This window comes from Pipistrellus hanaki (genome assembly GCF_964339955.1).
Source record: "Pipistrellus hanaki genome assembly, chromosome: 16".
In the NCBI taxonomy this organism is placed as follows: Eukaryota; Metazoa; Chordata; class Mammalia; order Chiroptera; family Vespertilionidae; genus Pipistrellus; species Pipistrellus hanaki.
Window position 1 is genome coordinate 37245000 of NC_140518.1, and position 71101 is coordinate 37316100.

General features: G+C 44.7%; 3 protein-coding genes and 1 pseudogene across 4 annotated transcripts; 2 read left to right on the top strand and 2 right to left on the bottom strand.

The window, feature by feature from the left end:
• Positions 1 to 7307: 7307 nt before the first annotated feature.
• Positions 7308 to 8254, top strand: LOC311611282 (olfactory receptor 1G1-like; annotated as a pseudogene). The gene has a single exon. The product of its transcript is annotated as an olfactory receptor 1G1-like (transcript).
• A 6174-nt stretch (positions 8255 to 14428) lies between these two features.
• On the top strand, positions 14429 to 15397 carry LOC311611280 (olfactory receptor 1D2-like; the record flags this gene model as incomplete). The annotated part of the gene is made up of 1 exon (XM_084863310.1): positions 14429 to 15397. The coding sequence occupies one exon, from the start codon at positions 14429 to 14431 to the stop codon at positions 15395 to 15397; it is 969 nt and encodes a 322-aa protein (XP_084719436.1).
• An 8679-nt stretch (positions 15398 to 24076) lies between these two features.
• On the bottom strand, positions 24077 to 25024 carry LOC311611281 (olfactory receptor 3A2-like; the record flags this gene model as incomplete). The annotated part of the gene is made up of 1 exon (XM_084863311.1): positions 24077 to 25024. One exon carries the CDS (start codon positions 25022 to 25024, stop codon positions 24077 to 24079), a length of 948 nt encoding a protein of 315 aa, XP_084719437.1.
• A 22867-nt stretch (positions 25025 to 47891) lies between these two features.
• Positions 47892 to 50978, bottom strand: LOC311610847 (phosphofurin acidic cluster sorting protein 2-like; the record flags this gene model as incomplete). Its single annotated transcript, XM_084862357.1, has 1 exon — positions 47892 to 50978. The coding sequence occupies exon 1, from the start codon at positions 50964 to 50966 to the stop codon at positions 47892 to 47894; it is 3075 nt and encodes a 1024-aa protein (XP_084718483.1). The 5' UTR covers positions 50967 to 50978.
• Between the last annotated feature and the right edge of the window lie 20123 nt (positions 50979 to 71101).

The following is a 71101-nucleotide window of genomic DNA, read 5'->3' on the forward strand; positions in this document are numbered from 1 at the left end:
GACTGTCCTGGGCCACATCAGGAGACACAGACCACGCAGTCCCCTTGGGTGTCAGCATGCGTTCATCCACCCCGCCATACAGGTGTCACCACCAAAGACGCCACACTACCCACCTCCCCAAGGCAGAATCTCAGCACCAACCTGATGTGGCTTCAGCAGGCTGCCCAGCAGTGGTGATGCTGTGTTATGGACTGAAAAATTCCCAAGGCCAGCGCGGCAGCTGTGCACCATAAATTCCCAAGGCCAGCACGACAGCGACTGCACAGCTCATTAAAACAAGCTCATTAAAAGCAGAATGTGCTGACCACTATCTGATACAAGGAGGGGTAAGGCCAGGTGGAGGGAGGAGAAAGGGAGAACTGAAATGTTACATGTAAAATAATTAGGAATGGCTGATGGCTAACGGCAGATATCCACTTCTGTACACGTAGCTTGCTTGCTTGCTAAGGATAAGAAGCCTATATAAGTAGTATTTTAAATTTCAAGTGGCTGGAGGCCTGGGAACAGGGTACTGGACCTGCTCCCTCCTCCCTCTGCCTTTTTCTAAATATTTTAAAATAATAAAAAAATTGAGGCATGGTTATACATTTTTAAAGGACATAAAAAGGTTTAAAGGCTAATTTAAAATAGTAAAAGTTTTTATAAAGGTTATACATATAATGAGAAGGGGAACAGAGAAAGAGTTAAAAGGAAGAAAAAGCCAACAGAAAATAAGAAGGAATTAGTGCTGAAACTGGTTTGGCTCAGTGGTAGAGCGTCGGTCTGCGGACTGAAAGGTCCCAGGTTCGATTCCGGTCGAGGACATGTACATTGGTTGCGGGCACATCCCCGGTGGGGGGTGTGCAAGGGGCAGCTGGTCAGTTTCTCTCTCATCGATATTTCTAGCTCTCTATCCCTCTCTCCTCCTCTCTGTAAAAAATCAAATATATATATATATATATATATATATATATATATATATATATATATTTTAAAAGAAGGAATTAGTATACTTATTATAGGAAGCAGAGGCACTGAAAGAGAATATCCTGGCAGGTTAGCTAGAGAAGCAAAAAGTAAGACTCAGACTCCAAAGGTCTTTAACTTAGAGGAAGAGGACTGACAGGACCAGGGCTCCTTTCCATTAAGCCCCCAGGGTAATCTATTAGTGAGGGGCAAACCTATTAGTTTCCTGATGGACACTAGGATAGCCTATCAGTCTTGACAGAGCTGATGGGACCCATAACCTCTAAGAAAACGTCAGTCCAGGGAGCCACCAGACAAACTGCCTGTTTTCCTTGGACATCAAGAAAGACTGTGGACCTCAGAAGGAACATGTACTGGGGGAACATGGCCGCTGAACTGAACCAAAGTGGAACAACAGGCCTTTGAGGAACTAAAGAAGGCTCTCGTTTCAGCACCTGCCCTAGCCTTGCCAGATGTCACAAAGCCCTTCCACTTCTACGTGAGTGAGGTAACGGGCATTGCCAAAGGGGTTTTCACTCAGACTCTAGGTCCCTGGAAGAGACCTGTTGCCTATCTGTCTAAGAGACTAGACCCTGTAGCAGCAGGGTGGCCAGTATGCCTCTGGTCAGTGGCCACCACAGCATTGCTGGTAAAGGAGGCAGATAAGCAGACTCTGGGCCAGGAGCTAGCCCTGACAACACCCCATGGTGTAGAGGACTTCCTTCGAGGTACTCCAGAGAGATTGATGTCAAATACCCAGTGCCAAGCTCTTCTCCTGGACCAGCCCTGAGTCCGGTTCCATAAGACTCTGGCCATCAACTCTGCCAGCCTGCTTCCAGATGATGATCCAGAGGAACCCATTCATGACTGCATAAAGGTAACAGACGGCAAGGTACTATTCACGGATGGGAGCAGTTACATTCAGGATGGGATCTAATATGCAGGGGCAGCGGTAGTCACCCTGGACCATACCATTTGGGCACAGTTCCTGAACTTTTGGGCTTAATCCAGGCCCTTTGATGGGGACACTATGCCATTTACAGGGAAAGAGAGTTACCAACTGCAGCCGGAAAGGACATTATGCCCCAAAACCAATAGAGCCTTTACAAGTCTTAGTAACCCTGCTGGACCCTGACCTACGATGGACCCCCTCCTACACCAAACAAAGGGAGGAATTGGCAGAACAGAAGCAAGCCATCAAAAGACCAGATGGTTGATGGACCCTACCAGATGACAGACTGTTGGTCCCAGAGGCTCTAGGTTGGACGATAGTTGCCCGTTATACCAGGTTACTCACTTAGGCGTCACCAAGACTTCTGAACTTCTGCGAGGCAGATACTACCAAGCTTAGATAAGGTAATTAAAAGCATAGTCACTAGAAGTACTGTCTACATACAGGTAAATACTAAGCAAGGTAAGAGGGTCTCCCTGGGAATTCGGGCCCCAGGGAAATTCCCCAGGAGAGCATTAGGAGGTAGATTTCAGAGATTAAGCCACCAGCATCAGGGTACAAGTACATACTAGTTTTTATAAACACCTTCTCAGATTAGGTTAAAGCATACCCCACTAGGACAGAAACTGCCTCTATAGTAGTCAAGAAATTGCTCCAGGAGATTATACCTAGTTTTGGGCTGCCAGTAGTCATAGGATCAGATAACAGCCCCATCTTTGTAGCCAAAGTATCTCAGAACATATAGCTCAAGCCTTAGGACAGACACGAGCAAGACTCTAAAAAGGAGTTTAACTAAATATGTCCTAAAAACTGGTGAAAACTGGACCAACCTCCTGCCCTTCGCCCTCTTATGGGCCAGGTGTACCCCCTACCAGGAGGGGTTCCCCCCTTTTGAGATCATGTATGGTAGACCTCCCTCCATCTTTCCCAACATCAGAGAGAAACTGAAAGCTGGAATTATAACCGTTCCCTTGCTCAAGTCCTTACAGGCTCTGCAGTTTACCCAGAGAGCCACCCATAAGTTTGTTCCAGATGCACTGCCAGTGCCTACCACGGACCCTGTACACCCCTTCCAGCCTGGGGACTCAGTGTGGGTAAAGAATTTTGTTGCCCAAAGACTCACTCCAACCTGAAAGGGACGCTACACTGTTACCCTGAGCACGCCCACAGCTGTTGAAGTAGACGGCACCCAGACCGGGCTACACCACTCCCAGCTCCTGCACAGAAAATAGCCTGGATCCTGGCAACCAGTGGCCTCACCCGTGAGATCCCTAGCCTGGGTTCCACACAGGCAAGGAAGAGACTTGATACCTACAGAAAGAGAACTGGACTTCAGTAAGGACAGTACTGATGGGAACTATGGTACTAAGGGTCTTGGTAACTGTAAAAACATTTTTACTAGCCAGTGAAAAAATCCAGGGCTAAGTAAGGTTAGATATACAAGGGGACGGGAGAGCAGGAATAGACCTATCCTCACTTATATTACAGAATGAAAAGTATAGGCTACTAAGGGCAGCTATTGACTTAGCCTATGTGCTGCCCTAGGAGAGGCCTGTTGTTTTTATGCCAACCACTCAGGGGTCGTACGGGAGAGCATTCAAGTCCTTTTAAAGAGACTCCTTGAGAGAGAGAGAGAGGGATAGAGCCACAGGTAATAACTGGTTTGAGGGAGTTTATAATTGATCCCCTTGGCTAACTACTTTAATCTCAGCTCTAGTTGGGCCACTTTTGCTTCTCTTACTAGGTCTGACCTATGGGCCAATCATTATCAACCGGCTCACAGCCTTCGTTAGAGAAAGAGTTCAGGCTGTCAAGCTCCTGGTTCTAGCCTCCCAGTATAGTAGACTCCCAACTGAAGATGCAGAATCAAGGGTTTGATTCCCCGGATAAGACCAGTGGGGAATGCTATGGACTGAAAAATTCCCAAGGCCAGCGCGGCAGCCACTGCACAGCTCATTAAAACAAGCTCATTAAAAGCAGAATGTGCTGACCACTATCTGATCAAAGAGGGGTAAGGCCAGGTGGCGGGAGGAGAAAGAGAAAGGTAGAACTGAAATGTTACATGTAAAATAATTAGGAATAGCTGATGGCTAAAGGCAGATATCTGCTTCTGTACACGTAGCTTGCTTGCTTGCTAAGGATAAGAAGCCTATATAAGCAAAAGGCTTCTAGAGCTTGGTGCTGCAGTCTGGTCCCGCCTTCCCTGTCGGCTGCAGACCCTGCACAGGAAATAAACGCGCTTTTCTAAACATTTTTGATCTGTGTCCGAGTGAGGTGTCTCTCCTGGGTCACAACAGATGGAGCCACGCCCTCCACAGAGCTGCTGTGGTCACCAAATCGAAGAATAAGAAGGTGATGCTTGCTGAAACCAGTTTGGCTCAGTGGATAGAGCGTTGGTCTGAGGACTGAAAGGTCCCAGGTTCGATTCCAATCAAGGGCGGGTGTGCAGGAGGCAGCTGATCGATGTCTCTCTCTCATTGATGTTTCTAGCTCTCTATTCCTCTCTGTAAAAAAAAAAATCAATAAAAAATATATATATATTTTTAAAAAGGTGATGCTTTCCCCCCACAAAACCAAGGACAGGGGTGGAAAGGACGCTGCCAGGGAGGACAGAAGGGTTGGGCTCGCTACCTCTGCAGGCTGGTAAGCCCGGCTCCTCCTCTCAGAGTGATTGTGACAATTAAGAAGGATGTTGTAAGGAGGAGACAAAGTGGTGGCAGAAGAGACAGATGTGTCCCGAGCTTGTCCCAGAGCAGATAGAATGAACAGCTGAAACAACATCAAACCCGCATTGGCAAAGGAGACTCAGTGGCCTAGGGCATTGCCCCCTCACACATATCAGACACGTGAGCAGCCTGTTCCAGTCCAATGAGCAGCAGCCCCACCAGCAGCCCGCCCCAGGCCTAAGAGCAGCAGCCTCACATGGCCTGCCCCTGACCAGGAGCAGCAGCTGTGTGAGCGGCCCACTCTGCCATCCAAAGAGCAGCCCCGCAAGCAGCCCGCCACATCCCAGGAGCAGCAGCCTCAAGAGCAGCCAGCCTAGGAATGAGGAGCAGCAGTCTGGCACAGCCACCCCAATCCCAGGAGCAGCAGCCTCCCGAGTGGCTTGGTCCTGAGTCCAGAAAGTATCCTAGCTAAATTCACCAAAAATTATAACAGAAAATTTGTGTGTTAAAACAGCAGAGCTGATATAGAATGTAAAAATAAAGTTGTTTTGAGAGGTTAAGAGAGTTTTCATTTATAGCAAGCCTGGAAAATGCCCACTGACCCCGTTCGAAAAGGAAGGGCAGTGCATTGAATGAGTTTTATGTTTTGATGAAGTTCTGGTATTCATGAGGCAAGAGCTGGCCTAAAAGTTGGGATTAAACTTTAGCAAATGCAGAAAGAAAAAGGTAGTAAGGTGTGTCTGTGATTCAGGGAGCTAAGAGAAAAGTTGTTGGGGGGTTCGAGCTGAGGTTCCTGTGTCTGCTGAGCCAGAAATGGTCAAGAGAGGAGGTTGAGGGGAGTGGAGATTATGAACCTTTTTTATCTGCCCTAATTTTAATTTTAATTTAATTTGACAAAACCAATTTTTCCACCTTTATTGTTGTATTCTTTTTTTTTTTTTTTCATTAGAAAGGACACACTTGTCCTGAGGTCAAATAGCCATTGTACTATAATTTCTTCTGCTTATTTTATAGTTATATCTCTAGATACAATGCTTTAGATACCTCAAATTTATCCAGTAAACACTGTGGGGGATGAATCTAAATTAATTTTCCCCAAAGTGTTCACTAGCTTGTCCCAGCACCATTTGTTCAATCCCTCTTCCTTTTTTCCACCAAGTGGCAATGCCACCTTCAGCAAACCAAAATCTGTTGTATATTGTGTTCTATTCTTGGGCTCCCAATTTTTGCCTTTGGTGTTTTTTTAAAGAGGGGAGCAGCATGCAACAGGCCCTGGTGTGTCCACATTCAAGAGGAAACCAGTTTGGTGAGAGAGATCCATAGTCAGTGAAGGAATAAGACACCAGATGCCGTTATTATCTGGTAACTAGTGATTTTACTGGATGCAACTGGGGCAGACAGATTCATAGGACATGTTCTTTGGAGGGAAAAAGGTAGCACAGGGAAAGCTAACTCTGTGGGTTAATCCCTCAGCTGAAACACTCTTCCATTCCCAGAATGTCACCTGGAAAGACTGCATTTGATTTGTTTAGCATCTTTATGTCTCTGTAACCAGGTTTTCAACAAAAATATTCCCATGGCCAGGACTCCATTAACTCTAAGCTACTAGTTTGTAAGAAACCAGTAACCAAAAAAGTGCAGTCTGTTTTGACTTGCATCTCTCAGATGATTGTTGACTGAGGATTTTTTCATATGCCATTTGGCCTTCTGTATGCCCACTTTAGAGAACTATTTAAATATTTTGCCTATTTTTAATTGGATTATTTGGCTTCCTTTTGTTAAGTTGTATGAGTTCCCTATAAATTTTGGAAGCAGGGGGAAGAGATCAACCAATGAACCCATATGCGTATATAAATAACCCACAGACACAGACAATAGGGTGGTGAAGGCCTAGAGAAAGGAGGGGGTTGGAGAGGGCAGTGGGGGAAAAAGGGGACATGTGTAATACTTTAAATAATAAAGATTTTTTTAAAAAAGGTTCATCTGTTTCCTCTGCCTGGGATTACCTCTACCCAACTTTACTTTCTATTCTTTGGGTTTATTTATTCACAAACTGGATACAGAGTATTTATGTTGCACCAGGCTCAGGGCTAAGTTACATTCCAAAGATGAACAAGATAGGCATTTTCTCTGCCTACCCTCAGTGGTGCTCGCCAGTGAGAGTGTGAAGGACACAGACAAGTTGATGATCACAGTGCAGAGTGGCACATGCTCTGATGGGGAAGGCGCAAGAGCAAGGAGGTGGGGAGGTGTGAACCTGAGTTTGAGGTAAGAGTTTAAACAAGGAAGGATTCCTAGAAGAAGTGACATCTAAGCTGAGATCTGAAGTTTAGCTAGAAAGATGAACGAGAGAGGAAATAATATGGGTAGAGACTTAAGATGGACTAATGCCATAATGGCCACATGAATACCACAACAGTTATGCCAACAAACACCTCCAGGTTGGCCCCAAAACATATGTATTGGATTAAAGCTTATATAATGAAGTTTAAAGACAACACCTCTTTCCCATTACAAACAAATCTTTTCTTTCCATTTGCACTGAGTACAGGCATTTGCAAAAATTTCATTGAAGTACATGAAACTTCCATTGTTGTAGGTCTCAACCAGCTAAACATTGGAGATTTCATATGGTTCCATCTCAGATTAGAAGATCAACATTGGCATATGGCATCATTTTCAGAGTTCATAATGCAGGACTTATCAACCTCATTCAATTGTCCCAACTTTCTGCTTATAGACAAATGGGATGGGAAAACCTGACCTGCATCTCAGAATTTTTCCTCCTGGGGCTCTTTGCACAGCCAGAGCACTAGGAGGTCCTATTTGGGCTGTTCCTGTCCATGTACCTGATCACAGTGGCAGGCAACCTCCTCATCATTCTGGCCATCATCGCTGATGCTCAACTACACCTATGAGTTTCTTCCTGGTCAACTTCTCCCTTGCAGACACCTGCCTTGTGTCCACCACAGTCCCCAAGATGCTGGTAAACATATGGATCCAGAATCAGGTCATCTCATATGTGGGGTGTCTATCACAACTATATATTGTTTTATGCTGTTTGGGATGCTGGAGGCATTCCTCTTAGCAGTCATGGTCTATGACCGCTATGTGGCCATATGCCACCCACTCCATTACATCATGGTCATGAGCCCTGGGCTCTGTGTCTTCCTCGTGTCTGCATCTTGGATCATGAACTCCCTCAGCTCCCTCTTACACACACTCTTGATGAACAGCCTGTCCTTCTGTGCAGATTATGAGATCCCACACTTCTTTTGTGACATCAACCCCTTCTGAGTCTGTCCTGCACTGACCCCTTCATCAACAAGCTGGTGATCTTCACCACAAACAGCCTCACAGGCCTGGTTTGCGTGCTTTGCCTGGCTATCTCTTACACATACATTTTCTCTACCATCCTGAAGATCCCCTCAGCTCAGGGGAAGAGGAAAACCTTTTCTACCTGCAGTTCTCACCTGCCTGTGGTCTCTCTATTCTTTGGGACTTCCTTTTGTGTTTATTTCAGTTCCCCCTCAACCCGCTCAGCACAGAAGGGAGCTATTGCTTCGGTGATGTACACCATGGTTACCCCGATGCTAAATCCCTTTATCTCTACAGTTTGAGGAGCAGAGACTTCAGGTATTTCCTGAGAAAGGTAATCTGGTTTAGGAAAATGCACTTCCTTCAGTGGTAGTGAGTTCACCTCCAATATGGGGGTCTCCACCCAATTTCACACCCCACAAGGAAGCAGTGAGGGGCAAGAGAGGGAGAGAAGGTGGAGATCTCACTTCTAGGACCTGTGATTTGAATTGGAAATATTCATGCCTAAGCTATAGGAGTGAGTCAGAACAAACCCATTAACTTTAGCTTAAGTTCTTAAAATCGTAATGTTCTAAAAACAAAACCACCCAGATTTATAATATAATAAATGATGTGCTTGAATGCTTTGAAACAACATGGGATCACTCAGGACAAAAATAAGGGATTGGCCCAAACCGGTTTGGCTCAGTGGATAGAGTATCGGCCTGCGGACTGAAAGTTCCCGGGTTCGATTCCGGTCAAGGGCATGTACCTTGGTTGCGGGCACATCCCCAGGAGGGGGTGTGCAAGAGGCAGCTGATTGATGATTCTCTCTCATCGATGTTTCTAACTCTCTATCCCTCTCTCTTCCTTTCTGTAAAAAAATCAATTATACACACACACACACACACACACACACACACACACACATAATAAGGGATTGTCTTGTTATGCTGTTGTATGTGGCCAAGATAACTTTCCCATCACTGTGACCTTGAGGCCTTGGGCCCCACCTACAGTGTTTTGCACTGGGACTCTCCATGTCCGTGCCCCCATGCTGAAAGAATAGAAACTGGGACTTGGAAGGACTTGATGAGTATTTAGATAGATCTACTGCAATATTTTGCTAAGCATCCAAGACACCACTCCTCTTAACATCTTCAATTTCATGTGAAAACTCAATTTTTATTTTTGGGAAAACTTTCCCAAATCAACTTCATTTTTGCAGTCCCGATGCTTACCACTCACCCGCAACCAAGGTACATGCCCTTGACCGGAATCGAACCTGGGACCCTTGAGTCCACAGGCCAACGTTCTATCCACTGAGCCAAACCAGTTTCAGCTGTTTTTCAATCTGTCTGATTGTTATATAATCCAGAGTTCCTGTATGCTCTCCTCTGCTGTTTTTGCTTTTAGAATCCTATTTTCTATGTTTGCTTTCCTGGATTTGGGCTGAATATTGTGCTTAAAAGCTATTAAGAAAATAACTGGAGGTCTAAGATGGCATTATTTCCCTCAAAATATGATTTGTTTTCAATGGCTTTGACTTAGTATTCAGGGTTGCTAGCAATCGGGAATCATCCTAACCCAGATTTAGTGCTTGAGATTTTCCCAGTCCCCCACAGATGCAAAGCCAGGAGGCAGCATTTCTGTGAAGTCTTCTTTAATTACAGCTCACTCTTATTCCTCTGGCACCTCCAGGATGGCTGCCCAACCTGGAATTGGTTCACTCCTTATAAACAACTCATTTCCCAAGACTTTTATTAATAGATACTAACATTGGAGCAATTCTCCAGGTTCATCTCAACAAGCTGCCTTGGGACTGCCTCCCAGAGGCCTCTCCAAAACTAATAGGCCTGATGTGGCTCCAGCCCAGCTCCTTTCTCATGAACCTGGTTTCAAGGGCTCAGTTCTCAGAGTCCCTGGGATCCTCAGAGCGTCCAGCCTTGCGTTCTCCTTCTGTGCAGGCACTGAAGATCCAGACACTAATCCCTTCTTCCCAACATCAGCCAACAGGATGAATCACCAAATCCTATTCAGAAACAATGCCTTACAATCCTTTGCATCCTGACAATTTTCATCCTGTGCAGAAGGAAAGGGGAGCAGCAGAACTAGGCAACTTTGAGGCCAGCACAGACTCGGTAAGGTCTGGACATCTCAGACATTCTCCTCTGTCCTCTTGTCCCTGCCTCTCACTTCCCCTCCATCTCTCCCACCCCTTCTCCATCTCCATCTCCATCTCCACTTTCTTATCTTCTCTCTTCTTCATTTCCTCTATCTCACAAAGATACATACTTTAAAAATCTTCATATAATCTACCTGCTGATTGTTTAAAGGTAATATAACTACCCCTCCAGTCCTTTTAATATTCTATAGTTTTTAATCTGCTATCAAACACAAAAAGTTTTAAGGGTGAGATAGGAGGCTCCGGGAGGTTGTGGGCATGGGGAGCAACCCAGGAGGTAAGGAAGGAATGTTGTCAAATGCTGGGTTTGCAGCCCTTTCCCATACCATCCTAGGTTTTTCCCTCTCCATCCAGCCACACTGCAGAGAGCTTTATGTCTCCAAAGACAACTGACACACAAATGCACAGAACCCACTGACTCTTACGGACTAGGAGCAGTGGTTCCCAAAGTGTGCCTTCAGAATCAACAGCTGGTTTAAAAATTAATTCCTTCTCAAAACTTAAGGAGACCAGAAAAATGGGCTTTTTTGCATATGATTCTGATGTGCACTAAAGTGTGGGAAATGCCTGGTTGAGGACTAGAAAGTAGAGGTATCCATTCCTTTGGGCATCCTCTGACTATCCCCAGCCCTCTTACCTGTCTTCCACCTTCTCTCCTGACAGGAAGATGTCCCACAGGGTCTTGCATCCAGGCAACAGGCTGTGGAAGGAAGTCGTTGCTGATGAGGTCTAAGGGGGTGGACGACCTTTGTTTCCATGACAGAAACAAGGTGGTGGCTGGGTGTGCTCAGGGATGGGTCATTCAGGGAGTCACTTGTTGCTCTTTTCCATCCTCAGGCCAATGTGGGGTCTTGGGTGGCCTCTGGAATGAACTCATCAGTTCCCTTTTCTCATTAAAACTATTTGCTTTTCTAACAAATCTCTTAACATCTCACTTAAGTACTGTGAGTAATAAATGAGCTCTTTCGTGGTGTAGAACATAGGGGAATTACATAACAAAACCAGATTTGGGAAACTGTATATATCAAAAGCCTCTAGAGCCTGTCCGAAGGGTTACTCCTGTTTTAACTCAAACACAAAGGACCACCACATGGTCACTCTGTCATTTGGGATCTCAATGTTAAAAGTGAAATGAAGCAACACCTACCTCCACTAAATGCTTGAATCGAGTCTGCAGTGAACACTCACGCAGCTGTTTCCTACAGCCTGTTCTAATGCCTTCTGTGATGGGGAACTCACTTCCCCATTCCTGGAAAATAGTGTGGCTCCTCTTTCTCTCGCTCTTTTATTTTCCAGCTCCTGACCAGGCCAATCCACATCTCTTTGTGTGGGAAGTCCATAATGATAAGTTTCTTCACTCTTCTCTCTTTCCTGTAGATGGCACCGAGGGGTGGGGGGTGGGGGGGCCCGCGGGCGGCAGGCAACCACAAGCAGTCTCCACCTGGCCATTGTGGCTCATTCTCTGCAAACACAGGAGGGCTGAGGCTGCTTCTGTCTGAGTGGGAGGCAGAGCCAGGCCCAGGATGGAGACAAGACTGGGCCCCTTGGTCCCTCCTTGTTACAAAGCATGGTTTCCTAGGGGCTTGGAAGATAGAAACGATAAATAATAGGACTCTTGAAATCCCCATCACAGCTTCTCCCACTTACAAGGTCAATAGTTTCTCACACTGTTGTGCCAAAAGTCAGTCGTGATTCCACTATATTCCTTTAGTTCACAATCTTATTTTTCACCCGCAAGCAAACTTTCATGATAGTGAATCACTCTCCTCTGACAAATGTAATATCCTCCTGTCATGAATATCATGAATTAATTTTTAAGTTTTCTCTTTTTTCATATAATCTTTTGCATAAATGTATTATTCACCTGAATATTAGGAATGATACTCTTCTTTTAAACTGTTGAGTCTGTTTAAACAATATTTTAATCTATTTATTTTTAAAGAGGCAGACTGGGTTTACTGCAGGGCTTTTTTTAAGGGGAGATGGAGTAAAGTCACCAAAATGAAATGTTGATTGATATCCAATATAGTAATCGTATAATTCTAAGACATAGAACAGAAATCAAGAATGAAACTGGCCAGTGTGATTCATTGGTTGAATGTCAACCTATGAACCGAGAGTGGAGGAATATGGCCTTGTGTGGGTAAGAATGGGTCAGGCTATGTAGACCCTTGCTAAGTTTTTAAAATTTTATATTTTGAGTGTCATGAGGAGCTTTAAAATGTTTAAGAGTGTATATATATTTAGTAACTGTCCTTTTATTTGCATCTTACAGTAGTATTTTAATAATGAGCTCTGTCTTTTTATTTTTAATTAGATACCTTTTCATTGCCTTTTGCATGAATCATTTTGGTAATATTGAACCACACTCACATTCCCAGTATAAAATTTAAAATTGATTTTCAATTATTTTATTTAGACTTTTGTAATCATATTTATAAATGCGGCTTATTTCTAGTGTTTTTTTTTTTAATTTTATGTGCCATCTCTATTACCTTTCTAACATGATTTGTTTGCACTAGATTCTTTCTGAAGCTTGTATTCACTTATTGTCAACTTCAACCATTTGAAACTTGACTTTTCTTCAATAACTTATGTAATTTTTATAGTGATCCTATGGAATCCATTTCCCCAAAATAGCTCTTAATACATTGAAATCTATTGATCATGAACAAAAATTTCAATGTGAATAATTCAAGCAATACAAGAAATTGGGGTAGAACGAAAGTAAAAGTCATTTCAAGTTCTGTCATGCAGGCACTGACAAAATTGTGGTGAACACACTCTCAGTTGGGAGCAGTGTTAGCCAGGTGAATGGAGACTCAGATTTGGTGCCAGCCTGGGCCTGCTGGCTGGATGGGGGAAGAGCTCAACAAAGGAACAAAGGCACTGCTAGCATTTCCACCTGCATGTAGGGGCTGTGTTGGGGGAGACCCTTTAGTCCCAGAGTGAGTTGCCCCTTTAGCCCTCACCTTAAAGCCAGACAATTCAGTTCCTCCACATATGTCCCTGGTGCTTTGAGCTGCTATCCTTTTTCTGGATGTGGTTGTTGGAAGAGGTAAGCACAGCATTTAACTTCTCCACCATCTTGACCAGAAGACCTCATGCTTATTTTTAGATTAAACTTGGATGAGCTTTGCTTTCTTAAAAACACTTAGAATTTTGACTGTGAATAGGTCAAAGTTTACATTATTTTGGTAGAATATGTACTTTTTAATAGTTCATCTTCCTACCTGGAATCTTATTATGTGTATCCATTTAAGAAAGCAGAGGAGGGTGGATGGGAAGAGATCAACTTGTACACATATATGCATAACCCATGGACACAGACAATGAGGTGGGGGGCGGGTCTGGCTGGAGAGGTCAATAGGGAAAAATGGGGACTTCTGTAATTCTTTCAACAATAAAGATTTAAAAATAAAGATTTTACTTTATGCCTCTCTGAAGAATTTGAAGATCCTGCCTGCTTCTTGTTAACATCTTCATGCATAGTTTTGTTTGTTGATAATGTCGATGATATTGTTGTAAATCATATTTTAATCTTATTATTCCTGATAATTATTTACATATATTAATAATAATGATGAATATTTCTGAGTACTCACTAAAGGTTAGCTCCTTATGGTAAGTACTTTATAATTTAATATTTTTCTCACATAAAGAAATGGAGTCAAAGAGTTCATGTAACTTGACTAAGGTTTCACAGCTAGAAAAATGTCAGAGCTCAGATTTATTTCAAGTGTTCTGAAAGTTCTTTTTATTTCTAACGGCATTTCAACAGACTGTCTTGTTTCCCAGGTAGACCATCCTATCAGCAAATAATGATAATTTTTTCATTTTCTTTTCAAAATTTTTACATTCCTCTTTGTCCAATTATATACCATCAATTTCTTATACTGCATGTACCTGTTTTATATATCACACTAGAGGCCTGATGCACAAAATTCGTGCAAGGGGCTCAGCCCTCACAACCCTGGCTTCATCCAGAACGTTGTCCAGAAGGATGTCTAGAAGGTCGTTCGGCTGTCCAGTCTAATTAGCATATTAGCTCTTTATTATATAGGATAAGTGTATACAGTATCATAATATAACATACTAATATTTAAGCACTTCCAAAAGAATTGTAAGGTGATTATATTTAAAACAACATAATTGGTGTTATTCCTATTATATTGGGTATGCCAGATTAGATGTGGGTGGAATTACTAAATTTCATAAAGATTTTTCATGCCCTGTTTTTGTGTCTATTATTACATTGTTTCTATGCCAAAAAAAAAAAAAAAGATAAATTTTAGCCTAAGATACTTTTAATGCTTAAAAAGAGTTGGTTTTAATTATTTGAATGTTTTTATTTGATTGAGGGCATATAGTAAATGTCTGTTGATGCTGATATTACAGAAAGTTGGGGAAATGGGTGGAAGCAACCAGAGTGGAGCCACTGAGTTCCTGCTCCTGGGGATCTCAGAGCGTCCTGAAGACCAGCGGGTCCTGTTTTGGATGTTCCTGTCCATGTACCTGGTCACTGTGGTGGGAAATGTGCTCATCGTCTTGGCCATCAGTTTTGATTCCCGCCTGCACACTCCCATGTACTTCTTTCTGGCCAATCTCTCCTTTACCGACCTCTTCTTTGTCACCAACATAGTTCCTAAGATGCTGGTGAACCTTCAGTCCCAGAACAAAGCCATCTCCTACATGGGATGTCTGACACAGCTCTACTTCCTGGTCTCCTTGGTGGCCCTGGACAATCTCATCCTGGCCACAATGGCATATGACCGCTACGTGGCTATTTGCTGCCCTCTCCACTATGCCACAGCCATGAGCCCTAGCCTCTGTATTTTGTTCCTGACCTTATGTTGGGTGTTCTCTGTCCTCTATGGCCTCACCCACACCCTCCTTATGACCAAAGTAACCTTCTGTGGGTCCTGGAAGATCCACTACATCTTCTGTGAGATGTACGTACTGCTGAGGCTCGCATGTTCCAACACTCAGATCAATCACACAGTGCTGATTGCCACGGGATCCTTCATCTTCTTTATCCCAGTGGGGCTCATGATCATGTCCTATGTCTGGATTGTCAGAGCCATCCTTCAAATACCATCTGCCTCCAGCAAGTACAAAGCCTTCTCCACCTGCGCCTCCCATTTGGCTGTAGTCAGCCTCTTCTATGGGACACTTGGCATGGTGTATTTGAAGCCCCTGAACACCTATTCTATGAAAGACTCAGTGGCCACAGTGATGTATGCTGTGGTCACCCCCATGATGAACCCTTTCATCTACAGCCTGAGGAACAAGGACATGCATGGGGCTCTGGGAAGACTCTTCATAGGGAAAGCCTTTCAGAGGTTCACATGAGGGTAATTTTGGACAGGACATTACAATAAAGACTAGAAATTTCCTCCACTGTGTGCAAAACATTATCCTATGGGGATACAGGAAGGATTAGGACAAAGCTCCACCTTAGAAAGAGGTCATATATCTTTGATGAAGAAAATACATATATTTATAATACAATGTCCCTCAGACTCATCAGCTCTGTTAATAAATAAGGTCACATAATGCTAATACTAGAAGTTTGCAGAATTAAATCCTTCTGCTTGCCTGATAACGGACCACAGTCCCAGCCTTATCCAGGTATATCCAGTTATGTCCTAGTAGGGCTCTCATGTTCATTAGCACACACCCTGTGGGAACCAATTCTAGCATGTAATAATTACAAGAGTTCCATCAAAAGGTTGAGGGGACTTGGGAGACTCAACAATGGCTGAGTCACATATGTAGTTTACATGTTGGAAACGGCTAAACAGCACTTCTCCCAAACCTAAATATTATTGTTTGCTGCCAGACAGCTCAGGGAATTTTATTGCCTCCTGTTGGGCAAACACTTGAACAGCTGTAGGCTATTCCCCAAACTGACAATGCTTTTGTACCCTTTGAAGTGTATAACTCCACCTTGCCTTAGGACAAATTGTGTTAAATAAATAGCACAGGGTCCTAGACAAGGGTCAGTCTTCAGTTCCTTTAGGTGAAGATCCTCTGACTCCCAATTATCTTTCATCTCCAGACTCTTTAATCACCTACACACAGCCCTTTTCTCCAGAATGCTGAACCCTTTGTAATGCTGGGAAAAGAATCCCGTCAACACCTCTCATACTCTTCTGAACTCTGAACTTCTCTTAGGGGCCTGCTGCTGGAAAGCCATTTATAAAAGACACCTTGCACTTCTCCCACAGAAGACTTATTGTGTGAAACTGCCCCTTCCCTAATGCTCTGTTGGGCTCAGCTCCCACTGCTTCAATTATGACCCACAGTCCCTCTGGACACAGCCCCTGATGTTCAGACAGAATGGCAAGAGATGTCTCTTCTTTTCTCTGGGGAGATTTTTGTCCTTTGATCCTCAAAATAATATTATCTCCCTTACCTTTTTCCTGAATTCCTTTTCTTGGAGAGAAGTTAAATTTTATCTTTGGGTGTCCCCCCTTTCCTTTATGTCTATGGTTCCTCATTTCTCATCTCTTCATTTCTTTTAAAAAGAACTCTCAAACATATCAACACATGCTTATGAATAGGAATGGTAGTGGAGGCAATAGAGGGAGAGAAGGTAATTTTGAAGCCCAATCTCTACTTAGGTTATATGGTTCTGACACCAGTTCTGATAAGTGTGCTTTTCCCCACACCACCTACCACTTCTCCAATGCCAACTGAGTGTCCTACAATACAACTCCATTCTAATACTATTTACCTGGAGATGAAATCAAATCCCATAGGTTTCCTGTCAAAGACCCTATTCCTGGGCAGCCCATCCTATTTCCTATTACTGTGGCTCCTCACTCCACTGCCCTTACAAGCACTCCATTTTTCACTCAAAACAAAACTCTTAAGAATATCAACACACATTCCTGAACAGGCATAGTGGTGAGTGTAAGGACAGAAAAGAAGGCCTTTATTTTTCTTTGCTGTGACCTTCCACAATTTATGAGAAGCACCTGGTAATTAAACCCTACAATTATTAGCTCCTCTGATTCAAATAGCCCCTCTGTTCAAACCGCAGGGCAATGTAAGGTATTCTCAAGGCTACATTCCTGCATACACCTCCCTCCTGCTGTTTTTACAACTCAGGAATAATTCCCATCAAGAAGTCTCTAGTTAGTAGAATGTTCCCTTCCTTCCTCCCCTTCAAACAAGCCTCTTTTGAACTCTTCATAACTTTTACTCTAGGCATCTTCCTAGAACATTTGCCAAGACTGTCTCCTGAAAAGACAAACACAAACTCACCTTTAACCTCAAACACTCCTCCATTCCTTGTCACTTAGCATCCAGGAGCCATTACACTTTAAAAAGGGTAGCTGCTTTTTGTTTCCTGCCTTGTATTAATTATCAGTACTTTGCCCTTTCCCTTCGTGAAATGTAAAATAAACGTCATCTCTTATTTTAGCTGTGAATTCTTTCACAGCCTGTGTCACTGACCAAAACCCTAACAGTGAATGGAGTAGACAGGGAGAAGGTAAATGGGAGACCCAATCTCTACTTGGGTTCAACCTGCCCTATAATATGCAATGGCTCAAAAGGGGATAGTAACTGATGAGAAGATGAGTCATTGGGTGGTGGCGATTTGGAAGAGAGCAATTCTTTACAACTGAGTCAGGGGAGCCAGCACTGACCTAGACTTTGAGACAGTTGAACTGATCAGAGGTTCATATCATTCCATTGATAATGACTGAAAGCCTATTAAGGGCCTCTAATTGGGTTACAAATGTGAATTATATCACTATGGACAGGAAGAAGACCACTTTAATGTCAGGTTATGGTCTGGGCAGGAGGGTTGGGGGCATAAAAGTAGGAAAGCCAAGCCTGCCTTGTCAGTGATGGAGGATTCAGGGAAGGCTTCCTTAAAGTGGTGACAGCTGAGTTAAGATTAACGAATGCTGATGAGTCACACAGGAAAAGTGGCCGGGGGGTGGGAGGGGGGTCGGAGGGGAGTGGGGGTGGGGGGTAAATAAGACGCTCCCAGAGGGGAGGAGGCATGGTGTAGAGGGGATACTCCCATTGGCCGTGGACAGTGCTCCCCATCCTAGGGAGTTTGTGGAACTCACCTCACCATTCTAAGCACCCTTTTCTTCTCCGTAAACTTTGGACAATAGCTCTGTGTAAATTGGGATGGGGGTAGCTGTGAGGATTAAATGAGAGACTGTGCAAGAGCAGAGGGTGTGACCCATAGTCAGTGTAGTTGTTATTATGCAGAACAACTGGACAAAAAGGCAGAGAGGTGTAAACACCGTGAAGCATACAAGGACTGTCCCAGCTGAGTGTAACTGGTGACCGAGCCGCAGCAAACCCTGTGGCTGAGGAGGACATAGTGGGGAACAGGCCCCCAATGCCTTATTGAAGAGCTTGGAATATACTGTGTAGGCTAGGAGATACCATTGAATGTTCACTATTTTTTAAGTTTTATTGTTTCTATTAAACCAACAATACGGATTACTGTAGAAATAATTCAAGTAAAAATAAGCCAAAACAATTAGCTGTATTTAAATTTTTTAAATTTTGATCTTGGCTAAATATATATTTTTCCAGAATGAATGCAAATTGTTTTTAAACTTGTTTTGTGTTTTTACACAATAATATCTATGTTGGTAAATACTCAGCTATGCTACTACAATACTTAATGCCTAGGCAGTATTTCAGTGTGCAATTCAATAAATAGATCAGAATTCATTTAATATGCTTCCCAATATTCAGTAATTAGTTGCTGACAGTTTTCCCACCATTGTTTGCAACAGCGTGGTAATGAATGTCTTTGTTTTGTTAGATTACATGATTGTTTCCTTAAGCGAAATTGATGAAGTGAACTTGCTGGACGAAAAGTTTTTATTATTCAGAGCTTTGGTACATTTTTCAAAAACAAACTTCTACAAATCCAGCCCTACACTTTTCACCAGGAGAGAGACACAAGCTGTGGTTTTTGTTTTGTTTGGGTTAATTGCCTGTTGAGGTTCAGAAAGGAGAGAAAGCTGCAGGAACTCTCAAGTGCAATAGACAAAAGCAAAAGTAACATTATTCATTTTTAGCAACACAGTGCTAGTTAACATTCCACTAAAAATAGGGGTATTTTTTTCTCTCTTGTATATCATCAGGAAAATAGCTGCCTGGAAGTTAATTCAACGTTCCAACCTATACTCAGAAATGGGAGCAGTCTTTTGTGAGCTGTCTCCCTGCTATTACAGGCTAACTTCTCTGTCTCTTTCTCTCACTCCCCTGCTGCTCTAATTTGATTGATAATCCAGAATTTTTCCCTTGTCCTTAGTATAAAGAACCTCATTAAACTCACTGAAGTCACATGTCCACATACAACCATCATCGCTGTGGTCTGGCCAGTGAGATGTGGAAATTGGAGCTGTTAGAAAGGGGGAAATAGAAGTCATGTCCACCACAGGCCATTGTCAAATAAAACATTGACTTCTGGTTTCCACTCTGACATATAAGAGCTTGGAAGTCCTTACTCTCATCTTTACAATAAGAAGAAAAGATGAACAATCCAAAAAAAAAGAGAAACTCTTTAGATCCATCAGATCGTTGAAGTCACATGGCTATGAAATTAACCTTTGCTGCTGCATGGTGGAGAGAGGGAATTTTTGAGCATGCTTTTTCATAGTCGACTTGGCCATAAAACCCAGCTGCAGCTAACAAAACAGCCTCACAAGATAGATCACTGTCAACTGTCCTGATAATAGAATGCACAATAATATCTACGTTGGTAAATACTCAGGCGCCAGGGCCCTGTAAATGACATGTTGACATAACCTAAGAAAACCTACTTTGTTTTAAATTGTTTGCTCTGCAAAACCAGGAGATAGTGGATGGGTTTAAACAGGGTTGGACACAAAGGGTCGGGGCTGCTCTCTGGGCTTGCAGCGTGGAGAGAGAGAGCAGTCAGTTGACCGGTTATAAAAAGGCTCCCTAAATTTTAATTTGGTCTGGACCCCAGTGGTCATTTACTCGCTTTTGCTCCACAACCCTGCAAACCTCTGAGATTTAGGGCTGTGTTAACACAATACAACCTAGCCTATCTTCCTGATAAGGTGGAAAACATCTTTACCACACAAAGTGAGACATAAGATCAAAGAACATGGTAAGAAAAGACAGATTTGATCACATAAACATGTAACACATCTATTTGGCAAAACGCAGATCACATTGGAACAAATAGCAAGCTAGAGAAACCATTTGCAAGTGTCATGGCAAAAAGGTTGATATCCTAACAACTGAAATTTTCTAACAAATAATCTAATGAAAAGGAGCACAAAAACTCTCAAATGGCAATGCCAAAAGAAGAAGTTTGCTTACAAATATTTGAAAAGTGTGCCTCAGTTGTGTGAATTATATATATCTCTCTCTTTCTCTCTCTTTCTCTTTCCTATCCCCTCTCTACATGTCCTCAGGTGAGGATTTAAAAACATTTTTAAGTATATATAGCCATTTCTCAACCTTCTGATTGTAGACTGGAGCAGAGACCACCCAAGAGGCAGAGACCCCTACCCAGGAAACAACTCCAAATAGCCAATTGCGGAGTCAAATAACAAATTTTATTACAGATTCGAATCTGGGCTGCCGCCGCCAGGATGGAGCAGGCAGTAAAAAAACAGCAGCCAGCAGTTACAAATCCAGCTTTTTATATACATTTCAAAAAAAGGGGGGTGGAGGTCGTTTCTATGGTTGCATGCATCGGCCAGATGGCCTAATCTCCCTTCTTGGTTTGTCCTGTTCTTTTAGCCTTGACTAACCCAGCCTGCTGATTTGGCCTTCAGCCTTAACTACCCCAGACTGTTGATTTGGCCTTCAGGTCCAGGAGGGGTTAGTAGCAACTTTCTACCCTCCAGGCAAGGTCAGTTATTTTCCATTCCTCACTGATCATAAAAATTAAAGGCATTTTTTATAGCAACCATTGGCGGTACTATCATAATCTAATTGATGTACAAATTAATGCAAAAGTTTTGTTAAGTAAGAGAACAATATATAGGTGTGTTCAAAGTTTATATTTGCATTTTAAAAAAATCTCTCAAAGTGTTCCATAGGAATGAATCCTAGGTAAATAATTATAGAAATTTGGAAAAATCTCTTCGTAAAGACAGTCATTTCAGCACTATTTGTTATTACTAAATAATTAGAAACCCACATTATAGCAATAGAAGTTGGATTAAGTGAATAAGGTTTATGCATACAATGCTGAATTGTGCTATCATTAAAACAGAAAAAAAAGATGATTTTAGTCTTTGTCATGTAAAAGGTTATATTCCATAGTGTGTGGGGAAAATAAAAAGCAGATCACAGAACAGTAATGGTTCTTAGGATGTGGAATATGCATGCCATACATGTGCAAAATCTCTGGGGGAATAAACAAAGTTCTTCAAAGAGTTAACTCTGAACAATGGCCTTTGCGGTACAGTGACACTTGGATCCAAATGTCAAAAGACACTTGTCTTTTTACTTCTTACTTGACCAAATTTTATAGTCTGAATGTTTCCACCATCACATATAACATTTCTAAATACTAGTTAACTAGAGATATTTACAATGGGTGGATGCAAAGAGTGAAATGCAGAGGAAATATACTTGTTTACGAACCTGTTTGGTCTTGGGGGAGAGGCAGAATATAGGAAACAATTTCCAAGGAAAGCACCCTTAAGAGTTAGATGAATGTTCAGGGGGAAGCATGCCACGGCCCGGGGGGTAATAGGTTACCCTTTGGGGTAATAGGTAAGACGAGTCAGCGGGGCAGTACTAAATGCTCAGAGGCTAATGAAGTGGTGAAGATGGTAGTGGTAATGCTTCTGAAGTATTGTCTGGGTTCCGCCCTAGGAAACAGTTCATCCAGAATATTGTAACCGAAGGTAGTTAAATGTGAAGAACCATGGAGAGATGATCTGCTCCCGGGTCCTTTTGAAGTAGGCAGAAACAAGCCCGCCCACAGAAAGGAAGTCTCCAAGGTCACAGAGCAGCGGTTACAGCCCATATGCCTGGTTTTCCTTCAGGAGGATTCTGCCTATGAGTGAACTCATTCTGTTCAACCCCACAGTGTCTGCAGAACCAAGAGTTAGGAAGGTGACACACTTCCCCTCTGCTCATTAGACTATATGGGCAGGCTCTGCCCGCAAAGGCAGGAGGCTGGTGACTTGGAGGGACCAGGGGGCCTGTGGAGGATAAGCCTTTACCAAACATATCTTCCCTCCCTCTCCCCATCTGTCAGTCCTCCCGTGACCTTCTCAGGTTGTCAGCTAGCCAGAGGAAGGAGTTCCCAGACTAATTTGCATCATTATTCCTTTGGTAAATCTTAAACATTTTTTCCTTCTGAGAAGGTAAAAACAATAATAAAAACAAAAACAAAAACATTAATAAATCAAAGGTGTTATTTATTACATGGCCATAGTATGAATTTTGTCCTTATCCCCTATCTCTGCTCGTTCTGCATTTTCTCCACGTCCATCTTTGACCTCAACATTTCTTAGTCATCTTGCTTGATGCGCCTAAGTCTCCCATCTTTTCTCCTCTCCCATTTTCTCATGTCCTTTCCCTATTTTCTATCCTTCTTTCTGGGTTCAGCCCTAGGAAACAGTTCATTCCTTTTGCTCACCATCCTGTCTCATCCCTCCTTATATCCTCACATCTCATCTTCATGACTCCATACCCAATTCTGTCCCACTGCTCACTCTCATGTCCCCATCCCATTTTAATTCATTCTTCCAGTTCCTTGGCTCCAAGAAGGAATCACCGAGCAGATGAGCTCCAGGTGCAGCCATGGGACAGTTTTAGGAGTGATACAGCTGAGGGCCATCACAGTAGAACTGCCAGGACAGGGTAAGTTTCGAATGGAGGCTGGAGAAGAGACACAAATCAGGAATGGATGCGCTGAGGCTGGATGAACACCAAGAAGGGGACATTCTCTGGGCTGGAGCTGCACTTTTGTAAGAGTCCTGGAAGTAAATTCAGAAAGGAGAAATCCTCCCAGGGATACATTGTGGATATTTTCTGAACTAGAAGGTTTGTGAGAGAAAAGTAAGACTTTGGGAGGAGAAGGTTATATTGGACATTCTACACTGAAAAGTCTAAGGATTTGGTTGGAGCATAAATGCTTACTCTTTCAAAGGCTTTACCATATATGTGAGGAAGATGACTCAATAAGAGAGAAAATATGGCAGAGGGTGGAGATGAAGCATACCTTTTTTTTTTTTTGTTACCTGAAGATGTGTCACTTATGTGTTAATGTAGCTTTTATTTAATAGGCGATTTTCATCTCTAGACTCTACCTGTCCCCTAGATACCGTACAGGATTTTTATGTTTGTCAGGAAAAGGAACTGATTTTCTTGGAGGTGAAAGATGAACAGTAGAATAAGATATTCCTTGGCACTGGTTTAAAACATCTTCTGCATCCTGATCTAGAAGGAACCTCACATTTCCCATGAAAAGAAAAGTTCAGTTCTTTTCTTAGCGATTAGGGCTGTGATTAAGCAAACAATTCTTCCTTGCTGCCCAGAACTACCAAGCATCAACTCTACATGGAAAATGAGCATAGCCAAAAGCAAGGTAGAAACTTGCCAGGGGGACCTGCTGGGCATATCATAACCTCATATCCCCTTATCTACTTGTCTTTCTGTATAGTATGAATCACGATGTGATCATATATGCTGCTTATTTATTTTATTTCTTTGTTTTTCATTCATTATAAAGTGAACTGCAAGACTAAAGAAAAAAAAAGGGGGGGGGGAGAATGTGAGTTGCATGAGTGTAGAGACTTTTGTCTATTTTGTTCACCTGTGCCTTAGAGGAGCATTTATATCATAGAAGCAATTCAATAAATATTATTGTATGAAAAATTATGTAGGGTTTCTTTCCAGGACAAACAGCACACAAAATTTTCCAGCATGAGGGTCTATAAATGAGAGTTAGGAGCACTCATAATCATTTCCCCAGGTTCCTGACTTCAAGGGAAATTTTCCTCAATCCAAAAAAAGGCAGAAAAGGAGAGACCCTGTCACCCCTCAGGTCTCCAACCACCTCCCCATAAATACCCGCCACAGGGCAGCCTTAACATCAGGGTTCCTGAGGCTGTAGATAAGAGGATTCAGCATGGGGTTGATAACTGTATTGAAAATCCCAACCCCTTTATCCTTGTCTGAAGCCTCCTCTGTACCCAGACGCATGTAGTTGAAGATACCAGTTCCATAGAAGAGGCAAACCACAGTGAGATGGGAGCCACATGTGAAGAAGGCTTTCTTCCTGCCCTCCACTGAGCGGATTCGGAGAACTGCAGCTGCCACGTGGACATAAGAGGTGACAATGAGAGCCATGGGTGTACCTGCCATTATGAAGCCAACAGCAAAGAGCAGCAGCTCATTGAGTTGGGTGTTGGAGCAAGAGAGCGGGAAGAGCTGTGGCAGGTCACAGTAGAAGTGATTGACCTCATTGGGACCACAGAAGTTGAGTGTAGTTAGGGCAATAGTGTGGATCAGTGCATTGGTGAGGGCACAGGCCCAGGACACAGCCACCAATATCCACTGCACTGAATGGCTCATGAGGGCGCTGTAGGTGAGGGGCTGACAGATGGCCAGGAATCGGTCATAAGCCATGGCTGTCAACAGGAAGCAGTCCACACCAGCCAGAAGGTAGAAGAAAAATAGTTGGGAGAGGCAGGCTCCATAGGAAATTGTACGCTTGTGGGACAGGAGGCGACACAACATTGCAGGAACAGTGACAGTGATACATCCAACATCCAGCACTGACAGGTTCCCCAGGAAGAAGTACATGGGGGTGTGGAGTTTTGGCTCCAGGAAGATGGCAGCCAGGATGCTGAGGTTGCCCCCAACTGTGAGCAGGTAGGCAAAGAGGAAAAGGACAAAGATTAGAGACTGCAACTTCTCTGTTTCAACGAGGCCCAGCAGAATGAACTCGGTAACAGCAGTCCCATTGGTTGCAGCTTCTGGATCCATGAGTCCTGTGAGGAAATGTCCCAGGCATGGAAGCATCAGTCCACCTAACATAAATGTTTTGAACCACCTGTGTTCACAACTCCCTGTTTAAGCTCCCAGTGCTGATGATTTCCCACTCCCCACCACCTCACTCACTGACCTCCCACCACCTCAAAGCCTCTATCCTACTCTCAGCTGAGATGCCCCAAACCCCCATTACCTGTCCCTCCCATACTCTCTTCATTGAAAGGGCCAGACTACTTGGGAAAATACATTAAGAAAAAAGCAGGCTGCCGAAACCGGTTTGGCTCAGTGGATAGAGTGTCTGCCTGCGGACTGAAAGGTCCAAGGTTCGATTCTGGTCAAGGGCATGTACCTTGGTTGCAGGCACATCCCCAGTAGGGGGTGTGCAAGAGGCAGCTAATCAATGACTCTCTCTCATTGATGTTTCTAACTCTCTATCCCTCTCTTTTCCTCTCTGTAAAAAATCAATAAAATATTTTTTTAAAAAAAGAAAAAAGCAGATTTTTCTCTTTGATGTTCTAAGATTAAGATGGAATTTCCCCATTTTACTCTGAGGGATTAGCCCAAATCAATAAGCATATTTCAAAATAAAAACTAATGATATTTCTAGTAAAACAATAGGGCATTTTATAATATAATCTAAGTTTTCATAAATAGTGAAGATAAAGCAAAGATATGGCAAGAAACAGGAAGATGTACCCCATGAATGTGGACATCAGACACTCTAGCCAAGTACATTTCCCCAAGGTAAGGGAAATACTCTGAAATATACATTCAAAATCCCTCAGTCAATAAATTGCCAGTGTTCTTGTTGTTAATTAAGACCTTACTCTAGATTTTGAATAACAGCTTAATTTTAAATGATTTGTTCTTTTAATTTGTTCTTTGCTACCTGCCACTGAAATAAAAATTGCAACCTATGGATGGCTGCTGCTAGGGGCAGTTAGTTTTCTGCATTGCAAAGCCACTACCCTCCACTTGTCCTTGCCTAGGGCATGGTCCATTGATCAATAGCTCTAAGGAGAGGTCCCCACATGAAGCAAGCACATAGGTAGAGCCAGATGGAGCTAAGTTCTTCTGATCATATAATAAACTCCTGGTCAAATATATGTATGTGCCTTTACTGCCCATGGAATAAGCAGAGTTAGAGCTTCACTAAGAATAATGTTATTTCCTGGCAGAGAACACATTGGCATCAGAGGATGGAGTCTGGTGACTGTAACCAAAGGGAAAGTGTGATGAGAGCCTGAACTCACAGGGATTGAAAAAAATGGATACGGTGAATTCTATAATAGTCTTAAAATTCTAAGTGCATATACTTGGTGAGCTTGGGAGGGGGGTCATTCTCAGGGGTAATCATCATTGATAAAATTGGTAATAAATGCTTTATAAATTGACCAATCAATAGATGGATAACAGCCCCTTACATCTATTATAGTAAGAATAATTAACTACTCTCCATTTTCCCCTTTGAGTCCATTTTAACACAAACATTAGATTATGACTCCATGATTTGTTACCTCTTTACTCATGCTATTTTCTCTACCTGTATCAGTTTCCCTCCAATGCCACATGGTGAAGTATATGAAGATTTGACTCAAATATTGGCTGCTGAATGAATTCTTTGAAAAAAAGTCTTCATCTCAAAAGGATCCCTAACTCTCTCCCTCTCTCTTCCTCTCTCTCTCTCCCTCTCTTTCTTTCTCTCTCTCTCCACCTCGCTGTCTCAGCTACTACTATACATTATTTCATGGAACTTATTGCTGCTTACCTTCTAGCTAAGTCACTTCTCTAAAAAGCATATCTCCCCTACTTCTCTGGAACCTGGTTCAGTTTTCCAATAGTACTTACCATAATACTTCAAACATAATGGGTACTCAATATTTCTTAAATGAATAAATAAATGATGATTGAAGTTTTTATAGGAATTTTGAGAAGAAGGGCTCTTAAAATGAGCTGGGATTGTCATGGAAGACTTAATGACATAGTGAATTTGCTAGAGACTTTTATGCATTACCCTGATGGAGGGGAGGGGAGGGGCAAGTGCAGGGTGCAAGGTTGCTGCAGGGACTAACTACTGCTTTCCTTAGTTTTGATGGAACAGGTAGGAAATGTAGCAATTCACACACCAATGAATTCATGTTCATGTAAATCACCCAAAAGAATAAGGCCCTTAAGAGGGTAAAAACTTCTAGACAAGTAAGTTGTAGTCAGGGATAGAAGAACAACCAAACAGCTGCTGCCAACCCTCAGGTGGCCCGAGGTACAACTTACCTGAAATCAGTGGGATTCTGAGATGACCTCCAATCAATCATCCAGAGACACCCAGAGGGTCCGACAGGATCACCATGATGCCCTACACAAGGGGTCCTCCTGTATGACCATTCTGGGGGCCTTGTAATGAGCCCCTGGTTCTCCTCACTGAGCTAAAGGAGCTCCCTACCCTGGACCTCCACCAGTTCCTCCCAGTGATGAAAAGGCTCCACAAGGCCTGCGACTGGAGTGAAGGTTGTAGGCTGCCTGAGGAAGTCGTCCTGGGTAGTGAACTCAACTAGGGGAGCCCCTTCACACTGTCCCCTATGAGTAACAGAGAGCAGGTGGCTTCATCCAGGAAAGGGGGGCATGGGCAAAGGGGCCAGAGAGGAACCAGGATCTTTGTGATATCTTCCCAGATCTTTCCCTAAAAACGCCTCCCTTTTTTAGGGGCATCAGTTGCACTATATAGAGTTGGGTTTGAGCTGATGCCAACAGAAGAGCAGAGGAAGGACCCCTGAGAGTACTCATAACCTGATATGAGCATAGAAGCCAGTGGGTTTCCTTCAGGGAAAAAACTACCAGCTATGCAGACTCAGTTATCTATTCAGAAAATGAGGAGCTACCAGCATATAAATAAAACAAAATGAGGAAAAACAAGCTGACAGCTTCTCTATCCAAGGTCTAATTTCACTGGGTGTTATCCTCTTGGGAGACCTCAGAAATTAGCCCTCCCAGGAAAGAGGGGATAGCTGGGGAGAGAGACAAGTTGTTTAGTAAATAACCCAAGGCCTTCATAAACAGAGCAACAATGCCTTACACCTTCTGGTAGTGAGATTTTATTTAAAAAGGCCTTATCTCTGTCCTGGCCTTATGGCAGGGATTTGGGAAGATAATATAAATTCCAATTAATGGTGGGTTGCTGAGGCCTACAGGACTTGTCCATGTCCTTAAAGTCACCCAGCAAACTAGAGTGTCATTGAGACTACATACAGGTTTCCTAAGGGAGGGGTTTTCTTTCCCAGAGGCCAGCCCCAAGAAGGGGCCTCTGAGCAGAGAGAAACTCATTCCCAAACTTGCCTTAGCCCTGGGAGGAGGAGGAGGCCCCAGAAGAGAGGCAAGAGGGAGAAGCTTTCTCCAAACCCACTTTCCTAATGAGTTTTCAAGAGTGTGGTGCTTTCCCCTCAGGGCCTTGTTAGTGGAGGCTGCTAGGACTGTGCCTTGGGGCACCTGTAATGGTTCTGGAAGTGGTGATAAAGAGCTATACCTACTAGAAGGACCTCAGGGATGCTGCCTACCAAGATGATTCAATATGATTATCTAGGCCAAGCCCTTGAAAATGGAAAGTTCCATAGATTAGCGAACATGTGTGAAGTGGAGACACATGTTCCCCAGACCCGTACACTCACCAGTAACTACTCACCCAACACCCCATCCCCCAAGAGAGAGTGCCCTCTACTCCTAACAGAGAAGCCTGGTGCAGGAAGAAAAGCACTGTAGACAGACCTGCTCCTTTGGTTACTAGCTGTTTGACTGTGTGCAAGCTTTTACATCTTTCAGGGAATCAGTTTCCTCATCTGTGAAATGAGCATATCTTCTATCACAGGTTATTAGTGAAGATTATTAATGAACTAAGACTCATTAAGTTGCTAGTAGAGGTTCAACAGTACATGAACATACCACTTGATAACATTTAAGAGTGCTTGTTACAGACACGGGAGTGTAGTCAGAACCTTACATGCCTGGAGTCTGTATCTGTCCTCACAATTCTATGAAGGAGATTAGAGCAGACAGAACCAATGTTCTGGCTCAGTTCTTGCTCGGCCCTTCTGATTTCAGCTCTGGCTGGACTGGAGAGTTCCCTGTAAGTATCTGCCTAATGTGAGCGACAGAGTGTAGCCTCTTCCTTGGAATCCTCTAATATCCTGAACAATGGGACTGGGAGGCTCACTATGTCTGAGCACATGTGGAGCTCAGAGGGCAGAGGACAACTTGAAAGTAGGAGACAGGAGCCAGTGGATAATGCCCACTGCCTCTTCACCAGCGAACTCTGAGAGGCAATCTATATGTTTTCCCACAATCCAGCCTCTGCTATCCACAGCAGGGACCTGATTTCTTCCTTCTCTGTGTCACTCTCCTCATAGCCTCAGTGTTGCTCCTGGGACCATCTCTCAAATAAATAAACTTGTTCTTGGTGCTGCATCTGTAAAACCAGGAGGTTTTACTACTCAATAACAACTAAAGTCCTTTCCCTGTTACAAGGGAGCATGGGGGGGGGGGGGGCACAAAAGAACTTCACTTTGTGTTGGTACAGAGGCCAGCAAGGTTTTATGGAAAGGGATGTAAAAGAGGGAACTCCTAGCCGAAACCAGTTTGGCTCAGTGGAAAGAGCATTGGCCTGCTGACTGAAAGATCCTGGGTTCGATTCTTGTCAAGGGCATGTACATTGGTTGTGGGCACATCCCTGTTAGGGGGTGTGCAGGAGGCAGCTGGTCGATGATTCTCTCTCATCGATGTTTCTAGTTCTCTATTCCTCTCCCTTCCTCTCTGTAAAAAAATCAACAAAATATATTAAAAAAAAAAAAAAAAAAAAGAGGAAACACCTCACCTGCTCAAGCTCCATCAGCTACTCAGGATGAAAGAATATATCGGCTTTACATGTATGGTAATGAGATAAAGAGAGGCTGAGATCATCTCTACATGTACTTCTCCACCGAAGTGTTATCCTTGTGAGACCTCAAAATTAGCCCAAGAAGGTTGAGGAGAGTAGAGGGAGAGCTAAACAGAGGTAGATAATACAAGCCCTAATTAATACTACAGCGGTCAAGCAGTGCGGTTTAGAAATTTTCCAAACATTCTTACCCCACTTTCCATATTAATCTGCGAGAATCATTTGGACAGTTTCTCCACTTAACACTTAGGATATAGGGGAGTTGTTTGTCACCTAAGGAGGATGTCACATCGGCTGTCCTGTGGACACTACAAGCCTGTGTAGCCTAGTGTGACTGAATTGCTCCCGATTAGAATGAAGCTCTGCAGTGCAGGCGTGGGGTCTGCTCTGTGCACTGGATTATGGTCAGTGCCTAGAGACGTATCTGTACCTGGCAGACTTCTGATATATTTGCTGAATGAGTGAGCCCAAACCAGCCCCATCACAGATAGCTGAGTGAGCCTGGGGAACCACTGCACACCCCTGGAATGTCTAATCTGGCTTCACCTAGGAGAGGAACCCCTAATGGATATCTAACCTCTTTATCAAAAAAGAAAATAGCTTATCCCAAGACCAGAGGAGAATCACAAATGATGGTGAGGCTTTGTCAATAGGAAGAGAAAATGGCGAGTTAGCATACCTACAGCCCCTCCAGCAGTCCTCTGCACTGTCCAGGTACCTAGAGAGCACTTTTCAGGTAGAACCCCATGGAGGAGTCCCTACAATAACCCTATGAGGCTGGGCCTCTGTTCTCCCCGGGTTCAGAGGACCAAACACTCAGAGAGATGCAGTGACCTGAATTCTCACAGCTAGCAGGTGGCAGAGTGACCACTGTGCTGTGGAGGGGCAGGGCTCACCTGGTACAGGGTTGGTCCCACACACATTGGTTAATAACAAAAGTTCTGTATTAACACAGGAGGGTGGGTGGGGACCAAGGTGGGGTTGCTGCCCAGGAAGGCTGGCACCGGGCATTTGATCAGTTTGTCCAGGTGGTGTGCCAAGGCGGTTTGCATCTTACAGGTCCTTTTGTTGTCTGTGAGGGTCAAGTTTATTTGGAAACCAAGTGAGTGGTTCTGGGGCCACTTTGCTGTTTGGCAGCTAGAGCCCAGGGCTGGGCTAACTGGACTCCATGCCCTCTGCTCAGGATGCCCCTCATGGAAGTCCAGCCCTTGACCTCTGCCCTCCCTGCTCTGAGTCTGGGCACATAGTGGAGCTGGCTCTCTAGGACAGTAGAGTCCTGGCTCCCAGAAGGGCACGATGCAGAGTTGAGTACAATTCTCGTTGGGAGTGTTAGGGGTCCTCAAGCCAAAACACATTTTCCGAGTCTCCAGCTCAGCACTGCCCGCCTGACCGCCCACCACCAGAGAGTTCTGGGTCATCAGCACAGCAGATGGGGGCTCCCACTGGGGGCCACCATTTTGGTTTCTGGGTTGTGAGCACATTCACACTGAAGAAGGTTTCTGTTTGTGTTTTCAGGGTCGGTCTCTGTACTAAACTGAAACGTTCACAGAAAAGCAGCTGGGCCACCTGTGCTTGGCTTCAGCAGGGCCACAGGCAGGGCTGGAAGGTGGAGTCGGAGCATCTGGAGATGCAGATAGGGAAGCGCTGGACGTGGGAGGACCCTGGGCTGCCAGCTGGAAGAACTCCACGTCATTCCACACCACACCTTTGATGGGGACCCGCAGTATGTTCTGCTGGTGCTGGCCCTGCAGACCAGGCAGCTTATGCCCTCCAGGCACTGGCTTTTGGATTTTGGATTCCATGACCTTGTCCTTGGCTTTCTTGGGCAAAAACAGCACCTTCTTCTCATGGACATGGAGGGGATGGCTGCACAGCCTGCCGACCCAGAGACAGTGGAAAGTGCACTTGAGTATATTCAGTGCTAGCCAGGTCTCTTTTCCCTGAGTCTCTCTTTTTCTGTCTGTGGGCTGGACTGCCATCCAATAATTTACTTTAAGCCACATCAGTTCAGCATCAATGCCCTGCATAGGGGAGGTAAGTGGGGTGAGCAAAGACTCCTTGTTGGCCACAGAGCTGTATGGTGGGATGGGCGGAAGCACACTGAAGCCCAAAACGACAGCACCATCTGTGTCTCCTGACACTGCTGAGGACAGTTCCACTATTCCAAGTTCTGGCACCCCCAGGAAGGGAATGAAGTGGAAGGACTCCTCTTTGGGACTCTTCTGTTCTAGGTGAGCATGGATTCCTTGAGGAGCAGCTGGTGGACGCAGTTGTCCCCTGAATGTACTGGATGATTCTCAACACTCTGCCCAGAGTGTCCTGCATGGCGCTCTGGGTCTCCAGCTTGAGGAACAGGCCCTGCCAGACCAGGTCTTAGAAGAAGCTGTGGAGTGGTAATTGATTGAGCGCAGGTGCCTGGCCATGGGGCATTAAACCAGAGGGATGTTCAGGAAGCACATGGAACCCTGCAAGTTGGGTTTCTTATGGGACAGCAGCTCTCTGAAGACCCACAGCACAGCGCTAAAGTAATGCAGTGCCCCAGCCACCATTATCTTCAATGGCGTTGGGGGCTGGGAATTGAGGTGACAGCATCTCTAAATCCACGAGATGATGGTGCAGAAGGTCGCCTGGGCCTCAGCCTTGGAGCAGGTGCACACCTCGGGCAGCATGTGTTGCTGCAGGACTCAGAGAGGAACGGCCCCTGCCAGTCAGAGGCATTGAGGAGGATGTCCTGGGTAGATTGCTGTCAGGGATGAGGATGTGGTTCATTGATTGTATACCGTCTCCCTGGGGATCTGCAGCTGGTTCAGTGGGTCAGGACAATGCTTGTTGTCCAAACTGCGAGCCTGCTTGTTCTTGGCTGTGCCACCTGCTGCTCCTTCAGGGATGTGCTCCAGCCCCAGCAGCCAGCCTGCTCCCCCAGGATCTGGTGGAGGGGATGACATACTCAATCTTGGTGATAAGCCTACTGGGTGGCAGCTTCTCAGTGAGTATGTCCAGGGCAGAGGTCTCCTCCTCTTGACAGTCCCAGGGCTGTGCCAGCTGCTCCCTGAGGTGGGTGTGTGATCGACCACCGAGTTCAGGATACAGTTCCTTGGTTGCTTGGGCTCATCTTCTCAGGCACGTGGGTTGGACCTGGAGGCTCCTCTGGCGCTGGCACTGTGGAGCTCTAGCTTTCCATCTGAGAGCTGGGCTGGGACAGGTCTTCCAAGTCTGGCCTGAGCCAGGGCTTCGGGGTCCTGAGGACACTCTCATGAGCCACTGTAACTGGGATACTCGAGTGAGTCATACAGCAGATCCAAGTCCTTCTCCCCTGGGCCACATTCTCCAAAGACTCCTGCTGCAGGTCCAGATCTTCCTCCCACTCTCAGACCCTGCGAGGCCACGCCCCAACTTTCTTGTTGGCATCTTGTTGCCTGGTCATGAATGGTGATCTTACTACTCCTTTGTGCTGCTTCTTGGCTTCTCCAAGTCCAAGTCCTCCTGCTCCTCCTGGTCCTGCCTGTGCCCAGGATCATGGCTGACCTTCTGCTCAGAGATTTCAGGAACACTGGACTTGGCCTGCTGGGTGCTGTCCTTGAGGTCCATGGGCTGGCTGGACAAGGAGGAAATGCTCACCTTGGCCACAAGGGCAGATGCCTCCCTGATGGTGGTGTAGAGGCTCAAAACCTGCTCATCTTCAGGGGCTCGCTGGATCACCCCAGCCATGTCGATGGTGCCCATGGCCAGCGTCTGGTAACCCAGGATGGTCTAATTTTCACCTCGCAGCTTCTTCTGAAGCATGATCTGCAGCTTGTTGCTTCCCTCTTGATGGAGTGTGGGTACTACAGGGAGGTCAGTGCCAGCTCAGTCTTCACTGGTGCCCTGAGGGGCAGCAAAGTTTCATCAGATCTTAGAACGCACTTAGATTCCTTAATCCTCACAGAAATCATGAATGAGGTAAGCTCCTTGGCCAGCGCCTTGAGAATCAGCAGCTTGGTCAAGGTGAGGCTGCATAGCCTGGGCACACAGGTGGGGCTGGAGCAGTCCACCTCCCAGGTTGCAAAGAAGTTCATGGACACCCGTGTGTTGCTGGCAGCTGGCATGCTGTCTCGGCCAGCGGGTGGTGGTGAAGCTGTAGCTGCAGGACTCACAGAGGTGGTCTTTCTACCCTGTGTTGGGAGAGGGGGCACATGCCATCAGTGGCAACTCATAAACTGCCAGGTGGGTTGGGGGCTGCAACTCAGACTGAACCCCCAGGCACTCAGTGATTGGTGGCAAACGGTGGGACAGGAGTGACCACAAGGACCACATGCTAACCTGGCAGCCCTGCAAACTCAGAGACCTAAAGTGACCACAAAGGATGGTCTGAAATTAAAACTTTTAAACTAAAGTAAAGCAGTTTATGGTGGGCAGTCACATCCTAGGCCTGCATCTTCCTTGACAAGTGTCAATCTTTACTTTAACTGAGTCTATTGTCTTTTTGCATCTAGAATAACATATCCTCAGAATGTCAATGTAATTTTCCTTTATTCAGGCTCCTCCAAGCACAGGCACTGCTCTGCTCTCTGCAGAGACCACACATCCCCTCATTGTTGTTGGGTTCATTGTTGACTGTAAACTATCCTGCACACACCCAGTGAAAGAAGTACGAGTCTACCATTTTACTACCAACCTCAGGGTTTTCCCCACTTTGCTTTCTCTTGGCTCCCTAATCTATCACCAGTGGAGTTCATGGGACCCACTTAGGTCTCCTGTTTGAATTTTAATGTATAAAATGAGGTGCAAAGCTGCCATTCTCCAGAGCATTATCTCCATCCCTTGAGATTTTGTTTCCTGGCAAATGGTGACACTTTGGCTCAAATAAACTCAAAAATTCTTCACAGGTTTGAAAATTTCTTACATTGACATGAGAACCGATACTTGGCAGGAAAAGTAGAATTGTAAGTGAGGAATGATGCAACACATTAGTACCTCAGGTCATTTTTTAGTGGAGGATGGACAGCACCTCCCTATATTAACAGCATCAGTCCTGGGATTTCTGACAAAACATCTCATTCTAAGATGGGAACACGGAAGCTTTTCTGAGGTGGGAGGGTCTGGATATTAGGACAAATGGGTTGTTAAGGGCAGCACTGCTGACATGGCAACAGGACGGGAACATATCCAGGTCCCACAGCAGTGAAGAGATGGATCGCCAACCCTGATAACATGTCCCCCTCCTGGTATGTTGTCAGTCAAGGAAGGCCCCAGCTCCTGACCAGAAGGGTCTAAGGGGATGTGGTCCTCAAGGCAGCAAAGGGTAAAGCAACAGACTTGGTACTCTGAGCCCCATGTCCTTTTGGGAAAAGCATTCCCAACTAATCACAATGATTTATAGGAGTGGGAGAAAGTGTATAAGGATTATCAGGACAACATGGATATGTGGTAATGGGTGTTAAAAAAGGAAAGTCTGTAGAAAAATGCAAAAATACTCTTGACTGAGCATGACATGAAATGGTACATTTCTGAAAAAGCTCTCCTCTGATATTCCTAACACTTTGTGGGCAGTGACTTTGCTTCTCATATGTAAGAGAACTGACAGTGGGAGTGGGTTGGGAGGAGGAGATGGAGACCCAGATTCCTTTAGAAATTGGAATCCAGGAAGGATTTCCAGGCAATAGCAAGGCAACTTCTGGAACCCAGGGACTCCTTTGATTGCAAGGGGTCCTGGAGTCTGGGTCACCTCAGCACCTGCACTCACCCTGCGGCCATGCTGCATGCGTGGGGAGGGGTGGGGCACCTGTGCCTCCTGCAAGGGCATGGAGTTGAGGGCCCCATCTGTCAACTCGTCTCTGTTCTCTTGTGTGGAGCTTTGTAAAGACAGTTCCCAGTCACCAGGAGGAAGCCTCACAGCCCTGGTTTTCTGGATCTCTGCCCCTGCAACCCTCTACTCCAGACACACACACACACACACACACACACACACACACACACACACACACACAGTTTGATTTGATGACACCTCTACTGGTGAGGAATAGGCATGACAGTCTGATGGCCTAGGATGCCCATTGGCACAGATAAGGGTCCCCTTTGGAAGCCCATCTGCCTCCATCTGCCTGCCCTGTCTAGGAGTGTGACCATGACAGGACTCCTAGGTTATCCGACACCCAGCAACCTCTTTTTGTCCCAGGGATATGGGGGCTACACAGGGATGGCTCACAGAGGTGGCCTGGCCAGGACTGGTCTGACTCTGGCCACATTATGTTACCTGAGGCCATATTCTAGAACATGGCCAGCAACCTCAGGGACGATGGTTGAACCAATGCCTGCACCATCTGAAAAATGGTCTCTGGAAGCAAGAGCACCAATTACTGGAACACAGCAAGAGGACATCTTGTACTGGCAAATGCCTCGTGACAAGTGAGCTGCCTGTGGGGCTGATGTGGTTGCCTGGTTACAGGGCATCCAAATTCTATTGGATAGTGACCTCAGTACCTGGGATTGTCTTGTCTCAGTCCCCTTATCAGTTATGCAAATAGTACTGTGGGCGCTGTCTGTAGACCCCTCTTCAGACACCTGATCTGTATACAGTGGCACCAACACCCCTCTTTTGAGTACCATAGAAGGTCTGGTTGCAGCCAAGGTCCCAGATTTGAGGAGACAGAACTGGGCTCAGATTCTCTCCTCATTCTTACCTCTTCCTGGATAAGTCATTGTGCCTGTCAGGGCCCGTCTCTCTCTCTTGCACAATGGGCTATGCAACCAGTCCTTTTTAGGGCTGTGCAGGCTCATGTGGAGAGTAGCTGGAAATTCGGAGGACTGTCACATGTAGAAAGTGCCTCCTACCTCCTTTTCCTTCTTGTTGTCACCTCCTTTGAGTCTGCTTTTCTTCTAATCCCATTCAAGATCATTACATGGAGAGGGGGAGAGAGAGAGAGAGAAGAGAGAGAGAGAGAGAGAGAGAGAGAGAGAGAGAGAGAGAGAGAGAGAGAGAGAGAGAAAGAAAGAAAGAAAGAAAGAAAGAAAGAAAGAAAGAAAGAAAGAAAGAAAGGCCCCACATAGGGAGGAACAGGCAGGAGCTGCCCAGTATGTCAGAATTTCTACTTTCCAGACCAACACTGTGGGGTAGGTGGGAGCCTTGGCCTGGAAGGTCTGAACATTCCTGAACTCTGGACTGTCAATGTTAGGTACCCCAGATAGCCCCTGTCTGATTATGGGCATCAGTTTCTCAGTTATCCAGTGAGGGTGTGATTCAGAACTGCATATGCATGAGCTCTGCCTAAGAGGGCCTAGCTCCCTCCATCCGGGGTGGGTTGTGGACAGAGGTATGGCTTTGTGGGTGCTTTTTGAGACAAATTCTGACCAAATGCCTGGCTAGGCTGCCAAATGCCCACCATCTCTCCCATGCCATCTCCATGTCTGTACACGATTCCACCAGCACAGCCTTTTCCAGAGCGCCTGAGCAAACCCGGGTGCACCTAGGACCCCACTTTCAGTACACAACTGGGTTTATCTCAGGCTCTGCATTCTAATTGTCTGTGATCCTGGACAAGGCATGGACCTCTCGAGTCACCAGTTCTCTCCTCAGGGACACCCCATGGTCTTTACCTTCCTTGTGTGGTATGAATGTGTGCTGTCCCCTTAAGCGTTGGTGTCAGTAGTGATGCCATAGAAGACGGCAAAGGGATCCAACACAACCTCCATGATTTGGTTATAAAAAGTCAGTGCCTGGCCCAGCCAGAGTGGCTCAGTTGGTTAATTGTCCTGTGCACCAAAAGATTGCTGGTATAATTCCATGTCTGGGCACACGCCTAGGCTGTAGGTACAATCCCTGGTTGGGAAGAGTACAGGAGGCAACTAATCAATGCTGTTCTCTTGCATGGATGTTTCTCTGTCTCTTTCCCTTCCTCACTTGATAAAATCAATTATAACCATTTTTTTCAATGTGTCATTGCCTGAACACGTGCCCACACTGAACTGTTTTCTCTCTGTCTGTGTCTGTCTGTCTGTCTGTCTGTCTGTCTGTCTGTCTCTGCCTCTGTCTCTCTCAGGCCACAATGAGGAATAAGCCTCTGTGCTATGAGCTGCTATCTGGAGAGAACCACATGGCCTAGCACTTAAAGAGACCGACAGACAGAGAGGAAGTCAGGCCTTCCATCCAAACTGAATCCCAAAGTCCCCCCGAGTGAGCTCAGACACTCAGTGACACAGATCCTGCCTCAGGTGAGACCACAATGGTCCCAGCTGAGCCATGCTGAATCCTCGTCACAGACGTGTGAGCTAATAAGTGTGTGTTGGTTTAGTCTCTAATGTGGGGGAATTCTCAGCAATAGATCACTAGCAGAGTCCTCCCACACCAGGCCCTGGCCCTGCCCTCCCTCCCTTCCTTATCTCCTCCCAGTTCCCTCCAGCCACTCCATCCATCTTTCTAACTGCCCCTCTATCCAGACACTTTCTGCCTCCAAGGGTCTGCACAGCTGTGCCTTCTGCCAGGCTAACTACATCTGAGTTGGTGCAGGGCTGACTCCTTCTGGTCCTGCTGCTGGGAAGACAAATGCCACCTCAGTGCAGCCTTTCAGCCCCTCTCTCAGGAGCCTCCAGCCCTCTTCCAGCATCTGCTCCCTTTGCATAGCCCCTGCTCTTCCCTCTCATTTTAAATGGCCTAGAAGGATAGCCTTGTAAGTTCATCCTGTGGTTTCATCCTCTTGTGAGGGGGTTAATTTATGCTACATTATGGAAAAATCCCCCCAAATTTCCATAGCATGTGACTATATATTTCCCCACACACCAGTGCCAGTGCAGGGGGAGGGAGATGCTCAGATTGGAGAGATGCATCCTTCTGTGGTTGCTCAAGAACCCAGAGTTCTTCCATCATGGGCTTTCTTTATCCCTAGGACCTCACCCCCATGTGCTTCCATCAGCCCAAGGAGACAGGTCACAGAGAAGTGCATGCTGGGGGATTGTATCCGCCAGGTCTGCCATGGCGTTCATCAGTCCCTGTCCTCTCCCACTGACCACAGCAGCTCATAGGGCAGCAAGGGGGACTGTGAGGGTTTCTCTAAGGAATATTCATTTGATTTTTTGGGTTTCTCTTCAAGGGTTTCTCTAAGGAATATTCATTTGATTTTTTTTTTTTCTTCAATTAAATTTGGAAGATAATGAAAATCCCCTCTAAGTAACAAAAATGAGATGACCTACATTGCCTGGCAGCTGTCACTTACAGCTGTGACACAGACATGTAAAACCATGTGTCCCACCATGTGTGCACCTCTATCCCTACCTCTCTCCCTCCAGCCATGTATATGATCTATCTCTGTAAAGTGTCTTTGACCTTACATGTGATGTATTAGAGACATGTGTCAATCATGTACCCCATCTTGGTGATAGGGATCTTTGGACAGCACGTGATCCTCTCATAAGACCACAAAACAGACCCTGAAACCTGGGAGACCTGAGGACGGTGACCAGCAGGATATCTAAGCAGAACCAGGTTGGCTGCTTCCACATCTCTGGTTAGAGGGGTGTGATTATGGGAGGTCTATACCTCCTACAAGTGTGTCTTCTGAGGTAGGAACCTGCAGGTGCAACCCCCAAAGCCTTGCAGGGGCACAGCAGGCATCTTAGTCTTTATGGGAAGAAAAACCTGTGTGATTGAAGGGGCTTCACGTCCAGGCTCAGCAACTGTCCTGTAACCTGAGTTCTCTGACAGTCACCATCGTCCCTCCATCCACCCTCAGCTCAGTGCCTGCTCTGTCCACAGAGAAACGAGGCTGTTCAGACTTGGTCCCTCTACCTCCCTATTGGAGCCTGAAATTCTGCTCACTGTCAATTGCCCTGTTTGCCCCTTTCATGACCCAGAGGAACTGGGCCCATTCACCCTGTCACCTTAAGCTTAGATGTGGGGCTGTTCTGAGAAAATGACTTGTCCCATATTTTTGAGGAAAGAAACAAGAGTGAAGGCATGTTCAGTGTTCTGAGTTTCTGTCCTTGGTGGGGGAACGGTAATGGACTGTCACAATCAGAGCCACGAAGCAGCAGCCTTTTGGAAAAGCCAGTTATCCCAGCTCAACCTGAGGCCTCCAGAGACGCTGAGTATCAATAAAGTGTCTCCTCTCCCAGATATGGCCTCTTTGCTGCTTTTCTTTGCCTACATTTGCTGTTAAAACTGCCACTTCTTGGTGAATCTAATTGTGTGATTTTTACAGCGGGGGGGTTACCCAGAAAGGGGCCAGCAGGGCACCCTCCCTTGGTCTCCAGCATAAGTGACCTTTGGCCACAGCTGCCCCTTCTCCCTAGTACAGCCACCGTGCCAGGTCCCAGGGGTGAGCAGGACAAAGCATTCTGCTGACCCAGCCATGCTGATCCTTCAAAGTCTGGATCCACATCTGAGAATCAAGGGACTTCAGTGAGTGAGCAGGAGCCCAGGTATCAACAAGCCTCACGCCTGCCAGCTCCTGCCCCAGCATGTTGTGGAGGACAAAAGGGAGAGGGCATCAGTGAAGCAGGGGCTCCGTGGAGGTCATTGGGGACACGGGGGCACTGGGAATAAGACACTCAGCTGTGCCAAGAGAGGCCTGGATCCCTAGTCCTGTGTCCTGGGCTCCTGAGTTGTGTCCTCTCAGTGTGCATCTGTGTGTATTTAAGACTGTGTGAGTGTCCCTCTGGAGGTGAGAGTCACCCTGTGAGCTGAGCTGATCCTCACAATGGTTTGTTAAAAGCCAGGAGCTGGGGGATTCGGGAAGCCACTTGATGATGGTGCTCCAGGTGTGAAGAGTAAAGTTAGGCCTGGATTCCAGACAACCTCGGGGTTCCCACTGAGCAGACAGGACTGAAGGGGAGCAGGGAGGAGAGGGCACTGAGGAGGAGTGGAGAGCTCGTGCTGCACATCCTAAATGACCGGTCCCTTGATGCCATCGAAAGGGTCATGTCATTACCATTGGACTTTTCAAGATCATAAAGAGTGCTCTCACCTGAGGATTTCAGAAACAATCAGGACACAGGTGCTACCCGAGCAGCAGTGGCTCTCCCCACAAGTGGGGTTATCTCCGTGGATCCAGCAGACAAGTCAGCACTCACCTGTATGCACAGGGACACATCCAGTCATGCTTCTGTTGCTTCCATCATCCCAGTGGGTCACACCTGCCTCCTGCCACAGTCTCCTACTAACCCTCAATCAGGTCACATTCTTTTGGGACAAAGTAGGCAACTGTCTCCAAAATCTCCTTCTGTCCCACCTGCAGGAAACTCAGTACTCCTCCACCTCCTACCTCACTGATTCATTAGCACCTCAGTGCTGAGACCATCACCTCCCTCCACTTCAGGGACATCCTGTCCTCACCATACTCTGCAGCTGGTCATCATTTAGGACACGTCTGACTTCTCCCCGCCTACACTTCACTCTCCCCTTACTATTGCCATTCCCTTTCCCTTCTCATTCCACCTGCTCTCAAACTCAGGAACATTTGCTTCCCTTCTCTCCTCCTCACCAGGACTGCTGGTCATTTCTAGGAACCACCATGTCAGGGCTCACAGACCTGGTGTCTGACTTGCTCTCTACTCAGCCATCCCTGTTCCTGTTTTGGGAACCAACCTCCTGATGATCTCAGTACTTGCAACCCCATCCCCAAATCCCTGATTGTATCCTGACTCAATTCCATTTTTCTAATTCTTCCCTTTGCCTGAAATGTCTCTCAATGCCTAGCTTTCCTGGTTAATATCCTATATCTCCACAGACTAGAAATGGCAAGTTCTCTTTAGGGACTCTCTTTGGAAGTGGACACACAATACTTCTCCATAAAGAAATGTCCTCACAAAAACTGGTTTGGCTCAGTGGATAGAGCATCAGCCTGCGGACTGAAGGGTCCCGGGTTCGATTCCAGTCAAGGGCATGTACCTTGGCTGCGGACACATCCCCAGTAGGGAACATGCAAGAGATGACTATCTCTCATCATTGTTTGTAACTCTCTATTTCTCTCTCTTGCTCTCTGTAAAAAAACCAATAAAATATATTTTTAAAAAAGAAAGAAAAATGTCCTCTCCCTGTTACCCTGAGCCCACTTGTGCTATGGGAACCACATGACATCACTGTCTTCATAGATCTGTATTCCAAAGAGAATGGTGTTGGAAAAGACATTAGCATCACTGCTCTCTAGTACTTAGCAGCTTCAGCACACAGGACTTATTCTAAAATCATTTTTTTTTTGTTAAAATGTATTTGTTCAAATTCTGGTCCATCCCATCTACTGTTACCAGCAATCCTAAATGTAAAAAGGCCCATGACCTCTAAGGTAGACCTAAACTCCCTTTACTTCTCCAGCCTTTATTTAATCTCACAATGCTTCCCTCAATTGCCATGCCACTTGAGAAATCAGGGTAAAGTGAGTAGGCAAATCCTTATTCATCTTCTGGTTTGCTTTAAGAAATCCATCCTAAAGAGCCTTGTGTGTGATCTCCACATGGGCTCGTGTTCTCAATGCTTATGGAACCAGGTCAACCATAGGACTCATCACAACCCACTAGAACTTCCTTAATGCCCGTGTCAGCCCAGACTGGTGCTCATCATGAGGGCATGGACTGTTTGCCTGATCCAAAACTTATTCCCATTTGTCCAGGGCAATGTGCCTAGAAGGGTGTTAGTCCCTTCTCGACAGGGTGGCTTGGAGCATTGAAGAGGACTGATATAAAAGGAGAAGCCAGGAAGTCTCCATAATCTTATTTCAGCTTTTGGGGCATGAGAAAGAATGCCACTGGGCTCTGGTGAGATGGAAGAGCCTCAGGGAAAAATCCAGCTGAACCAGAGCTCAGGGGCTGAGGATGGAGAGAGGCTCTGACCCCAGAGGAGATTTGGAAGCGGTGCCTGAGGAGGAGGTGAGTGTGGACCACAGGCCATGGGACATTCCCTGTCTCCTCTTAAGTGCTATGGGCCAACCCAGGAGATGCTCAGAGTGCTGATCAGTGCCAGTGGAGCAGGGTGGAGTTTCTGTCCAGGTGCAGGTGGCAGTCAGTGTTCAGGAACTGCTTGCTGCTGGTTAAACCCTACAGCATTCTGCAACATAGATGCCAGAAGGCGCTTAAAACCAGGCTTTGCCCATGTGCCTGTGGGAGATGAAGTCAAACAATATGTGGGTTCCCAGGGACAGCCCTGATATAAAGGGCCCATGCCCCAATGCTCATCAGTCAATTTCCCCCTAAGTCCCATTGTGCTGGGCCTCAAGAATGTCACATTGGTAGAGCAGATGGCTCCTGACAAACTAACTATTCCATACCTGTGACACACAGTAACACCAGGGAGGCCCAGAAGAAACAGACTTGCTCAAGGCTCTGAAGGATTGTAGAGTTAAATTTTATAGAATCTAAATTAAATTTATGTTTAAGAGTATTTCATTGCATTTTCTTTAAAATAGATTATATGTTACTGGATAGCATAAGAAAAATTCAGTAAAGTTATAAACATATATGTGAAAAACACAAATATTTTTAAAACTTCATATAAAGGAAGGGAGGGAGCCCTCTCTGCCATGGCAGCTGACAACACTGTGGCCCAGGATCTAGGACCTCAGGCCTTCCAGGAGCTGAGGTGAGTTGCACAAATGCTGCAGGTTGTTCCACATCTGGAAGTTCAGTGACAGCTGTGCCTGGAGTCTGGTGTTTCCTCTTTAGGTGTTTCTTCATCTTGCTCTGGAGCTGCTTCTGGAGAACCAGGAAGAGAACATGTTACACCATGACTGCCCTTTGTGTGCTTCCAAGGCAGGGAACCTCCGGTTTCTATCACTGAAGTCCCAGTTCAAGCCCCAACCCCAGGAAGACCTCCAGACTGCAGTCCCTGGGCACTGACTTGAGCGGCTCTGTGCTCCTGCCTAACACCAGCCTCTGGGAACTCTTCTCTGAGTGGTCCAGCCCCATCCTCTCCCCACTCACCCACACCACCCAAATCCACATGCACAGCTCTCTTTGACTCCATCCCTTTTTTCTAGAAGAAGCCTTCAGACCTCTGAGCTCTTGCAGAAATCCCACAAGGCATGGAATCTAGCGTGTTGCGAACTTCTCCAAGTCACAGTCCTTATACTCCCCTGAAGGCTCTGATCCAAAGCCAACTCACTTTTTCTGCTGGTCCAGAGATCCATTTTCTGCTTCAAAATATGAGAAAATGCAGCAATACTTCACATTGACTGTCCTGTGGACGCTACCTGCCTGTGAAGCCTACTGTGACTGAATCACTCCTGACTAGAAGGAAGCGCTGGAGTGCAGTCCTGGGGGCAGGGCATTTGCTGACTGAATGAGCCCAAACCAGCCCCATCTCAGATAGCTGGGTGACCCTAGGATTTCTAACCTGGCTTCACCCAGGATGGAACCTAATAGTATCTCCAATGTCTTTATCACAAGAGAAAATAGCTTAGCCTGAGGCCTGAGGAGAATCACAAATAAGGCAGAAGCTTCTTTAAGAAGAAGAGAAAATGGCCAGTTAGGATGACCACAGCCTGTCCAGCCACCTCTCTAGTATCTACTCACCCAGAGAGCCTTTTTTCCAGGGGAAACCCCCTCCCCCAAGTCCCTACAATAACCCTATGAGCTGGGCCTCAGTATTCCCCATGGTCAGAGAAACAAACACTCAGAGAGATGCAGTGACCTGAAGACTCACAGCAAGCAGGTTGCTGAGTGGCCACTGTGCTGTGGAGGGGCAGGGCTCACCTGGGACATGGTTGGTCCCACTCACGTTGGTTAGTAGCACATGTTCTGTATTTATACAGAGGGTGGGTGGGGACCAAGGTGGGGATGCTGCCCAGAAAGCTAGACACTAAGTATGTGATCATTTTGTCTAGTCACTGTTCCTGGGCAGCCTGTACTGTCTGTCTTTTATTTTATTTTTGCTTTCTGAGGGTAAAGTTTATTTGGAAGCCCAAGTGAGTGGTGTTGGGGTCAACATGAATGAGCCTACTGGCCTCCATGTTGGGCTCAGGATGCCCCATGGGAGGCCAGCCCTTGGCCTCTGGCCTCCCAGCTCTGAGTGTGGGAACAGGGTGCGGGGAGCCAGATCCCCTGGGAAGCAGATTCCTGGCTCCAGGAAGGGCAGGTGGAGAAGGTGAGGACAGTTCTCCCTGTGTGGGTCAGGGTCCAGAAAAACAGACTTGCTCAAAGCTCTGAGGGTTAATAGGGTAAAATTTTATAGAATCTAAATTAATGTTATGTTTAGTAGTATTTCATTAAAGGTTCTCTACAATACAATCTATGTTACTAAATATAAAAATTACAGTAAATTATACACATATATAACATGAAAATAAATTTTTAACATTTCATCTAAATGGGGGTGAGGGTGCCCTCTCTGCCATGGCACGAGTTGGGTGAGTTGCTGAAATGCTGCAGGTGGTTCTTCTGTCTCTTGAAGTTCAGTGAAAGCTGGGCTTGGATCTGGCTCTGGCTATGGAGAAGTCACTAGGGTGGTGTTGCCTCTGGAGGGTTTTCCTGATGTTGCTCTGGAGCTGGTTCTGTAGATCCAAGAGGAGCACATGTTACCACCCTCACTGCCTATTGTGTGCCTCCCAAAGGCACACTCACCCACACCACTCCCGGAGGCCTCCTCATCCTCCTGTCTTGGCGTCAGTGGGCTCAGGTGCTCTTGCCATGACTGGAGGCACTGGGCCTGGTGTGGCAGTTGGCTTTCCTGAGATGGACAGCATCATCGGGCTGAGAAATTGTGGAGGTACTGTTCCTGCCAGATACCCAGGATGCAATAGATTGACCTGGAGAAAGAGAGGTGGGCAGCAGAGTCTGAGGTGTGCTCTTTCCTTCCACATGGCCCTCCCAGAGGTCCTTTGCCTCCTGCTCCTGCCCATCCAGAAGCCAGACCTACTCCTTGTCCACCTTTAGACTGGCAGTTCTGGCAGAGACACACCTGGTCACCCAGGAGGGGCTGGCAGAAAGCACTCCTAATTGACAGCTCTGGATCAATGAGGGAACTACCTGTCCCCTTCTTCAAAGGAACCTGACATTCTCTCTCAGTGTCGCTGGCCCCTCCCACTACCTTCCCACCAAAATGTCAACTCCATGAGGACAGGGAAGGCTGGTGTCCTCCCTGATCATGTCACTCACTGGCACACAGTAGGTGCTCCAGGAATAGCTGACCAATCAGCAAACAAACAAACTCTGTTTCCATCCCTGGCTTCCAAGGGCCTTCCTATCACCTCAAACTTTGGCTGCTGCACCTACATGCTGCCTAATTCACTAGCTGCCTGTGGGGTTCTTCACCTCCCACCGAAACTCAACTCCCACAGAGTGGGGTACACTTGCCCAGCTGCCACTGACAAGGTTCTACCAGATTAGTGAACATGGTCCCAGGATAGGGGTGCTGGCAGGGCTGGGATTAGGAGCGGAAGGGTATGAATTTTCTGAGGGTCTGACTTTCTCTCTGAGCTCGCACTGCTCTCCCACACCACACATATCCACATGCACAGCTCTCTTGGACTGTTTCCCTTTTTTTCTAGGAGAAGCCCTTAGACCTCTGCCCTCTTGCAGAAATCGCACCATGTGTGGGATCCAGGGTTTGCCAGCACCTTGAATTCACATACTCCCCCTCCTGGCTCTGACCCAAAACTGACTCACGTTTTCTGCTGGAACAGAGGTTCACCTTCCTCTTCACGGTATGGGAAGATGCAGCCACAGGGAGAGAAGGCCAGGAGGACGTCACATCGGCTGTCCCATGGACACAATGAGCCTGTACAGTCTAGTGTGACTTAATCGCTCCCGACTAGAAGGAAACTTTGGAGTGCAGTCGCAGGGTCTGCTCTGTGCACTGGATTATGGTCAGTGCCTAGAGACATGTCGGTAACTGGCAGACTTCCAATATATTTGCTGAATGAGTGAGCCCAAACCAGCCCCACCACAGATAGCTGGGAGAGCCTGGGCCCCACTGCTCACCCCTGGGGTTTCTGTTCTGGCTTCACCCAGGACAGAGACCAATAACAGAATCTCCAGTCCCTTTATGACATGAGGAAAGAGCTTAGCCAAAGGCCCAGAGAAGAATCACATATGAGGAAGAAAAATGACCAACTAGCACAGCCACAGCCCCTGTTGCAGACCTATCCACTGTCCAGGCAGCCAGAGAAAGCTTTAGGGGAACACCCTACAGGGTCCCTACAAAAATCCCATGAAGATGCTCCTTGACTCACCTCATGTTCTTAGAAACAAACACTCAGAGGGATGCAGCGATCTGAGAGGTCACAGTGAGCAAGTGGCCAAATGACCACCGTGCTGTGGAAAGGCAGGTTGCTCACCTTGTCAATAGCTGGTCCAACACCTTTGCATGGCAGCGAACGTTCTGTGATCACATGAAGAGGTGGGTAGAAGGTGGGTGGCTGCCCAGGAAGGAGGGCACTGGTTTGTCCAGCCCGTGTGCCTGTGGGTCTACATCATGAAGCTCTTTTTTTGTTATTTTATTCCGTGAGGCAGGAGTTCATTGGGAACCATAAGAGGACAGTGCTGGGGCCAGTTGGCTGGTTGGCAGCTGGGGTTCAAGCCTGGGCTGGCTGGACCCATGTTGTGCTCCGGATGCCCTAATGAGAGACCAGCCCTTTGCCTCTCGCAGCCCAGCTCTGAGCCTGGGCACAGGCTGCAGCAAAATTCTAGGGTTAAGCAGGGCCCTGGTTTCCAGAAAAGACAGGTCTCCAAGGCCAGAACCCTTTTCACTGAAAACGGTGGGGATCCTGAGGCTAAAACACATCTTCCACTATGCTCCAGTTCAACAGTGCCCACATGACCTCCCACTTGCAGGAGTGTTCTGGTTATTACACAAAGCATTTGGGGGTCCCAGTGGAGGAAACCCTCTTAGGTTCCAGGCTGTGAACAACACATTCTAACTAAAAAGAGTTTCTCTGTGTTTCCAGGGTCTGTGACTGCAGTAAACTGAACTGTTAACATAAAAGCAGCAGGGCCCTTCTGGGCTTGGCCCAGGCAGGGTTAAGGGCAGGGAGAGGGGGAGGGCTAGAAGGTGGAATTGGAGTGTCCGAAGATGCCGATGGGGAGGTGCTTGACGTGGGAGGACCACTGGGCTGCCAGCTGGAAGAACTTCACGTCGTTCCACTCCACGCCATCAATGAGGACCCGCTGCCTATTCTGGTCCTTAGCTGAGCAGAGCAAGCGGCCAATGCCCTGGATGCACTGGCTTTTGGACTCCAAGTCCTTGCCCTTGTCTTTCTTGGGCAATAACATCACCTTCTTTTTCTTCTCCTTGGTGACCACAGTCATGGACATTGAGGGCGTGCCTGCATCCTTGCCAGTGCTGGGCAGCCTGCTGATCTGGAGAGACCTGAAGGTGCACTGGAGTGTGTTTTTGTTGGTAGGCAGGTCTTCCTTCTTCTCATTTCTCTTCCTATTTGTGGGCTGGGCTGCCATCCAATAATCCACCTGTAGCTCCATCAGCTCAGCTCTGACACCCTGGATGGAGGAAGGTGGGCCTCCACTCACTGATGAGGAGAAGGTTGAGTTGTGTGAAGCCTCCCTGGCGGGGGACAAAGGCATGTAGGAGCATGAGGGGACCGCATCATCTGTGTCTCCTGACGTGGCTGAAGTTGGTTCCAGTATTTCAACTTTCACTGCCCCCACAAATGGAATGAACTTCTGTGATGACATATTGCTCAGGCTCTTTGGCTTAGAGATGAGCATGGCCTCTGCGATGGGCAGCTGGTGGACACACTTGACCCCTCTGATGTACTCTGTGATTCTCAACACAATGTTCTGCACAGAACTCTGCGTCTCCAGATGGTTGAACATGTCCTGCCAGGCCAGGTCCTGGAAGAGGTTGTTGTAGCGGTGATCCACAGAGCCCAAGTAGCTGGCCACAGGGTGGGAACCCAGCAGGATAGCCAGGAAATGTATGTAGCCCAGCCAGTCAGGGTTCTTGTTTGACAGCTGCTCCACAAAGACCTGTAGCACGATGCTGAAGTAGTGCTGAGCCCCCACCACTGCGATCTTCACTGGCATCGGGGCCTGGGTACTGCAGTTGCAGTATCTTTGCATCCAGGAGATGATGAAGCTGAAGGACTCCTGGACATCCACCATGGAGCAGGTGCGCACGATGGGCAGCGTGTGCTGCTGCAGGACTTTCGACAGGAACTGCCCCTGCCTGTCAGAGGTGCAGATGAAGATGATGTTCCTGGGCAGACAGTCATTGGAGATGAGGATATTGTTCAGTTGATCGCACATGGTCTTCCTGGGGATCTGCAGGTGGCTCTGTGGCACTGGGCAGCTCTCCTCGATCAGGCTACTGGACGACTCATTCTGGGACCTGCTCTGGCCCCAGCAGGAGGGCTGCTTCCCCTTGGAGCTGCTGGAGGGGAGGACCAGAGACTCGGTCTTGGTGGTGCGCCTGCTGGGTGGCAGCTTCTTAGTTAGCTTGTCCTGGGCAGAGGTCTCTGCGTCTGGGCTGTCCTCAGGCTGTGCCCGCTGCTCCCCAGTGTTGAGCATGGCCACCCAGTTAGAGCTGCTGTCACTTGACATGCTTTCACAGTATGACCTGAGTTTGGGCCTGGGCTTGGGGGTTCCTAGGACTCCATCCTCCTCCTCCATATTTGGGCCATTTGACAGGCTTTCAGAGTATGTCATAAGCTCAGGCATGGGAGGGGTTAGGAGACGGTCATCATCCTCCTTATCAGAGCTACTCTCACTGGGGTTCACCAGCCTGTAAAACAGATCAGCCACGTCCTTGTCCACATCAGGGAATTGCAACTCAGGCTCCTGCTTTGAGTCTAGGACCTCCTCCATCATTTGGTACCTGTGCAGCCAGGCTGGGACTTTCTGCTGATAGTTCTGTTGCCTGGTCATGGGCCTCCTTCTTATCGGCTTCTTGTCTAGGTCATGCCTGTGAGCAGCATTGTAGCTGACCTCCAGCTCAGAGAAGACAATCTCAGGGTCTCCTTCAGAAAAGTTATCTGCCTTGGTGCTGGCCGGCATGGCTCTGTCCAGGTGGTTGACAGGCTGGCTTGATAGGGAAAAGACACAGGTCTTGTCCACCTTGGTGACAGGGGTGCTGTAGACCATCAAGTCAGAGCTACTGCCACTGAACAGCTTGCTGCCCGTGCCCTGGGCCTTCATGGGCATGTTGGTCAGCCGAGGAGACTCCTTCTGCCTCCGGGCACTGTGTATGCTCGTCATCTCCATCTGCCAGCTGCAGTATGCCAGGCCTTCAAAGTATTGTCTGGTCTTGGTCTTGGTGTTGCTATGGATGATGCCATCATCCTCCACATCTGAGGCACTGTCGCTGGTATTATCAAGGTTTTCATACAAGAGGTCCAAGTCCTCTTCCACCTCGGGGACATGCTCTGCAGGGTCCTGATCTGAGTCTAGGACCTCTTCTGTCATGTTGGACCTGGGAAGCAGCTCCATGACTTTCTGCTTCAAGTTTTGTTGCATGCATCGCTGCTGCTTCTGGGGCTGACTCAGGTCAAAGTCATCTTCTTCCAGGTCCTGCCTGGGTGTCACATTGTAGCTGGCCTCCTGCTCAGAGAAGCTTTCAGATTTGCCCTCAGTATAGTTATTTGTGGGCTTGGCCTTGGGGCTGGTCTGCATGGTGAGGTCCTTGTAGTTGATGGGCTGACTGGACAGGAAGGAAATGCAGATCTCAGCCACCCTGATGGAGGACTCCTGGATGCTGCTGCTGAGGCTCAGCACCTGGCCACCCTCGGGGGGTCGCTGCATCACCTCAGCCATGTGGATGGCACCTGTGGCCAGTGTCTTGTAGCTCAGGATGTTCTGGTTGTTATTGCACTTCCTCTGCTGCAGCATGATCTGGAGCTTATTCCCTTCTCCCTTGAGGAAGTGTGGGTACTGCAGGGAGAAGGTCAGCGCCAGGTCGGTCTCCACTTGTCCACTAGTGGGCAGCACAATTTCATGGGATCTCAAGATGCCCTTGGAGCCCTGCATCTGCACTGCTATCACCATGGCGATGGGCTCCTTCTCCAGCTCCTTCAAGATCACCAGCTTCTTTAAAGTCAGGCTGCACAGCCTGAGCACGCAGCTGGGGCTGGAGCAGTCCACCTCCCAGGTAGAGAAGAGGTTCATGGGCACTGGGGTGTTGAGCACGGTGGGCCAGCGGGCCAGGCCAGCGGGTAATGAGAAAGCTGCAGCTGCTTGCAGCATACAAGTACCTGATGGTTTCTCCTCCTGTGGTGGGACAGAGGAGGGACATGATTGGTGGCAAGAAGTGGAACACAGTGATCCAAGGAGAGAGTGGAAGAAAAATGGTCACATGCTTTACTGTGACTAGCACAGGTAAGGCCTGCATGCTGGCTTTTAAAACTCAGAGACCTAAATTAACCACAAAGTTGGCCTGAAATTAGAACTTGTTATCTAAAAGCAGTTTATGGTGTGTGGTCATGTGGTAGGACAGTGTCTTCCCTGACAAAGGTCAATCTTTACCTTCACTGAGCATGTCTATTGTCTTTTGGCATCTATAATAACACACCTTTGTAATGTCAAAGGAATTTTCCTTTTTCTGGACACTTCCAAGCGCAGGCACTGCTCTGTGCTCTGCAGAAACCACAGATCTGCTCATTGCTATTGAGTTCATTGCTGACTGCTAACTAGCTTGTAGGCACCTGCAAAAGAAAGGTATGTGTCTATCATTTTACTTTTAATCTAATCTCAGGGATTTCCCTGCTTTGCTTTCTCTTGTCTCCCTAAACAATGAATTACATGTAACCCACATACATCTCTACTGTTTTTTATAATGTATAAAATAAGATGCAATACTGCCATTTTCTGGAGCACTACCTCAATACATTGAGATCTTGTTTTCGGGCAATTCTTGACAGTTGGGCTCCAATAAACTCACAAAAACTCTGCATGGGGTTGAATGCTGCTTACATTGATATTTACTTGGCTTCCTGCAGCAGGACTCCAAAGAAGCTCATCAGGACCAGCCTGCAGGCCCAGACCTGGTGCTCAGACCTAATAAAGGGCCCATTGGGCCCACCAGCTCCCTGCCTGTGAGGTGAATTTGTCTTTTGGGTAAGAATATTCCTTTGCTTATGGTAGATAGTCTGACTATATTTGAGCTGTATTTTTAAATCCTCAAGGTGGAACTAAGGTTAAGAGTTGACAGAACCACTGTTAAGGAGAGATAAGATGAAACATTGGTGGCTGGTTTTTAATTCTGGATTTTCATTTGGATTTGCTTTCTGATAGTTTGAGCAAAATAACCTTCACTGTATAAGGTAGGGGTGTCGAACTCAATCAGAGGAGGGGCCAGAATCTAAAATCCAGCCTAAATCGCGGGCCGAATGGTTTACTGAACAGTCATAAACTGACAATGTCATAAACTGACAGCGGAGTGCATTGATGACAGCGCGGTGCGGGCCACATTGCAAGGCCTGGCGGGCTGGATTTGGCCCGCGGGCCTTGTGTTTGACACATGTGGTATAAGGGGTTCATCCTCCTCTGATGTGGATCTCAGCTTTACTTAAGCAACTAAAAATCTTTGCGGAGCTGTCAGAGATGATTCCTCACGCCAAGCAGGAGCCCCATAGGGAAATTCCAACTCAACTGTAACTCAACTGACTGGCTCTTCCGGAGAAGAGCCCATAGAGTGTGGTCCACCAGTGTTCCTAGCCCTTCCTCTAGTTCTTATTTTTATTTATTTATTTATCCTCACTGGAGTATATTTTTCCCATGGGCTTAGAGAGAGAGGAAGTGAGGAGGAAATACAGAGAGAGAGAATGAGAGAGACATATAGATTGGTTGCCTCTGCTACACGTTCCAGTAAGGGCTGGGGATCTGCAAGCCAGGTAAGTACATGCTTTTCACCTGGAATAAAACCCAGGACCTCTAAGGGCCTGCATTCTACCCACTGAGCCAAACTGGCTAGAGGCCTTCAGGTCGCCTTAGATAGCTGGGAGAGAAGCTGAGGCACATGAGAGGGCTGAATGAGACTCGAGGGGTGTGAGCATCATGGAGCCAGAGCTGCACACTTGACCCACTCCATAACATCCCTAGAAAATTTGCTTAGACTCTGAAGATATAAAACAACAACAAACACACCTATAATTAACATGGGAAACTGTGCCTCCAAGGCTGGGAACTCCCAGACTCCAGCTTTCATTAATATTCCTGATAGGAAGCCTTTTCTTGCAAATGCTTTACAGATGGGAAGATTTACCTTCAAAATATCAACTTAAAAAATGGCCAAAATAAGTTAATTTTTTGCAGGAAAAAATAACACTAGAAAAATTTTTGCCCCAAAATGAAAATGATTGAATGGGATGCATACCTTGATTTGGAAATCAGAAGCTTCTAAGGAGAAGCACAGATAAATTCTCAATAAAAAATAAATAGGAAATTTCAGAGATTATCTCTGAACTCTCCTGAAGCTAATAAATGCTAACACCCCATCCCCCTTCTATAGCAAGTCCACTACATCTTTTGCTCTCTGAGCTTCCTTGTCCAGACGTGTTCCTTCCCTTCCCTTCTTCCTTCCCCTTCTGTCCCCTCCACTGCCCCTCCCTACTGACCTAAGAGAAAATGAGGATAGGAATTCCACCAGCTCCCTTTGGAGAGAAGCTGCTCTCAGCCAGAGCAGGACCCGCAATTTTTCTGGATTTTCTCTATGGCCCTGACTGATTCACACAGAAATTTAGCTGTTAGAACATGCAATCCTGGCTATTCTAACCTCTCCCAATTAATATACTCCTGGTTTCTGGGGACAAAAGCAACAGAATTACTAAATGAGGTTGTAAGAAAACTCCTGTAGAGAAGTTTGCCCACTTTAAGGATGATAGGAAACTGAAATAGGATTTAGAAAAAGTAAACAAACACAAACAAGCATTGGGTTGCTCCAAGAGTGTTTCCCCTTCTCTCTGATCGTTTGGGAGAATTTGAAATTATCATAAAAAGGGAAGTCACCAAGATCCCTGTAGATACTGGGCCTACTTTACTTGATCTTAACTGCACCCAACTAATTGCTTTCTTCATTGGACTAAAGCTTCTGTACAGATGTCCGCTTTTTAATCAAAATCTGTTTCCTTTCAACTAGGGAATGTTGCCGAGACCGGTTTGGCTCAATGGATAGAGCATCGGCTTGGGGACTGAAGGGTCCCGGGTTCGATTCTGGTCAAGGGCATGTACCTCGGTTGCGGGCACATCCCCAGTAGGGGGTGTACAAGAGGCAGCTGATCGATGACTCTCTCATCGATGTTTCTAACTCTCTATCTCTCTCCCTTCCTCTCTGTACAAAATCAATAAAAATATATTAAAAAAAACAAACAAACTAGGGAATGTTATGGAACAACATATATATATATTTAGCTAATCAAATCTGTCCCAATTCACCTGATTGGTGAGTTGTGTATTTTTTTCTTTCTTTTATATGAAATCAGTGAAAATAACATGTATGTAATTTAATTTTTGCATTGGCATTGTTTGCAAGTGTTTTTAATTTTTGAGCCCTATTATTTTATTTTATTTTAATTAGTAAAAAAGGGTGAGATGTAGAGAGCCATCTGAGAAGACCCATGGACATTTTTTAATTCTTATCAGAGCCCGAGAGCACTGGCAGAATTCTCTTATCAGTACTGATTTCTAATTCCATGTGCTTGGGATGAGGAACAAATAGGACCTTGACTCACCCAGGTCTCCACTCGATAAATCTTGTTCCAAAAATAAGGAGCTTACCCAGATTTTGATGAATAGGATCTGGGTACACCCCAAACTCCTTTTGACCTTAAAATCCCCTTTGGAAGCCAATAAATAAATAAATAAATAAATAAATAAATAAATAAATAAATAAAATATGTTCATCAACATCAATCTAAGGAATGCTGGTTGTTCACTTTTGTGCTTATCATTGGAAATTAAGGCTCCTAAGAGTTAAAAGTTCCAGTTAAGTTGGAAGCCATTATATAGTTGTGATAAAAGAAGGCTTGAAGTATGGAGAGTCCTATTTGAAGGAAAAGGACAAATGAAAGTTTATCTAAGAATAGTTATTTCTGAATGGGGAAGAAGATTTGTTAAAATTGAGGAAGAGTTTGTAAAAGGGAGTATAGGCTATAAAATTTTGTGAAAGTTTTATATTAAAAAATTCTTGCATTTTCTCTGTAAAAATTAGTAATTCAAATTATGTGTATAGTCTTTATGTGATATGTGTTCATCTATTTGCTATGTGTGGTGAATTTTTATTTTCCACATGGCATTACTAGCATATTATCTTTTATTTACCTAAAAAGATTAAATACTTATGTAATTTAAGGCAAATTCTGTACTGTGGACAAAATAAGATTAAAACTGTTTTTAAGTGTGAGTAATGTCTTCTAGAATTATTACCATAGTCTGTGTTTGCTTTATTTAGATTTACAAAAAGTTCAGGCCATAAGCTTTTGTGTATGTTTGTTTGCAACCTTCCAAAAGTTTCTATTTTAAGAGGCTTTTTGAACAAAAGATGGCTTTGAGTTAATTCCAATGGGCCGTAGAATACCTTTAGGATTTATTCTCTATCCTTATTAAAGGAATGTTTTTAAACTAAATTAGGCCTATTTTATATGCTTGAAATTACATGGGAAACTTTGCTCAATTACAAATAAAAATGACTTCTATTTGGTACATATGCTTCTATTAAAATGGATGTTCTAAAGATTTCAACCTGCCGTATGAGGGAGTTACCAAGATTCAAAGAAAAGTTCAAATAGGAAACTCTCAGGTGTAACAGATAACTTGTCAGTGACCCCAGTCCAGCCAAGAGGGATGGTTCCCTGTGAGGTCCTCTGGCAGTGGGACTAGAGATATTTGTGGTGCAAACATTGAAAGTTTATGAATTATTTCCAATGCTCAATACAAGAAGCTTTGGACAATGTTTTAAAATCTTACATATTATTTGTTCTTTCTATATTGAAACTGTGTATTGAATCTAAATATGTATGTACATATATATATTATAATTTTATCTCTCATTTTGTAGTAATTATTATTTCCCAAAAATTATTGTCTTAAAATGATATAGCTTACTAAAGAAGCAAAGTTTTTTTTTATCAATAGCATTATAATCAAATCTATAACCATGCCACTTTGTTTTGTCATTCATAGATAGTTATTGTTTTACTCTAATGCATTTGCAAATGTTATATCTTTAGAAAAATCCATGAAAAGGATACTGACTTACTCTAAATTACAGATTTCTAAGCAGGTCATATATTTGAACTGAATGAAAATATATAGAACTCTAAGTCATAACTGCATTCATGAAAATATTGGCAAATAATCAGAATAAACAAAAAATGGGTGTAGGACTAAATGAAGTAAATATGATTATTGTTTGTATGACTCTGTTTAAAATATTGCTGATTTTTAAATCCTTTTGTTTTCCACATATAAGGAAAACTAAAAGCAGACATTCTACATTACTATCAATGACTCAGTAAGAAGGTTATAGGTACGTAATGATAAATTAGTGACATTCATTTCACAGTACTCCCAAGATACAGACTTCAAAGACCAAAACTTACAACAGGAGATTTTTTATTATTGATAAAGACATTAATTAAAGACTCTCTCTAACATATTAAAAGGGACATTACCTTATCAGTTGCATAACCACAAATGGACATCTGTCTCTGACACTGGCCTCCATCCACCATGGAGATCAAAGACTTTTCAAGGATGAGAAACCACTGGCCATGGGGGCTGACAGCCCAAGAAGTCAACAAGGCCTGGACGCTCACAAATTACTGCTGCTCAGACCTTGTTCTTATATCACTTCATTGTTATTGATTGAATGTACATCAAATGATTTTATATTATTATTATCCTCTATATGGTTTCCTAATGGAAACAATATATATTTCCCCAGGCCGCTCCCTTATTACACATGAAAAGTTGAATTTGGATACCTCCTAATTTTTCCCTCCTACTAGACAATGACATTCTCATGATCAGTTATGATAATGAAAGAGTAGAGAGTCTTAAATCATTTGGCCAAACATAGCATAAGTACAAGTGACAGTGGATGAAAAAGAAAAACATATAATTATCTTAATAAACAATTATGAAAATACATGTAAAGTGATTTTTGGTTGGCTGGGATGCTTATTCCCCTCAGTCTAACACTAGACATTTTCTATTCCTAAATGGTGTTACTGCTTTAATACTGTTGCTTTTGTTCCTGGTATGTAAATGCTATACTAGATGCAAAATACCAAAACTTAAGACAAGCAGCAAAAGGACTTTGCTCATGGTAGCTCAAAATTTAAAATTGATACAGAATATTTTTTTTTAACAAAGACATATAGGATATTATGACCTCCCATTCACCTGCTTTTTATTTAAAATAATAATAAAAATTCCACCTTGAATGCCATTTGAGTTTATTTAAGGTGTTGCCTCATCCCCAATGATCCATTGTTCAGCAAAACAAAACACTAACACTGATCATCAATGCATAGTGTGTATTGATTAATGAACAAAAGGAGGATGTGTGGATGAAAAGTGGCCCCATGCTAACCTGACTAGTTCAGGGAAGTCCTGTGTGGAGTTCTTGCAATTCAGAGACCTTAAGTAACTACAAAGGATGGTCTGAAATGAAAACCCTAACTAAAAGGCGCTAATAGTGGGTAGTCATGCCTAGTCTGGCATCTTCCCTGACAAAGGGCAATCTTTACCTTAACTGAGCCTGTGTACTGCCTTTTTGCATCTATGATAACATATCTTTGGATTATCAAAGGAATTTTCCTAATTTTGGACAACTCAAGCACAGGCACCACTCTGTGCCCTGCAGAGACCACATATCTCTTCCTTGTTATTGAGTTCATTGTTAACTTGAAACCGTCCTACAACATTCACATATGGAAAAGAAGTATGTACCTATCATTTTACTGTTTATCCAATCACAGAAGTTTCCACACTTTGCTTTCTCCTCTCTCCCTAATCTATCACCCATGGATTTCATGTGACCCATATAAGTCTGTACTTTGCTTATAATTTATAACATAAGGCGTAAAATTGTCATTCTCCCATGGGTCCTGTCAACCCATTGAGATTTTGCTCTCCCGCATTGTTGACACTTTGGTTCAAATAAACACACAAAACTTTTTCACAGCTTTGAAAGTTTTTCACATTGATAAGGGCAGGAAAAGTAGAATTGGAGGTGAGGAATATGAAACACATTCGTATCTTAGATCCTTTTCTTAGCAGGGGACAGACAGCACATGCTTTATTAACAGTGTCACCTGTGTGATTTCTGACAAAACATCCCAATGTAAGATGAGACACAGAGGCTTTTCCTTTGGTGGAGGTAGCTCAAAATTTAAAATTGATACAGAATATTTTTTTTCTACATGTCCTAGATATTAGGACATGTAGTATGCTCAGGATTGCTCTGTTGTCATGGCAACAGAAGGGGATAAGGTCCAGGTCCTATAGCAATGAAGACATGGATCACCGTGATAAACCATTTCCATCCTGGTACTATGTGCAGCCCAGGGAGACCCTAGCTCCTGACCTGGAGGAGATGGGGACCCAGCTTCCTTTAAAAACTGGATGCTTGGAGGGATCTCCGGGGAGTAGCAGGGAGCCTTCTGGTACACGGGTCCCGTTGACTTCCTGGGGTTCTGAGTTTGGGTCAACTGGGCACCTACACTCACCCTGAGGTCATGCTTCCTACTTGTGGGTATATCAGGTATTCGTGCCTTCTGCAGGGGTATGCAGTTGAGGACCCCATCTGTCAGCTCCAGTCCATTCTCCTGTGCGGAGCTCTGTAAAGACAGTTCCCAGTCACCAGGGGAAAGGCTCAGAGCCCTGTTTTTGTAAGCTCTCTGCCCTTCTTACCCTCCACTCCAGACATGCACACATTGTGATCTGTTGAGACCTCCACTGGTGAAGAAAATATGTGACAGCCTGAGGGCTAGGACTCCCATCAGATAAGTGAACCCTCTGGAAGCCCATCTCCAATGACCTGCCCTGCCCTGGAGTGTGATCACAGCAGGACCTCCAGGTTATCTGCTGCCCCGAAAGCTGTTCCTGCTCTGGGGTTCTCCCTTCAGGTCTTCTTCCCACCACACGAAGGAGAGGCATGTGGGCTGCACAGGGATGGCCCACAGAGGAGGCTGGACTGGTGTGAATGAGGCTGACCCAGGTCACCTCCTCTTACCTGACGGGATCTTCTTGAAAATGGCCAGAGGTGTCGGGCACGAGTGTTGAACCGTCTACAGAGTCTGGAACAACTCTCACGGCAGGGTCTCCGGGAACCAGAGTCCCGATAACTGGGAACACAACATGAGAACATGTTGAACTGTCAACTGTCTCTTGCCAAGTGAGTGGCAGTTGGGCAGTTGCTGGAAAGTGGGTGCCTAGTTACGGGGGTTCTGAGTTCTATTAGGAAGTGACCTCATGTCCTGGGATTAATCCCCCCCCCCCAAGCTCCCCTCACTTAATAACAGCTATAGATAGTCCTGTGAGCTGCTGACTAATCACCCACCTTCTCTGTGAAATACCAACAGTGTACACAGTGACACCACCACACCCTCTCCACAGCCCATAGAGCAGTGGTCGGCAAACTCATTAGTCAACAGAGCCAAATATCAACAGTACAACCTTTGAATTTTTTAATTTTTTAAACTTGAACTTCTTCCAATACCACTTCTTCAAAATAGACTTGTCCAGGCCATGGTATTTTGTGGAAGAGCCACATTCAAGGGGCCAGAGAGACGCATGTGGCTCTCGAGCCGCAGTTTACCAACCACGACCCTACAAGTTCTGGCTGCAGCCAGGGCCCCAGATTTGAGGAGACAGACCTGGGATCAGACTCAACCCCTCATTCTTACCTCTTCTTGATCCTGGATAAGTCACTGTACTTTTCAGAGCCTGTCTCTCTCTCCTGCCTGCAAAATGGGTTATTGCAGTGTGTGCTTCTTAGCAATTTTCAGGCTCATGAGGGGGAGTAGCTATCAAGTAGGAGGAAGACTGTCACAGGCAAACGTGCCTCCAACCTCTTTTTTCTTCCTATTGTCACCTCCTCAGTCTCTACTGTTCTTCTGTCTGCGCGCACACACACAAGAGCTAGTGCTAGGTAGCATTGTGTACAACCTGAATCTCAGTGATTTGCAGCAGCAAAGGTTAATTTCATAGCCATGTGACTTCAGTGATCTGATGGATCTAAAAAGAGTTCCTGTCTTTTGGATTGTTCATCATTTTTCTTCTTGTAATGATGGGAGTACGGACTTCCAAGCTCTTCTATGTTAGAGTGGGAACCAGAAGTTGACATTTTTTGACACTGGCCTGTGGTGGACATGACTTCTATTTCCCCCTTTCTAACAGCTCCAATTTCCACATCCAGCTGGTTCTGGGGGGTGTGGTTGGTTCAGGATCCCAGAGTGGAGGTATCAGCACATCTCACTGGCCTGGCCACAGTAATGATGGATGTATGTGGACATGTGACTTCAGTGAGTTTAATAAGATTCTTTATACTAGTAAGCAGAAAATTCTGGATGTTCTCAGTTAAATTAGAGCAGCCAGCGAGTGAGAGAAAGAGACAGAGTTGTTCGCCTATAATAGTTGGGAGCCTGTGGAATGAAGAGTCTTGGGTTTGATTCCAGTCAAGGGTACATACCTCAGTTGCAGGCTAGATCCTTGGCCCTGGTCTGGGCAAGTGTAGTAGGCAGTCAATCAATGTCTCTCTTTCTCACATCAATGTTTCTCTCTGTGTGTCTTCCTCCCTCCCTCGCACTCTCTCTTAAAACCAAAGGAAACTTATCCTAGGGTGAGAATTAACTAAAAAAATTTTAGTGAGAATGGCACTGCCACTTGCATTGAAACCTCATGCATGTTAGCTGAGTTCTTTAAGTCTTGTTTTTTTCACGTGAAAGATGAGTTGCAAGAATAAAATTCAATAATAAAGTACTTAACATAAAGAGTTGCATGTGGTGGGCACTCAATATATATTGCCCATTGCTATTATAAATACACTAGAGGCCCGATGCACAAAATTTGTGCAAGGAGCTTGGCCCTTGCCGCTGCTCACAGCACTGGCCTGCCCTCAGAGCCTCGGCTTCATCCGTAATGTCATCCAGACAGTCATTCCTCTGTTTGGTCTAATTAGCATATTAGCTCTTTATGATATAGGACATGTATGTAAACAATCATCAGGTGGAAATACAAAGTGTGACATCAACAAAATAATCTAAAGCAGTAAGATGTTAACAGGAATTGCCCAGGGCCTTCCAATGGTCTGTTTCTCCATTTTATCATAAATGCACAGACTTACTGATTTCTGGATAGAAAGATAAAATACTGCAAAGACACATATTCTCCTGAATTAATCTAAAATGTACTTATTTGAAGTAAAAATCATAACAGGATTTTGGGAAACAAAAACTACTCTAAATTTTATCTAAACATAAATATGCAAACAAATCAGGAAACAGTTGGAAAGAATATAAGAAGGGGACAGGATTCTCAGGCAGTGCGGACCCGGTGCTGGAGTGAGCAGGCCCGGGGAGCTGGACATGGGGAACAGGGCTGAGCACACATGGGACTGAGTGGATCATTATGGAGAGCCTTTGGCAATTAATAGCACTGGTACAGCTGCTCACTTATTGAGGGGAAAACTTTATTTAAAAAAAAATATATATATATATACACACACACATATATATACACACACACAAACACACAAACACACGCACACACACACACACACACACACACACACACCCCGTATTTTCTGGCGTATAAGACGACCTTTGAAACGAAAAAAAGTCAACCGAAAATCGGGGGCAAAAGACCAAAATTGCACAAAAATTACCTGCAGATCTTGATGGCAAAGTAAGTCTTTTCTTGGAAGTGGGGGGTAGTCTTATACAGCGAATATAGGCCTAAACCTATGTTTTAACTGTAAAATTAGGGGGTCGTCTTATACGCTGGAAAATATGGGGTGTGTGTGTGTGTGTGTGTGTGTGTATTATTGATTTTTTACAGAGAGGAAGGGAGAGGGATAGAGAGTCAGAAACATCAATCAGCTGCCTCCTGCACACCCCCTACTGGGGATGTGCCCTCAACCAACTTACATGCCCTTGACTGGAATCGAACCTGGAATGGGACCCTTCAGTCCGCAGGCTGACATGACGCTCTACCCACTGAGGCAAACCAGTTAAGAGATTGAGGGAAAATCTTTAGATCAATATTTCAGATCTTACAGAAAACATTTAAATGTGTTTTAAATTAGTACATTTTACTGTGTCTTTTTCCTTTTGAAAATTCCCCGGGCCTGCTCACTCCAGCACCGGGTCCGCACTGCAGGTGGAATGAGAATTTTAAAAATGAAAAATGAGAGGATATAAACAGACTCTATTTCATTCCATGATGTAGAGATAGAGAACACTTTCCACATGTTGATGTCTTTTTTGGGTGAGATGGAAAGGAGAAAAAGGTCAGGGATAATATTCATGTTAAACGAACAGGTAGTGGGAATATAGGGTGACCTATAATTAGAATAACTTTGTATTGAAATGTAGATAAAAATTTATAAATAGATTGAGAGTTCTGTTCCAATCTTCTCAACTGCTTATTGTTTAATCAGAAGGCTTCCATCAACATGCTTTGGTTTATGTACAATTTTTTTCAACAGGAAAATGGCGCTGTGATGTAGGCACATTATCCCCAAACTTCCCTGCCCCTGCCCTGGAGTCCAAGGGCTGGGACCTTGTCTGGCTTTTCTGTCCTGGAACCCAGGGCCTGACTCAGGAGCTTAATGCAGACTCCCTGAAATGCCAGACCTGGGATAAAGCCCAAGTCTTCCTAGAGTGAAATGACCGAACAATGACTTTTACTAGAAGGCACCCCAAAATATTGACTGATTTTATTTTGGTCTAAAGGCAAGCCCAGGCAAAGACTCAGTTTGCTGTCTGCTTCTATTGCTGACAGAACCATGAGCCCCACAACACGTGTGCCATGTCTCACTGGTCCACTGGAGGGCAGTGCACTTGCAGCTCATGACAATGACCTTGACCCACTTTCAACTTTGACAAATTCGCCTTCTTCAGAAGGTGCTTCATGAACTTCAAGGATTTCTCTAAGGAATATTCATTTGTTTTTTTTTCTTCTTCAATTAAATTTGAAAGGTAATGAAAATCCCCTCTAAGTAACAAAAATAAGATGATCCACTGCCTGGCAGCTGTCATTTACAACTGTGACACAGACATGTAAAGCCATGTGTCCCACCATGTGTGCACCTCTATCCCTACCTCTCTCCCTCCAGCAATGTATATGATCTATCTCTGTACAGTGTCTTTGACCTTACTTGTGATGTATTAGATACATCTGTCAATCGTGTCCCCCCATCTTGGTGATAAGGATCTTTGGGCAGCAAGTGGTCCTCTCATAAGACCACAGAACAGACTCTGAATCCTGGGAGATCTGAGGACAGTGACTGGCAGGAGATCTCAGCAGAACCAGGTTGGCTGCTTCCACATCTCTGGTTAGAGGTGTGTGATCATGGGAGTTCTATACCCCCTACAAGTGTGTTTTCTGAGGTAGGAATCTGCAGGTCAGTTTTTCACAGGTGCAACCCCCAAGGCCTTGCAGGGGCACAGCAGGCATCTTAGTCTTTAAGGGAAGAAAAACCTGTGTGATTGAAGGGGCTTCACGTCTAGGCTCAGCAACTGTCCCGTAACCTGAGTTCTCTGACAGTCACCATTGTCCTGCCCCCCCACTCTCAGCTCAGTGCCTGCTCTGTCCACAGAGAAACGAGGCTGTTCAGACTTGGTCCCTCTTCCTCCCTATTGAAGCCTGAAATTCTGTTCACTGTCCACTGCCCTGTTTGCCCCTTTCATGACCCAGAGGAACTGGGCCCATTCACCCTGTCACCTTAAGCTTAGATGTCGGTCTGTTCTTAGAAAATGAATTGTCCCATATTTTTGATGAAAGGGACAAGAGTGAAGGCATGTTCAGTGTTCTGAGTTTCTGTCCTTGGTGGGGCACAGCCATGGACTGCCACAATCAGAGCCACAGAGCGACACCCTTTTGGAAAAGCCAATCATCCCAGCTCAGCCTGAGGCCTTCGGAGACCCCGAGTATCAATAAAGTGTCTCCGCTCCCAGATATGGCCTCTTTGTTGCTTTTCTTTGCCTACATTTGCTGTCAAAACTGCCACTTCTTGGTGAATCTAATTGTGTGATTTGCAGCGGGGGTCTACCCCAGAAGGAGCCAGCAACATCCCCTCCCTTGGCCTCCAACATAAGCGACCCTCTCTCTCAGCAGGACCTTTTGTCCACAGCTATCCCTGCTCCCTAGTACAGCCACCATGCCAGGTCCCACGGGTGAGCAGGACAAAGCATTCTGCTGGCCCCAGCCATGCTGTTTCTTCAAAGTCTGGATCCACATCTGAGAACCAAGGGACTGCAGTGAGTGAGCAGGAGCCCAGGTATCAATAAGCCTCACGCCTGCCAGCTTCTGCCCCAGCATGTTGCGGAGGACAGAGGGGAGAGGGCACCAGTGAAGCAGGGGCTCCGTGGAGGTCTTTGGGGAAATGGGGGCACTGGGAATGAGACGCTCAGCTGTGCTGAGAGGCCTGGATCCCTAGTCCTGTGTCCTGCGCTCCTGAGCTGTGTTCTTTCAGTGTACATCTGTGCATATTTAAGGCTGTGTGGGTGTCCCTCTGGAAGTTAGGGAGTCACCCTGTGATCTGAGTTGATCCTCACAATTATTTGTTAAAAGCCAGGAGCTGGGGATCTCGGGAAACCACTTGCTGATGGTGCTTCTGGTGTGAGGAGTAAAGCTAGGCCTGGATTCCAGACAATCTCGGGGTTCCCACTGAGCAGACAGGACTGAAGGGGAGCAGGCAGGAGAGGGCACTGAGAAAGAGTGGAGAGCTCATGCTGAGCATCCTAAACGACGGGTCCCTTTATATCATCGGAAGGGTCATGTTATAAGGAGTTCATCCTCCTCTGATGTGGATCTCAGCTGTTCTTAAGCAACTAAGAATCTTTGCGGAGCTGTCAGAGATGATTCCTCACGCCAAGCAGGAGCCCCATAGGGAAATTCCAACTCAACTGTAATTTAACTGCCTGGATCTTCCGGGGAGAGCCCATAGGGTGTGATCCACCAGCTTTCCTAGCCCTTCCTCTGGTTCTTATTTTTATTTATTTATTTATCCTCACTGGAGTATATTTTTTCTCTTAGAGAGAGAGGAAGTGAGGAGGAAATACAGAGAGAGAGAATGAGAGAGACATATAGATTGGTTGCCTCCCCCACACGTTCCCGTAAGGGCTGGGGATCTGCAACCCAAGTACATGCTTTTCACCTGGAATCAAACCCAGGACCTCTAAGGGCCTGCATTCTACCCACTGAGCCAATCTGGCTAGAGGCCTACAGGTTGCCTTGGATAGCTGGGAGAGAAGCTGAGGCACATGAGAGGGCTGAATGAGACTCGAGGGGTGTGAGCATCATGGAGCCAGAAGCTGCACACTTTGACCCACTCCATAACATCCCTAGAAAATTTGTTTAGACTCTGAAGATATAAAACAACAACAACAAACACGCCTATAATTAACATGGGAAACTGTGCCTCCAAGGCTGGGAACTCCCAGACTCCGGCCCTCATTAATATTCCTGATAGGAAGCCTTTTCTTGCAAATGCTTTACAGATGGGAAGATTTACCTTCAAAATATCAACTTAAAAATTGCCAAGATAAATTAATTTTTTTTTTGCAGGAAAAGAGAACACTAGAAAATTGCTGGCCCCAAAATGAAAATGATTGAATAGGATGCATACCTTGATTTGGAAATCAGAAGCTTCTAAGGAGAAGCACAGATAAATTCTCATTAAAAAATAAATAGGAAATTTCAGAGATTATCTCTGAACTCTCCTGAAGCTAATAAATGCTAACACCCCATCCCCCTTCTATAGCAAGTCCACTACATCTTTTGCTCTCTGAGCTTCCTTGTCCAGACGTGTTCCTTCCCTTTCCTTCTTCCTTCCCCTTCTGTCCCCTCCACTGCCCCTCCCTACTGACTTAAGGGAAAATGAGGGCAGGAATTCTACCAGCTCCCTTTGGAGAGAAGCTGCTCTCAGCCAGAGCGGAACCAGCCATTGTTCTGGATTTTCTCTATGGTCCTGACTGATTCACAAAGAAATTTAACTGTTAGAATATGCAATCCTGGCTATTCTAACCTATCCCAATTAATATACTCCTGGTTTCTGGGGACAAAAGCAACAGAATTACTAAATGAGGTTGTAAGAAAACTCTTGTAGAGAAGTTTGCCCACTTTAAGGATGATAGGAAACTGAAATAGGATTTAGAAAAAGTAAACACAAACAAGCATTGGGTTGCTCCAAGAGTGTTTCCCCTTCTCACTGATAGTTTGGGAGAATTTGAAATAATCATAAAAAGGGGAGTCACCAAGGCCCCTGTAGATACTGGGGCTACTTTACTTGTTCTTAACTGTACCCAGCTAAATGCTTTCTGCATTGGACTGAAGCTTCTGTACAAATGTCTGCTTTTTCATTAAAATCTGTTTCCTTTAAAATAGGGAATATTATAGGACAACATATATATATGGTTTGCTAAACAAATCTTTCCCAATTCACCCGATAGGTGAGGTGTTTTTTTTTTTTTCTTCTTTTTTTTTCCCCTATGAAATCAGTGATGCTTACACATTCTTTTTCCAGAATAGTTATATATTTAGAATAAAAGAACCAGATACTGAACCAAAAGGGAAATTAATGATTTTAAAGGAACCTCACAGGAGGAAACTAACCAAACGTTTGCTAATCGTCTTTTCTTCATTTTAATCCTCCATGAGAGCCTGAGAGATGGCTTAACAGGATACCCACCCTACTCAGATTGGCCCCAAACAGCCCAGACACGTGCAGTGATGCGTCTAACACTTGACTTGCTCATATGTCTCTCTATAGATGGGGAACCAGCCCACAGTGACTTGAGAGCCCCTTTTGGGGTACATATTCACCAAATGGGAGAAACTTGACCCTGAGTCCCTCAAGAAAGAATCCCATCTACCTGGTCCCAATATAAAGTGGGTGATAGAGAGGTTTGGCACCATTAATTTTAAGACTATCATACAGCTAGGACCTGTTTTGCCATTCCCAAGGGAGATAGTCAAAGGTTTCATATACCTCAAAGCCTCTATACCTCTCAGAGGTATGTGCTTTCTGGAAACTAGAAAAATGTACCAAATAGAAAGAAACATTCCAAAAATGAGTGAATTAAGTTGTCAGTCCCTTGCCAACATTTGGGTGGCAACCCAGTCCCTGAGGTATTGAAAATTACTATCCTTGTTTTACAAATGAAGGTTTCAAGGGGCCAGAGGTTTGGCTCCAGAAACAATTCAAAGCTCACCACCTTCTTTTGCCTTCCCCAAACTGCCCCTATTCATTTAAGAGGCTTGCAGATAATGGGCTTTATGCAACCAAAGTCCCAGAACCTTTGAAGTGGGAATATCTGAGTTCACCAAGGCCTCTAGTCTAGGCCATTTTTTAAAATACAAATCTCTTTAGAGGAAGATTTAAACAGATGGAAGAACATACCATGTTCATGGATTGGTAGAATCAACATCATCAAAATGTCCATACTTCCTAAAGCAATCTATAGGTTCAATGCACTCCCCATTAAAATACCAACGACATATTTCACTTACCTAGAAAGAACTCTCCAAAAGTTCATTTGGAACAATAAAAGACCCCGAATAGCCACAGAAATCCTGAGAAAGAAGAGTAAAGTAGGAGGGATATCAATACCAGACTTCAAACTGTATTACAAAGCCACTGTTCTCAAAACAGCCTGGTACTGGCACAAAAACAGACATATAGATCAATGGAATCGAATCGAGAACCCAGATATCAACCCAAATCACTATGCTCAATTAATATTTGACAAAGGAGGCACAAATATACAATGGAGTCAAGATAGTCTCTTCAATAAATGGTGTTGGGAAAATTGGACAGATACATGCAAAAGAATGAAACTAGATCGCCAACTTACACCATACACAAAAATAAACTCAAAATGACTTAAACATCAGACGGGAAACCATAAAAATACTAGAAGCATCCACAGGCAACAAAATCTCAGACATATGCCAAAAGAACTTCTTCACTGATACTGCCCCTAGGGCAATGGAAGCTAAAGAGAAAATAAACAAATGGGACTACATCAAAATAAAAAGCTTTTTTACAGCAAAAGAAACCATCAACAAAACAACAAGAAAGCCCACTGTGTGGGAGAACATATTTGCAAATGTTACCACTGATAAAGGTTTAATCTCCAACATCTACAAACAGCTTATACAACTAAATAAAAGGAAGATGAATGATCCAATTAAAAAATGGGCAATGGACCTAAATAGAATATTTTCAAAAGAAGACAGAAGGAAGGCCAAAAGGCACATGAAAACATGCTCAAAGTCACTAATTATCCGAGAGATGCAAATCAAAACAACAATGCGGTACCATCTCACACCTGTCAGAATGGCCAACATCAACAAATCAACAAACGACAAGTGTTGGTGAGGTTGTGGAGAAAAAGGAACCCTCATGCACTGCTGGTGGGAATGCAGACTGGTGCAACCACTGTGGAGAACAGTGTGGAGTTTCCTCAAAAAACTGAAAATGGAACTTCCATTTGACCCAGTAATCCCACTCCTAGGAATATATCCCAAGAAACTAGAAACACCAATCAAAAAGGATATATGCACCCCTATGTTCATAGCAGCACAATCTACAATAGCCAGAATCTGGAAACAGCCTAGGTGCCCGTCAGCAGATGATTGGATCAAAAAACTTTGGTACATCTACACAATGGAATACTATGCTGCCATAAAAAAGAAGGAATTCTCATCATTTGCAGCAACCTGGATAGAACTAGAGAACATCATGCTGAGTGAAATAAGCCTTTCAATGAAAGAGAAATACCACATGGCCTCACTCATTTATGGATATTAAAAAACATTATAAACTGACAAACCAGAAGATAGATATAGAGACAGTAAAGCAACAAGTAGACTGTAAAATTACAGTGGGGAGAGTAGGGAGATCTGGGGGAGATAAGAGATCAACCAAAGGACTTGTATACATGCATATTAGTACAACCAATGGACACAAAACTCTGGGGAGAGAGGGTATGTATCGGGGGGGGGGGGCAATGTTAAAATATGTACACAGATAATAATTTAATTAAAAAAAATTTTTTTTGAAAAAAATAAAATAAAAATATAAATCTCTGGAAGATAAGTCTTATCCCAATAGGAAAAAAAAAAAAAATCCTTACTCACCTACACAAATCACTTTAGCTTATTTCACGTATTTCTAACTTAGTTTTAATGAAAGTTATTGCATATATAGATATTTTGAAGTAACATAAAATACTGAAACATTGCTAGACAAATCTTAAGTTCACCCGCTTTTGGGTTTTCATTACAGAAGGTCTGTAAAATGCATTTGGAGCTGTGGATGTAATGTTTTGTGCTTTGTTGAAGGTTCGTTTCTTGAACGTGCGTGCGATTAAAATATGTTCATCAACGTCAATCTAAGGAATGCTGGTTGTTCACTTTTGTGCTCATCATTGGAAATTAAGGCTCCTGAGAGTTAAAAGTTCCAGTTAACTTGGAAGCCGTTATATAGTTGTGGTAAAAGAAGGCTTGAAGTATGGAGAGTCCTATTTGAAGGAAAAGGTCAAATGAAAGTTTCTCTAAGGATAGTTATTTCTGAATGGGTAAGAAGATTTGTTAAAGTTGAGGAAGAGTTTGTAAAAGGGGGTATAGGCTATAAAAGTTTGTGAAAGTTTTATATTAAAAAATTCTTGCATTTTCTCTGTAAAAATTAGTAATTCAAATTATGTGTATAGTTTTTATGTGATATGTGTTCATCTATTATGTGTGGTGAATTTTTATCTTCCAGATGGCATTACTAGCATATTATCTTTTATTTGCCTAAAAAGATTAAATACATATGTAATTTAAGGCAAATTCTGTAGTGTGGACAAAATAATATTAAAACTGTTTTTAAGTGTGAGTAATGTCTTCTAGAATTATTACCATAGTCTGTGTTTGCTTTATTTAGATTTACAAAAAGTCCAGGCCATAAGCTTTTGTGTATGTATGTTTGCAACCTTCCAAAAGTTCCCATTTAAAGAGGCATTTTGAACAAAAGATGGCTTTGAGTTAATTCCAATAGGCCGTAGAATACCTTTAGGATTTATTCTCTATCTTTATTAAAGGATTGTTTTTAAACTAAATTAGGCCTATTTTATATGCTTGAAATTACATGGGAAACTTTGCTCAATTAAAAAATAAAAATGACTTCTATTTGTGTACATATGCTTCTATTAAAATGGATGTTCTAAAGATTTCAACCTGCATATGAGGGAGTTATCAAGATTCAAAGAAAAGTTCAAATAGAAAACTCTCAGGTGTGACAGTGACTTGTCAGCGACACAGTCCAGCCAAGAGGGATGGTTCCCTGTGAGGTCCTCTGGCAGTGGGACTCCAGATATTTGTGGTGCAAACATGGTAAGTTTATGAATTATTTCCAATGCTCAATACAAGAAGCTTTGGACAATGTTTTAAAATCTTACATATTATTTGTTCTTTCTATATTGAAACTATGTATTGAATTTAAATATATATGTACATATATATTATAATTTTATCTCTCATTTTGCAGTAATTATTATTTTTCAAAAATTATTGTCTTAAAAATGATATAGCTTACTAAAGAAGCAAAGTTTTTTTTCACCAATCGCATCATAATCAAATCTATAACTATGCCACTTTGTTTTGTCATTCATAGTTATTGATAGTAATTGTTTTACTCTAATGCATTTGCAAATGTTATATCTTTAGAAAAATCCATGAAAAGGATACTGACTTACTCTAAATTACAGATTTCTAAGCAGGTCATATATTTGAACTGAATGAAAATATATACAACTCTAAGTTATAACTGCATTCATGAAAATATTGGCAAATAATCAGAATAAACAAAAAATGGGTATTGGACTAAATGAAGTGAATATGATTATTGTTCGTATGACTCTGTTTAAAAATTTTTTTAAATCATTTTGTTTTCCACATATAAGGAAAACTAAAAGCAGACATTCTACATTACTATCAATGACTCAGTAAGAAGGTTATAGTTAATAATAAATTAGTGACATTCATTTCACAGTACTCCTAAGAGACAAAGACTTCAAAACCAAAACTTACAA